Source organism: Arachis stenosperma, chromosome 10, assembly GCF_014773155.1.
Source record: "Arachis stenosperma cultivar V10309 chromosome 10, arast.V10309.gnm1.PFL2, whole genome shotgun sequence".
Classification (NCBI taxonomy): domain Eukaryota; kingdom Viridiplantae; phylum Streptophyta; class Magnoliopsida; order Fabales; family Fabaceae; genus Arachis; species Arachis stenosperma.
In genome coordinates, this window is record NC_080386.1 from 76,153,307 (window position 1) to 76,225,395 (window position 72,089).

At 39.7% G+C, this 72,089-nt stretch overlaps 1 non-coding gene across 1 annotated transcript; it reads right to left on the minus strand.

The window, feature by feature from the left end:
* Positions 1-28,410: 28,410 nt before the first annotated feature.
* On the minus strand, positions 28,411-28,514 carry LOC130959625 (small nucleolar RNA R71). The gene has a single exon (XR_009078697.1). It is a non-coding gene; the product is annotated as a small nucleolar RNA R71 (small nucleolar RNA).
* Between the last annotated feature and the right edge of the window lie 43,575 nt (positions 28,515-72,089).

The following is a 72,089-nucleotide window of genomic DNA, read 5'->3' on the forward strand; positions in this document are numbered from 1 at the left end:
GTTTGCTCGTCCTCGAGCAAAAGAAGAAAGAAGAGAGTAGAAGAAGAAGAAATGAGGAGAAGGAGATGGCTTATGTATCGGCCAAGGAGGGGAAAGTGGTGTTTAGGTTGTGTGAAAATGAAGGTGTGAAGAAGGGTATTTATAGGAGAGAGGGGAGATGGGGTTCGGCCATTATGGGTGGGTTTGGGAGGGAAAGTGGTTTGAATTTGAAGGGTGAGGTTGGTGGGGTTTTATGAAGGATGGATGTGAGTGGTGAAGAGAAAGATGGGATTTGATAGGTGAAGGGGTTTTGGGGAAGAGGTTAGGTGATTGGTGAATGGGGAAAGAAGAGAGAGAGTGGTGGTGGGGTTGGTGGGGATCCTGTGGGGTCCACAGATCCTGTGGTGTCAAGGAAAAGTCATCCCTGCACCAAATGTTGCTCAAAATCACGTTTTGAGTTATTTCTGGCGTTAAACGCCGGGCTGGTGCCCATTCCTGGCGTTTAACGCCAGGTTCTTGCCCTTTTCTGGCGTTTAACGCCAGTCTGGTGCCCCTTTCTGGCGTTAAACGCCAGAATGGTGCCAGACTGGGCGTTAAACGCCCAACTGCTAGGTTTACTGGCATTTGAACGCCAGCAACATCTTCCTCCAGGGTGTGCTGTTTTTCTTCCTGTTTTCATTTTGTTTTTGCTTTTTCAATGGATTTTGTGACTTCTTATGATCATCAACCTACAAAAAACATAAAATAACAAAAGAAACTATAAAAATATAATCATTGGGTTGCCTCCCAACAAGCGCTTCTTTAATGTCAGTAGCTTTGACAGAGGGCTCTCATTGGAGCCTCACAGATACTCAGAGCAATGTTGGAACCTCCCAACACCAAACTTAGAGTTTGAATGTGGGGGTTCAACACCAAACTTAGAGTTTGGTTGTGGCCTCCCAACACCAAACTTAGAGTTTGACTGTGGGGGCTCTGTTTGACTCTGAATTGAGAGAAGCTCTTCATGCTTCTTCTCCATGGTGACAGAGGGATATCCTTGAGCCTTAAACACATAGGATTTCATTCACTTGAATGATCAGTTCACCTCTATCAACATCAATCACAGCCTTTGCTGTGGCTAGGAAGGGTCTGCCAAGGATGATAGATTCATCCATGCACTTCCCAGTCTCTAGGACTATGAAATCAGTAGGGATGTAATGGTTTTCAACCTTTACCAAAACATTCTCTACAAGTCCATGAGCTTGTTTTCTTGAGTTGTCTGCCATCTCTAATGAGATTTTTGCAGCTTGCACCTCAAAGATCCCTAGCTTCTCCATTACAGAGAGAGGCATGAGGTTTACACTTGACCCTAAGTCACACAGAGCCTTCTTGAAGGTCATGGTGCCTATGGTACAAGGTATTGAAAACTTCCCAGGATCTTGTCTCTTTTGAGGTAATTTCTGCTTAGACAAGTCATCCAGTTCTTTGGTGAGCAAAGGAGGTTCATCCTCCCAAGTCTCATTTCCAAATAACTTGTCATTAGCTTCATGATTGCTCCAAGGTATTTAGCACTTGCTCTTCATTGACATACTCATCCTCTTCAGAGGAAGAATACTCATCAGAGCTCATGAAAGGCAGAAGTAAGTCCAATGGAATCTCTATGGTCTCATTTTGAGCCTCAGATTCCCATGGTTCCTCATTGGGGAACTCAGAGGAGGCTAGTGCACGCCCACTGAGGTCTTCCTCAGTGGCATCCACTTCCTCTTTCCTCTCCAAATTCGGCCATGTTTGATGGCCTTGCACTCTCTTTTGGATTTCTTCTGTATTACTTGGAAGAGTACTTGGAGGGAGTTCAGTAATTTTCTTACTCAGCTGTCCCACTTGTGCCTCCAAATTCCTAATGGAGGACCTTGTTTCAGTCATGAAACTTTGAGTGGTTTTGATTAGATCAGAGACCATGGTTGCTAAGTCAGAGGGGTTCTGCTTAGAATTCTCTGTCTGTTGCTGAGAAGATGATGGAAAAGGCTTGCCATTGCTAAACCTGTTTCTTCCACCATTGTTGTTATTGAAACCTTGTTGAGGTCTCTCTTGATTCTTCCATGAGAAATTTGGGTGATTTCTCCATGAAGAATTATAGGTGTTTCCATAGGGTTCTCCTAGGTAATTCACCTCTTCCATTGAAGGGTTCTCAGGATCATAAGCTTCTTCTTCAGATGAAGCATCCTTAGTACTGCTTGGTGCTTTTGCATTCCAGACAACTTTGAGAAATCAAATTGACTTGTTGAGTCAATATCTTGTTCTGAGCCAGTATGGCATTCAGAGTGTCAATCTCAAGACTCCTTTCTTCTGACTAGTCCCCATTGTTCACAGGATTTCTTTCAGAAGTGTACATGAATTGGTTATTTGCAACCATTTCAATTAGCTCTTGAGCCTCTGTAGGCGTCTTCTTCAGATGAAGAGATCCTCCAGCAGAGCTATCCAAAGACATCTTGGATAGTTCAGAGAGACCATCATAGAAAATACCTATGATGCTCCATTCAGAAAGCATGTCTGAGGGACACTTTCTGATTAATTGTTTGTATCTTTCCCAAGCTTCATAGAGGGATTCTCCCTCCTTTTGTCTGAAGGTTTGGACTTCCACTCTAAGCTTACTCCATTTTTGAGGTGGAAAGAACTTTGCCAAGAAGGCATTGACTAGCTTTTCCCAAGAGTCCAGGCTGTCTTTAGGTTGAGAGTCCAACCATATTCTAGCTCTGTCTCTTATAGCAAAAGGGAATAGCATCAGTCTGTAGACCTCAGGGTCAACCCCATTAGTCTTGACTGTGTCACAGATTTGCAAGAACTCAGCTAAAAACTGATGAGGATCTTCCATTGGAAGTCCATGGAACTTGCAATTCTGTTGCATTAGAGAAACTAATTGAGGTTTAAGCTCAAAGTTGTTTGCTCCAATGGCTGGGATAGAGATGCTTCTCCCATAGAAGTCGGGAGTAGGTGCAGTAAAGTCACCCAGCACCTTCCTTGCATTGTTGGCATTGTTGTTGTTTTCGGCTGCCATGGGTTCTTCTTCTTTGAAGAATTCGGTCAGGTCCTCAATAGAGAGTTGTGCCTTAGCTTCTCTTAGCTTTCGCTTCAAGGTCCTTTCAGGTTCAGGGTCAGCTTCAACAAGAATGCCTTTGTCTCTGCTCCTGCTCATATGAAAGAGAAGAGAACAAGAAAATGTGGAATCCTCTATGTCACAGTATAGAGATTCCTTGAGGTGTCAGAGGAAAAGAAAAATAGAAGAAAGAAGAAGGAGAAGAATTCGAACTTTAATTAGATGGAGTTCGAATTGTGCATTAAGAAGGAGTGGTACTCCATAAATAGAAGGATGTGAAAAGAGGGGAAGTAATTTTCGAAAATTAATTAAAAAGATGTCAAAAACATTTTGAAAAATTGATTGATGATTTTCGAAAATTCAAAGTGGAAAAGAAATCAAGTGATTTTTGAAAAAGATTTTGAAATTAGAAGTTAAAAAGATTTGATTGGAAACTTATTTTGAAAAAGATGTAATTAAAAAGATATGATTGAAAAAATATGATTTGAAAACAATTTTAAAAGATATGATTTGAAAACAATTTTAAAAGATATGATTTTAAAAATTGATGACTTGCCTAACAAGAAAAGATATGATTCAAACATTAAACCTTTCTAAACAGAAAAGGCAACAATCTTGAGATGTTCAATCAAATCATTAATTGTTAGTAAGTATCTTTGAAAAAGGAAAGAAATTGATTTTGAAAACATTTGATTGAAAAGATATGATTTGAAAAAGATTTGATTTTGAAAAACTTTGAAAACTTGAAAAAAAAAATTGATTTTGAAAACAAAATCTTCCCCCTTTGCCATCCTGGCGTTAAACGCCCAGAATGGTATCCATTCTGGCGTTTAACGCCCAAAATGCACCCTTTTTGGGCGTTAAACGCCCAACCAGGTACCCTGGCTGGCGTTTAAACGCCAGTCTGTCTTCTTCACTGGGCATTTTTGAATGCCCAGCTTTTTCTGTATAATTCCTCTGCAGTATGTTCTGAATCTTCAATTCTTTGTATTATTGACTTGAAAAGACACAAATTAAAAATATTTTTGGATTTTTTTTAATAATCAAAATGCAACAAGAATCAAATAATAATGCATGCAAGACACCAAACTTAGCAGTTTGTATACTACTGACACTATATGAGACACATACACACTCAATTCAAAAAAATTCAAAGATCAGAATAAGTAATCATCAAAAATTACTTGAAGATCTTTAAGACACATGAATGAATGCATGCAATTGACACCAAACTTAAGATGAGACACTAGACTCAAGCAAGAAACATAAAATCTTTTTGGTTTTTATGATTTTTAAAATTTTTTTTGTGTGATTTTCGAAAATTAAGTGGAAAAAGATCAAAATTCTTAATGAGAATTCCAGGAATCAGTGCAATGCTAGTCTAAGACTCCGGTCCAGGAATTAGATATGGCTTCACAGCCAGCCAAGCTTTCAAAGAAAGCTTCGGTCCAAAACACTAGACATGGCCAAAGGCCAGCCAAGCCTTAGCAGATCACTGCTCCAAAAGCAAGATTGATAAAAAAAATCACAAGCTTTTGTGATGATAAGTTGAAACCTCGGTCCAATGAAATTAAACATGGCTTCTCAGCCAGCCAGATTTCAACAAATCATCATGAAACTCTAGAATTCATCTTCAAGAATTTCGAAAAAAATAAATACCTAATCTAAGCAACAAGATGAACCGTCAGTTGTCCATACACTAAACAATCCCCGGCAACGGCGCCAAAAACTTGGTGCACGAAATTGTGATCAATACTTTTCAATACACAAACAATCCCCGGTAATGGCTCCAAAGACTTGGTGCTCAGTACCATGGCATAAACACAACTTCGCACAACTAACCAGCAAGTGCACTGGGTCGTCCAAGTAATAAACCTTACGTGAGTAAGGGTCGATCCCACGGAGATTGTTGCTATGAAGCAAGCTATGCTCATCTTGTAAATCTCAGTCAGGCAGACTCAAATGGGTATAGTGATAAACGAATAAAGATAAAGATAAAGATAGAGATACTTATGTATATCATTGGTGAGAGCTTCAGATAAGCGAATGAAGATGCCTTCCCTTCCGTCTCTCTGCTTTCCTACTGTCTTCATCCAATCCTTCTTACTCCTTTCCATGGCAAGCTCGTGTAGGGTTTCATCGTTGTCAGTGGCTACCTCCCATCCTCTCAGTGAAAACGATTGCATATGCTCTGTCACAGCATAGCGGAATTCAGCTGTCGGTTCTCGGTCAGGCCGGAATAAAATCCATCGATCCTTTTGCGTCTGTCACTAACGCCCCGCCTGCTAGGAGTTTGAAGCACGTCACAGTCATTCAATCATTGAATCCTACTCAGAATACCACAGACAAGGTTAGACCTTCCGGATTCTCTTGAATGCCGCCATCAGTTCTCGCCTATCCAAGAGATATTCACTGAGCCTTGATTGCTTGTAGAACAAGAGTGGTTGTCAGTTACTTTGTTCATGAGTGAGAATGATGATGAATGTCAATCATCACCTTCATCAAGTTGAAGAACAAGTGATATCTTGGACAAAGAACAAGCGGAATTGAATAGAAGAACAATAGTAATTGCATTAATACTCGAGGTACAACAGAGCTCCACACCTTAATCTATGGTGTGTAGAAACTCCACCGTTGAAAATACATAAGAACAAGGTCTAGGCATGGCCGTGAGGCCAGCCTCCCAATGATCTAAGATAGCATGAAACTCAAAGATAGCTACCAAGATGTCAAATACAATAGTAAAAGGTCCTACTTATAGAAAACTAGTAGCCTAAGGTGTACAAAGATGAGTAAATGACATAAAAATCCACTTCCGGGCCCACTTGGTGTGTGCTTGGGCTGAGCAATGAAGCATTTTCGTGTAGAGACTCCTCTTGGAGTTAAACGCCAGCTTTTATGCCAGTTTGGGCGTTTAACTCCCATTTAGGTGCCAGTTCCGGCGTTTAACGCTGGAATTTCTTGAGGTGACTTTGAACGCCGGTTTGGGCCATCAAATCTTGGGCAAAGTATGGACTATCATATATTGCTGGAAAGCCCAGGATGTCTACTTTCCAACGCCGTTGAGAGCGCGCCAAATTGGGCTTCTGTAGCTCCAGAAAATCCACTTCGAGTGCAGGGAGGTCAGAATCTAACAGCATCTGCAGTCCTTTTGAGTCTCTGGATCAGATTTTTGCTCAGATCCCTCAATTTCAGCCAGAAAATACCTGAAATCACAGAAAAACACACAAACTCATAGTAAAGTCCAGAAAAGTGAATTTTAACTCAAAACTAATAAAAATATACTAAAAACTAACTAGATCATACTAAAAACATACTAAAAATAATGCAAAAAAGCGTACAAATTATCCGCTCATCAATAAGCTTGTCACTGCCTTCTTGGATAAATTCTTTCCTCCTCAAAAGCTGAGCAAGCTGAGAGTGGATGTTCAAACCTTCAAACAAAAAGATGGTGAATCCCTCTATGAAGCTTGGGAAAGATACAAGCAGCTGACCAAAAGATGTCCATCTGACATGTTTTCAGAATGGACCATTTTAGATATATTCTATTATGGTCTCTCTGAATTTTCGAAAATGTCATTGGACCATTCTGCAGGTGGATCTATTCACCTAAAGAAAACGCCTGAAGAGGCTCAAGAACTCATTGACATGGTTGCAAATAACCAGTTCATGTACACTTCTGAGAGGAATTCCGTGAACAATGGGATATCTCAGAAGAAAGGAGTTCTTGAAATTGATACTCTGAATGCCATATTGGCTCAGAACAAAGTGTTGACTCAACAGGTCAACGTGATCTCTCAAAATCTGAATGGATTGCAACATGCATCCAACAGTACTAGAGAGGCAGCTTCTGAAGAAGCTTATGATCCTGAGAACCTTGCCATGGCAGAGGTTAATTACATGGGTGAACCTTATGGAAACACCTATAACTCATCATGGAGAAATCATCCAAATTTCTCATGGAAGGATCAACAAAAACCTCAACAAGGTTTTAACAATGGTGGACGCAACAGGCTAGGCAATAGCAAGCCATATCCATCATCTTCTCAGCAACAGACAGAGAATTCTAAACAAAACACTTCTAATTTAGCCAATGTAGTCTCTGATCTGTCAAAGGCCACTTTCAGCTTCATGAATGAAACAAGATCCTCCATTAGAAATTTGGAGGCACAAGTGGGCCAGCTGAGTAAGAAGGTCATTGAAACTCCTCCCAGTATTCTCCCAAGCAATACAGAAGAGAATCCAAAAGGAGAGTGCAAGGCCATTGACATAGTCAACATGGCCGAATGCATAAGGGATGAGGAGGACGAAAATCCTAGTGAGGAAGACCTCCTGGGACGTCCCTCAAGCAAGAAGGAGTTTCCTATTAAGGATCCAAAGGAATCTGAGGCTCATACAGAGACCATAGAGATTCCATTAAATCCCCTTCTGCCATTCATGAGCTCTGAAGACTATTCTTCCTCAGAAGAGGATGAAGATGTAACTGGAGAGAAAGTTGCTCAATATTTAGGAGCTATCATGAAGCTGAATGCCAAGTTGTTTGGTAATGAGACTTTGGAAAATGAACCTCCCTTGCTCATTAATGAACTGGATACTTGGATTCAGAAAATTCTACCTCAAAAGAAACAAGATCCTGGCAAGTTCTTAATACCCTGTACCATAGGCACCATGATCTTTGAAAAGGCTCTGTGTGATCTGGGGTCAGGGATAAATCTTATGCCACTCTCTATAATGGAGAAGCTGGGGATCATTGAGGTACAACCTGCCTTGTTCTCATTACAACTGGCAGACAAGTCATTGAGACAAGCTTATGGAATAGTAAAGGACGTGTTAGTAAAGGTTGAAGGCCTTTACATTCCTGCTGATTTCATAATCTTAGACACTAGGAAGGAAGAGGATGATTGCATCATCCTTGGAAGACCTTTCCTAGCCACAGCAGGAGCTGTGATAGATGTCAACAGAGGAGAATTAGTCCTTCAATTAAATGGGGAGTACCTTGTGTTTAAGGCACAAGGTCATCCCTCTGTGACAGAAGAGAGTAAGCATGAAGAGCTTCTCTCAGTTCAGGGTCAAGAAAAACCTTCACAGTCAAACTCTAAGTTTGGTGTTGTGAGGCCACAACCAAACTCTAAGTTTGGTGTTAAGATCCCATATCCAAACTCTAAGTTTGGTGTGGACAACTATACAACATTGACCTGATCACCTTGTGGCTCCATGAGAGCCACTGTCAAGCTATTGACATTAAAGAAGCGCTTGTTGGGAGGCAACCCAATTTTATTTATCTAATTTTATTTTATTCTATTTTATTGTTATTTTGTGTTTTATTAGGTACATGATCATGAGGAGTCACAAAAAAAATCAAAAAAATTAAAAACAGAGTCAAAAACAGAAGAAAAAAAAATTTTCACCCTGGAGGACGCACAGGCTGGCGTTCAACGCCAGTAAGGTGCATCTGGCTGGCGTTCAACGCCAGAACAGAGCACCATTCTGGCGCTGAACGCCAGAAACAAGCAACATCCTGGCGCTGAACGCCAGGAATGTGCCTAGAGGAGACAAACTGGCGCTGAACGCCAGTAACAAGCATGAAACTGGCGTTCAACGCCAGAAAGATGCATTACATGGGCATTGAACGCCCAGAGCATGCACCAATGGGCGTTTGAACGCTAGAATGATGCATGTAGGCATTTTACATGCCTATAGGGTGAAGGAATGGTATTTCTTATCACCTCAGGATCTGTGGACCCCACAGGATCCCCACCTATCATATTCCCACCTTACCTTTTAATCCTAATCACACTCTCCTAATCCTAAATCTCATTCTTCCTACTCCCCATGTCACACTTCCCAACACCTATCACCAATCACCTCAATTCCTCTTCCCAATTCCCCCATTCACCATTCACATCACCCCACTCTTCCCCATAAACCCCACCTACCTTCATAAAATTCAAATTCAATTTCCCACCCATTCCCACCCAAATTGGCCGAACACCCACCCTCCCCTCTCCCTATAAATATCCTTCCATTTTACTTCATTTTCACACAACACAACCCCTTCTTCTCCCACATAGCCGAACCTACTTCTCTCCCTCTCCACCACATTTTCTTCTTCTTCTACTCTTCTTTTCTTTTTTTTGCTCAAGGGCGAGCAATATTTTAAGTTTGGTGTGGTAAAAGCATAAGCTTTTTGTTTTTCCATTACCATCAATGGCACCTAAGGCCGGAGTATCCTCTAGAAAAGGGAAAGGGAAGACAAAAGCTTCCACCTCCGAGTCATGGGAGATGGAAAGATTCATCTCCAAGAGCCATCAAGACCACTTTTATGATGTTGTGGCAAAGAAGAAGGTGATCCCTGAGGTCCCTTTCAAGCTCAAGAAGAATGAGTATCCGGAGATCCGACATGAAGTTCAAAGAAGAGGTTGGGAAGTCTTAACCAACCCCATGCAACAAGTCGGAATCTTAATGGTTCAAGAGTTCTATGCCAATGCATGGATCACTAGGAACCATGACCAAGGTATGAACCCAAGCCCAAAGAATTATCTCACAATGGTTAGGGGGAAATACTTGGATTTCAGTCCGGAAAATGTAAGGTTGGCATTCCACTTGCCTATGATGCAAGGTGATGAACGCCCCTACACTAGAAGGGTCAATTTTGATCAAAGATTGGACCAAGTCCTTATGGACATTTGTGTGGAAGGAGCTCAGTGGAGAATAGATTCCAAAGGCAAGCCAGTTCAACTAAGAAGACTGGATCTCAAGCCTGTGGCTAGAGGATGGTTGGAGTTCATTCAACGCTCTATCATTCCTACTAGCAACCGATCTGAAGTTACTGTGGATCGTGCCATCATGATCCATAGCATCATGATTGGAGAGGAAGTAGAAGTTCATGAGGTCATCTCCAATGAACTCTACAAAATAGCCGACAAGCCCTCACCCATGGCACGGCTAGCCTTCCCTCACCTTATTTGCCATCTATGTTACTCAGCTGGAGTTATCATAGAAGGAGATGTCTCTATTGAAGAAGACAAGCCCATCACCAAGAAAATGATGGAGCAAGCAAGAGAAGCTCCTCATGGCCCTCAAGAAGTACATGAGGAAGCTCATCATCAACAAATTCCTGAGATGCCTCAAGGAATGCACTTTCCTCCAAACAACTATTGGGAGCAACTCAACACTTCTTTAGAAGGTTTGAGTCACAATGTGGAACAATTAAGGGTGGAACATCATGAGCACTCCATCATTCTCCAAGAAATAAGAGAAGATCAAAGAGCAATGAGGGAGGAGCAACAAAGGCAAGGAAGGGACATAGAAGAGCTAAAGAACATCATTGGTCCTTCAATTCCTTGTTCTTATTTCTTTCTGTTTTCGGTTTTTAGTACTATGTTTATCTATGCTTTGTGTCTTTATTTCATGATCATTAGTATGTAACCATGCCTTAAAGCTATGAATAAAATCCATTACTCCTTCACCTCTCTTAAAAGAAAAATGTTTTAATTCAAAAGAACAAGAAGTACATAAATTTCGAAAATAGCTCTTGAATTTAATTTAATTATATTGATGTGGTGACAATAATTTTTGTTTTCTGAATGAATGCTTGAACAGTGCATATGTCTTTTGATCTTGTTGTTTATGAATGTTAAAATTGTTGGCTCTTGAAAGAATGATGAACAAAGAAAAATGTTATTGATGATCTGAAAAATCATGAAATTGATTTTTGAAGCAAGAAAAAGCAAAAAAAAAAAAATGGCGAAAAAAAAGAGTATATAGAAAAAGAAGGAGCAGTAGAAAAAGCCAATAGCCCTTAAAACCAAAAGGCAAGGGTAAAAAGGATCCAAGGCTTTGAGCATCAATGGATAGGAGGGCCCAAGGAAATAAAATCCAGGCCTAAGCGGCTAAATCAAGTTGTCCCTAACCATGTGCTTGTGTCATGAAGGTCCAAGCAAAAAGCTTGAGACTAAGTGGTTAAAGTCGTGATCCAAGGCAAAAGAGTGTGCTTAAGAGCTCTGGACACCACTAACTGGGGACTCTAGCAAAGCTGAGTCACAATCTGAAAAAGGTTCACCCAGTTATGTGTCTGTGGCATTTATGTATCTGGTGGTAATACTGGAAAACAAAGTGCTTAGGGCCACGGCCAAGACTCATAAGTAGCTGTGTTCAAGAATCAACATGCTTAACTAGGAAAGTCAATAACACTATCCGAAATTCTAAGTTCCTAGAGAAGCCAATCATTCTAAACTTCAAAGGAAAAAGTGAGATGCCAAAACTGTTCAGAAGCAAAAAGCTACAAGTCCCGCTCATCTAATTATAATTAATATTCATTGATATCTCTGAATTTATAGTATATTCTCTTCTTTTTATCCTATTTAATTTTCAGTTGCTTGGGGACAAGCAACAATTTAAGTTTGGTGTTGTGATGAGCGGATAATTTATACGCTTTTTGGCATTGTTTTTAGGTAGTTTTTAGTAAGTTCAAGCTACTTTTAGGGATATTTTCATTAGTTTTTATGTTAAATTCACATTTCTGGACTTTACTATGAGTTTGTGTGTTTTTCTGTGATTTCAGGTAAATTCTGGCTGAAATTGAGGGATTTGAGCAAAACTCTGAAAAAGGCTGACAAAAGGACTGCTGATGCTGTTGGATCCAGACTCCCCTGCACTCGAAATGGATTTTCTGGAGCTACAGGAGTCCAATTGGCGCGCTCTCAACGGCGTTGGAAAGTAGACATCCAGGGCTTTCCAGCAATATATAATAGTCCATACTTTATTCGGAAATTGACGACGTAACTTGGCGTTGAACGCCAAGTTCATGCTGCTGTCTGGAGTTAAACGCCAGAAAAACGTCATGATCCGGAGTTGAACGCCCAAAACACGTCATAACTCGGCGTTCAACTCCAAGAGAAGCCTCAGCTCGTGGATTGATCAAGCTCAGCCCAAGCATACACCAAGTGGGCCCCGGAAGTGGATTTATGCATCAATTACTTACTCATGTAAACCCTAGGAGCTAGTTTATTATAAATAGAACATTTAACTAATGTATTTGACACCTTTTGATCACTTTAGATCTTAGGATCAGATCTTTGAATGCATAGTTCTTAGACCATGGGGGCTGGCCATTCGGCCATGCCTGAACCTTTTGCTTATGTATTTTCAACGGTGGAGTTTCTGCACACCATAGATTAAGGGTGTGGAGCTCTGCTGTACCTCAAGTATTAATGCAATTCTATTTTCTTTTATTCAATTCTCTCTTATTCTTATTCCAAGATATTCATTCGCACCCAAGAACATGATGAATGTGATGATTAGATAACCCTCATTATCATTCTCACTTATGAACGCGCGTGATTGACAACCACTTCCGTTCTACATGCAACCGAGCTTGAATGTGTATCTCTTAGATTCCCCAACAGAATCTTCGTGGTATAAGCTAGATAGATGGCGGCATTTATGAGGATCCGGAAAGTCTCACCTTGTCTGTGGTATTCCGAGTAGGATCCTGGGAATCCGAAAAGTCTAACCTTGTCTGTGGTATTCCGAGTAGGATTCCGGTAATGAATGACTGTGACGTGCTTCAGACTTGCAAGTGCTGGGCGTGATGACAAGCACAAAAGAATCAAGGGATTCTATTCCAGTAGGCGCAGGAACCAACCAGTGATTAGCCGTGCTGTGACAGAGCGCGTGAGCGTAGTTTTCACTGCGAGGATGGGATGTAGCCTTCGGCCAGGTGATGCCTCCAGACGATTAGCCATGCGAGTTACAGCCGCAGAGGACCATTTTCCCGAGAGGATTGAAAGTAGCCATCGTCGAACGGTGAACCCCTATACACAGCTTGCCATGGAAAGGAGTAAGAAGGATTGAGTTGAAGCAGTAGGAGAGCAGGCGTCCTTGAGCCATACAGCATCTCCATATGCTTATCTGAAATTCCCACCAATGAATCTGCATAAGTATTCTATCCCTTTTAGTATTTCATCTATTTTCTTATTTCTATTTTCGAACCCATAAACAAATTTAATCTACCTAACTGAGATTTACAAGGTGACCATAGCTTGCTTCATACCAACAATCTCTGTGGGATCGACCCTTACTCACGTAAGGTTTATTACTTGGACGACCCAGTACACTTGCTGGTTAGTTGAACGGAGTTGTGTTCACCCGTGCCAATTTCTTAAATTCCATAATTTTACAATGAGTACAACTTAAAGAACATGGATCACAATTTCGTCCACCAGCATCGTTGCCGGGGATTGAAATAGATTGACAATGATTAAGTGAAGTGGAGGTCTAGATTAAGCATTTTTTTTCTTTTCTGTTTCTCTAACACACTAACTGTTTGAATTTTTGCTTAAACTAACTAAAACCTCATTCTAGCAATAGATTGAAGTTTTATTGATCTTCTGGATCTTTGTGTTTATTGTTGTGTGTTTGTATGTTAGGTACAGGAAGATCTTCCCCTATTCTCTCTGAAATTGACCAAAGGACTCTTCGAAGAATAAGAAGAGCCGAAAGAGGAAAGAACGTCATTGGAGAGGAAGAATCTGAGGAGGAATTCCAAAAGATGGAAGGAGATCCATCAAATCCCAATCAACCAGAAGGAGGAGCCAATAATAACCAACAACAAAGAAGAGTACTGGCTTCCTACACATTTGCAAATGCTAGACACTGTGGGAGTAGCATTCTCCCCCCCAATGTCAATGCAAACAACTTTGAACTAAAGCCACAACTCATCACTTTGGTTCAAAACAACTGTTCTTTTGGAGGAGGACCATTGGAGGACCCAAATCAACATCTATCTACCTTCTTGAGGATTTGTGACACTGTCAAAACCAATGGTGTGCCTCCTGACAGTTACAAGTTGTTGCTCTTTCCATTTTCTCTCAGAGACAAAGCCACTCAATGGCTAGAAACGTTCCCAAAGGAAAGCATCAACACTTGGGATGATTTGGTGAGCAAGTTTCTTGCCAAATTTTACCCCCCTCAAAGAATCATAAGATTGAAGACTGAGGTGCAGACATTCACTCAAATGGAGGCTGAGAATTTATATGAAGCATGGGAAAGATATAAAGCTCTATTGAGAAAATGTCCACCAGAGATGTTTACTGAATGGGATAAGTTGCAGAACTTCTATGAAGGACTTACTCTAAAGGCTCAAGAAGCACTTGATCACTCAGCTGGAGGCTCATTACAACTCATGAAAACCACAGAGGAAGCTCAAAACCTCATTGATATGGTGGCCAACAACCAATATTTCTTTGCTCATCAAAGACAACGCCAACCATCACAGAGAAGAGGAGTAATGGAGTTAGAAGGAGTGGATTCAATTCTAGCTCAGAACAAGATGATGCAGCAGCAGATTCAACAACAGTTTGAGCAAATGGCCAAAAGAATTGATGGCCTGCAAGTGGCAGCAGTGAGCACCACAAGCCAACCATCAACCACATGGATGCAAAGTGAAGAGACCCAAGAGGAGCAACAGCAAGAGCAAGTCCAATACATGCACAACCAAAATCCTGGAGCAAATGAAGTTTATGGTGATACTTACAATCCATCTTGGAAGAACCATCCCAACCTCAGATGGGGAGACAACCACAATCAAAACCAACAATCATGGCAAAGAAACTCAAGTCAGAACAATTGGAAAAACACAAACCACAACCCCCAGCCAAACACTAACCAAAACACATACAGAAAACCACAAAATAACTACCCCAATTCTAACCATCACCTACCCAATAACCATCCAACTAACCAAAGCACTTACCATCATCCATCAACATCCCAAAACCAACCAATCTCACAAGACTCTCAGAGGATCACTAATCTAGAGCTGCTCATGGAGAAAATGATGAAGAACCAAGAATTGACAACAAAGAACCAAGAAGCTTCCATGAAGAACCTAGAGAGGCAAATTGGGCAAATCTCCAAACAAATTTCTGTTGAAAAACCATCAAGCTCACTACCAAGTGACACCATTCCTAACCCAAAGGAAGAATGCAAGGTCGTGCAACTAAGAAGTGGAAAGATGTTAGTGGATGGTAACCAAGGAGCAACCAAGAAACTTATGGAGAATGACAATGAGCCAACAAAGAATGCTGAAGCCATCAACAAGGACATGACAACCAAGAATGTCCCAGAAGAACTCACAGAAGAAAATAACCAACCACAAAGTCTGAAGAAGGGAAAGCAGATCATGGAAGAACCGATTCCAAGACAACTTCAAGAGGAGAAAAACTTGACACCCCCAATACCTTATCCACAAAGATTCCACAAAGAAACAAAGGATCAGCATTTCCACAAATTTCTTGAGACTTTCAAGAAGCTGGAAATCAACATACCTTTGGCTGAGGCATTAGAGCAAATGCCTCTGTATGCCAAGTTCTTAAAGGAGCTCATCAACAAGAAGAGAAGTTGGAATGAGAAGGAGACTGTAATGCTTAGTGAAGAATGCAGTGCACTCATCAAAAAGGGACTCCCTCCCAAGCTTGAAGATCCTGGAGGTTTCTTCCTACCCTGCACTATTGGAAACCTATTCGTCAACAAGGGGATGTGTGACTTAGGAGCAAGCATAAATCTAATCCCATCATCTTTGGTAAAGAAGCTTGGCATAGAGGAGGTGAAACCAATACAGATATCATTGGAGTTGGTGGACCAATCAGTAGTATATCCTAAAGGGCTGATTGAGAACCTTTTAGTTAAGGTTGACAAGTTCATCTATCCGGCAGATTTTGTGATCCTGGATTCTTCAGAAAATGGAAATGACTCAATAATACTTGGTCGACCATTTTTGGCCACTGCTAGAGCCATTGTGGATATAGAACAGGGAGAGCTAACCCTCAGGATGCATGAGGAAAGCATCACCTTGAAAGTCTTTCCAGAATTACAAAGGAATGAAGAACCAAGCAAGACAAGTGGTGACTTCCTTCCAAAGCAAGCAACCGACAAAACAATAGAACAAGAGAGTGAGCTTGTACAAGGAGAAAAAGGAATTCAAAAAGAAGCTGGGATGATAAACAAAAAGGAAGGTATCACAACTCAAGTCACTGTCAAAAGAAGCATATCAACAAGGAAGAAAAAGAAGAAAAACAAGAAAAAGGTCTACAAGGGGTGGAAGAATAAGAAAATCCCAACTGAAGGATTTGCCAAAGGTGATAAGGTGCAACTAGTGTATCAACAGCTGGGAACAAAAGATTATTACAATGTCAACCAAGTACTCTCTCTTGAGCACATTGAAATTGAGCATCAAGGCACACAGAGAAAGCTTATAGTGAGAGGTGACAAGTTGAGACATCACCAACATCAACCACCCTAAAGGGAGTCCAATGTCAAGCTAGTGACAATAAAAGAGCGCTTCATGGGAGGCAACCCATGATTTAAGATTTCTGTCTTCTCTTTAATAAGCTATGATTTCCTGAATATGATTTTGAACTTTCATATTTGATAAATGCATATTTTATTTTAGAACATAAGTCAGACTTCTAAGTTTGGTGTCCCTTAAGGCACACTTAATTTTTGCTTTTCAAAAGAAAGGGAGCTATTCTTAGAACATATGCGTAATTCTTTTGATGGAGCATATGACCAAACACTAAGTTTGGTGTCTGCATGTGTAACAATGTGCAGAAGATCATTTCCCAATCATGGAATCAAAACCATATAGAAAGGGATCATGCATCAAAATTTTTTTAAAAAAATACATCAATTGTGAAGAATGGTTTGCATTGCTAAGCCGTCCCCTCAATAAAAGATAAGTTTGGTGTTCACCAACTTTTAGCATCTTTAATTAAGGGACACAATTGACCATAAAAAAATTTTTAAATAATAAATAATAATAAACAAAACAAAACAATTCTTTTCCTTTAGTACAAATCAATTGCCAACGACTACATTAATGTTCTAAGGCTAGTTGTTTTGGTTCATGCAGGAGAAAAAGATTGAAACAAACTCAAGGAGGGGCCACGGCTAGGATCAGCTATGAGAGGATGGTCACATGTGCCTAGAAGAACGCGCTCATGGGGAAACAGAATTTGCATGCATGCATCATTGAACACCTAAATGCATGCAGCCAATGGGAGGAGGATCCTCGTCAAAGCCTCAACAATACATGCAGACCGTCTATTTCATGAATCCCTTAGATGAACAACTCAATCTCAACCCTTCATGAGCACCAACGAGTCCCTTTCTCACTCATTATGGTTTTGTTGGAAAGCTTGAAGAATCCACCTATAAATAGCCGTTGGCACCAACACGGTCTACACACTCATTCAAGCCACTTTCATATGAAAGCCATAATCTCTTCTACCCCCAAAACCAACATAATTCCCTTATCTCACACAACAAAACCGAACCAAAACTCATCCCAAACACAACACATATTTCTTCTATTCTCACTTTTTCTTTCTTCTTACCTCAAATCCAAATGGCCTCCTCAAGTTCAAAAAGAAGGCCGGGAAAGGAACCTATGGTAGCCGAACCTCCATCATTTGATGCAACTAAATTTAGATCCCAATTCCATGAAGGGAGATATCATAGGTTCATGGAGACAAAGAATGTCATTTATGAGAAAGGCCTTGAGTTGAGAGATGGGGAATATCCCATCATGAGGCAAATCACTAAAGAAAGAAGGTGGAAACTTTTATGTGCTCCTCTTGTTGACATCAGTGCAGTTATGATCAGGGAGTTCTATGCAAATATTGTAAAAGAAAACAAAGATAGTGCTCCTTACACAAGTTATGTCAGAGGAGTTGAAGTGAGTTTTAGCCCAGCTGCCATCACAAGGGCCCTCAAGTTGAGAACCATAACTTATGCAGAGCCCAGTTATGAAACCAGATTGCAGATGGAAAACAATCCTGATGAGATCTTGCAGGGGTTATGTGTGGAAAACACAGATTGGGAAAGAGATTCAAAGGGAGTTCCAAGTCACTTGAGGAGGATAAATCTCACTCCTGTGGCTAAGGGATGGTATGAAATAGTGAGGAGATCTATCCTTCCTACTGGAAACGCTTCTTGGGTCACAATCAAACGAGCACTCTTGACATACTGCATCTTGCATGGAGGTGAGATCAACCTCGCACAACTCATAGCCGATAGTATTCAAGAGATGGCCAATAGCACAAGCAAATCAAGTGGTCTTGGACATCCAAGTACCATCCTCAGGCTCTGTGACAAAGCTGGAGTAATCTTTGAAGATGAGGACACAGAAAAAGTGAAAAAGGGAAAAGGGATCACTAAGAAGAGTATGGAAGGAATAATTGAAGAAGATGATCCAGAGGGGGTGGTAGCTCCCAGGCAAAGGAGATCACAAAGAGAGGAAGGACGAAATCAAGCTCATGAGGCCATAGACATGAGCCAGCTACACAGAGCGATAGAAGAGCTATCTCAACAACTCATGCAGACTCAACAAGAGCAAAATCAGGGGTGCCAAGAGAAATATCTAGAGCCCCATCCAGAGTTTAGGGAGCAATATTTGAAAGACAAAGAGGAGAGAGAAGCTTGGCAGCGTCAAATGGAGGAGAAGCAAGAGAGATGGCAACAGCAAATGATGACTCAACAGCAAGAATTTCAAGCACAGATTCTTGAAGGACAAAAAGAGCAATACAAAGAATTCAAGGAATCATATGATAAGCTGTATTTTAGTCAAGCTAAAGCAGAAGAATACAGTCACAACTTGTATCAATGGAAGAATATTCATCACACCATGGGAGAAGTGAGATATGCACAAAGAATGGAGAATGATGAAAACATGCAAGCAAGGTTGGAGTACTTGACCCATAATTTGCCAACACTCAATCCTCAGATCAAGCCATTTGAGCAATGCCCTGAATTTGAAGCCAAGCAACAAGCAAGGTCTCGTCACTATACGGAGGCAACCTTTAAAAGATTGGAAGATGTTGGGCTCTCAGGACTCTTAGATTCTGTCTGGGGTAGAAGATGTCCTGGTGAAGAGATCCGAGATTATTCCAAGCTAGGGAAGAGAAAGAAGAAAAAGGGAGAATCAAGCAGCAGCCACGACCAATAGAAGGTGGCAAAGTTCTTTCATTCCCCTTCTTTCACTCTTCTAATAAGGAGAAGCATGTCTGAAACATGATATGCCTCCACTGTTTATTTCTTTTTCTTGTACATTCTGTTATTCAATAAGTAGCTAGAGAAATGATTTGCATAATGCTTGTCATTCATCACTTAGCTTTAATTTTGTTTTGTTTCCCATATGCTTGAATAAAAGAGATTTGGTTTGAATTGAAAAGTGAAATATTCAATGTTGCATAAGTAGAATGGAAGTTAATGGTGGTATATATGTTTGATTAAATGCATAACTCATGAAATAATTGTTGCATAATCTCATTCTCATTCAAGCGTGAGTTGGCTTGCTGTTATAAAGACCCTTATCAATAAATAAAAAGCCCTTGAGAACAAAAACAAAAATAAGAAAGAAAAGGAAGAAGAAAAAGCCAAAGTGGCAAGAAAAACAAAGAATAAAGGTTGGACACCAATAGCTTGGACCCTAGGACACATGCCTGTGGTGTTCTTGTACTAAGATATGCTTGGATGAGTAAATTCTAAGGGGTATTTTAAAACCCGGTCACTTAGATCAACTGATTTGGGATGGCCAATTGAAAGTCCACAATAAAGAGCAACTTAGATACAGAACATTTAGTTATCCAAAGAGATGCTGGGCATCAATGATCCTAGGAAGAATTAGTGAGCCATGTGTCTGTGGTGGAAAGATGTTGAGTAAAAGAAAAAAAAAATAAAGCCAAAGGCTATTACTGCAACATTAGACACCAAACCTCCAAAAGAATAAGCTTGTTAAGCATTATAAGAAAGAAAAGTTAGCAAGGGAGTGATTAAAGAGCAAGTCTTATAACAGCAAGTTTAGCAAACCTTTGATGAAAAATGTATACTATGTAACAGCAAACAGTAACTTGAGTTATCATTGTCTGCATGAAGACCCCAAAAAATCAAGTTCTGCTATATGCCTAATAAGGATATGTGTTCTTTTCTTGTTCATTTCAATTTCTCTTAGTTTTGATGCTTGCTTGGGGACAAGCAAGATTTAAGTTTGGTGTTGTGATGACTAGTCATCATATACCCATTTTTCAAGCTAATTTTACTTGTTTTGTTAGTCTTTATGCACTTTCTTGCATCCTAAGTAAGTGATTTGGAATGGAAATGCATAACTTCTTTAAATCAAACAACCACCATGAAATTAATGTTAACTCATGAGGTTTAAGCTAAATTTAATTGAATTTTAATTGATTTATAAGCCTCTTGAATTTAGTGATACTTTGAGTGGTTGTTTTGGTTTATTGTAGGTGAAGAAAAGAAAAAAAAGGAAAAGTGTGGCCTAAGGAAGTGTGGCCCAAGGAGAAGAAAATGTGGTCAAAGAGAGAAGAAGTGTGGCGCACAAAATGAGGAAGGCAAGCATTGCCCTCCACAAGGGCACACTGCCCTCTAGGAGGGCAACATAAGGGAACAAAGCTTGCTAGGCAACTTTGCCCTGCCCACGACAAGGGCAGAGCACAAAATGGTGCCTTGGATTAAAGGAAGGAAGAACCTTGCCCTGCCCTCCACAAGGGCAGTATCGGGCTCTCCAAAAGGAAAAATTCAAAGAAAAAGTTCACCATTGCATGCCACAAGAGTCGAACACGGAACAAGGAAGAAGCAAGGAACTAGGCTTGATTATGGTGCCAAGAAAGCCAAGGAAAATGAGTAGCGTGCGTTCCAGCCATGTCTCGAACGCGGAACTTCAGTTTGGAAACACTGCCCTGCCCTCCGCGAGGGCAGGGCAGCATTTTGTTGTGGCACACAGGCGCACCAACCTGGCGCACCAAGGGCATCATTCGGCAGCACCAGCAGCGCACCAAGGGCATCATTCGGCAGCACCAGCAGCGCACCAAGGCACCAATCTGGCGCACCAAACTTTTCTGCCCTGCCCTCTGCGAGGGCAGGGCAGTATCCTGCAGCGCACACCAACGCACCACGCCCGCACCATAGCCGCACGCACCAAATCCTGCCCTTGCAGGGCAGCCTCCTGGAAGCAATCCTTCATGGGCTAAAATTGGATTAAAAATCCAATAAAATTCATTTCTTCACCAAATCAAAAGCCCATCCAAATCCCAAGATCCAAGAATAGAAAGTGTATAAATAGGAGTTAGTTTGATGTAATGAGGACCTTTACTTTCACTTTTACTTTTCACCTTTTATTTGACTTTTGAATTGGGCACTTTCTTGGGAACTTTGAATTTTGCAACTTCTCTTGGTGACTTCACTGAGATTTCAGAGAATTGGGGAGGAGAATTGATCTCTCTTCTTCCTCGTTCTTGCTTGGGCACTTTTACTTTTCTTGTTTTGAGTTTTGGGTGTGAAGAATTGAGGAAATTCTGTCTCAATCTCCATTCAAAATCTCTTTGATTTCATTTCTGCATAATTGAATTCAAACACATTTCCTTTACTGCTTCTTCTTCAATTTCTTGTTAATTGCTTTGTGATCTTAGATCTGGGAAGGCAATTGAGATCTAGGCTTAGCTACCTAGTCTCTGGAGTCCTGAGGTCTCAATTTACTCTTGGTTCTTCTGTGAACCTTTGCTGCATTTAATTTCCTTCTGTTTGAATTCTAATTGCTTCTAATTCAGTTTCTGTTCTATTGATTGTTGCAATTCAATTTCTCTTGTTTAAATTCTGAAATCCCTGTCCTCAAATCCCTTTTACATTCAAGCAATTTATATTCCTTGCAATTTAAGTTACTGCAATTTACATTTCTTGCACTTTAAGTTTCAGTCATTTACTTTCTTGTTCTTTAAGATTCTGCAAGTTTACTTTCCTGCTCTTTAATTTACTGCAATTTTCCCTTCCCCCTTTACATTCCAAGCAATTTAGCTTCTGTTAAATACAAACCACTCAACCAAAACTTAATTCGCTTGACTAAACCAACCACTAAACTAAAATTGCTCAATCCTTCAATCCCTGTGGGATCGACCTCACTCATGTGAGTTATTATTACTTGATGCGACCCGGTACACTTGCCGGTGAGTTTTGTGTCGGATCGTTTTCCGCACATCACCTGGCTGAGCGGAACTACAACAATGAGCACCTACTCATCCTCCCTACCCACATTGTTGATTTTGTAGAGCCCCGTATTGAGCACAGACAATGGGGATTCTTACGAAGGCAGCCACGGCAGGTCAACCTCTCATGGGTAGTTGAATTCTACTCCATTTTTCACATGTCAGCCCTGCAGTCTGTCTATGTCCGTCAGAAACAAGTCCCTATATATGAAGGGGCCATTCAGCGAGCTTTAGATCTCCCCCCTACTCCAGATGGATTGAACTCATACCAAGAGGCCTCTTTCAAGCGCCATACATACCAGTTTGACTAAGACGATGTCCTCAGAGTTATAGCACAACCTGGCAGTAGGTGGATCTATGGATACCATCAATCCCGACCTAAGGGCATATTGGCTTCTGCACTTACCTTTGAGGGTCGAGTGTGGGCACAAATCATGTCCCACTATGTCTTTCCAAGCACTCACAAGTCATTCTTCACTGCGGACATGGCTGTTCTCATCTGGTGTATCCTTACAGACCAGCCTCTCAACATACTGAGACACCTCCGGCAAGCCATGGGACACGTACAGATTGCGGGCAACCTACCCTTTCCCGCCTTGGTTTCAAATATAGTCGTGGTAGCCGGAATCTCCTACAGAGCTAGGGACACCAAGGCCATGATTCTGCAGGATGATCAGTACGTCCCCAACAGAAAATACATCAGACCCATAACAGCCACTACCAGTCGGACTACAGACCTGGCTGGAGATATTCCTTCTCCTTCCACATCACAAGTACCTTCAACAAATCAGTTACTCTTTCAAATATTTCAGAGGTTAGACCGGCTAGACTGGCAAGCAAAGCGAATGGAGCACCGTAACAAGCGCCAATTTACATATCTCAAGGAGCTGATTATTGGCAACCACCCACCTAAGGGAGAACCAGACACTCCGGAATCCACCTCACCTACCAGCACAAGGAGCCATGACGACCCCGATTGTGGAGATGCTGTTACCAGCCCCCTTTGTTCCTGACTGATGGCACCGAGGACGGTGCCAAGCTTTAAGTGTGGGGAGGTCGGTCAATACCTGACTTCCGGAGGTAATTGCTTTTTCTTAAACACCAATAGGTTATTTTTCTTTTGTTAGCTATGATAGATTGCCTAGTAATAAGTGTTTGCATGTATGTTCTACTTGGTTGAAAATAATGAGTTTTTTTATAAGACTCTATTTTTGAAAATTTCACTAATTCAAATTAAAATTCTATGTTAAACTTGTCTGAAGATTGTAATTTGGAACATGGTTTAGAGCTAGAACACACAACCCAGTGAGATTTTGAGCCTAATTGTATGGTTACATGATTTAACCATTATTTTTATTCTTGTGTGTTTTCTCACCTCTATGATTGCAATCTATGGTTTGTTCCATTCTATATGTCCATTGTTTAATGTATTCATGCATATGTATGATTGAGGCCATTATTTGTTATCAGCTCACTATCCCAAATGGCCTACCATTCTAATTACCTTTGTTCACCACTTTGAGCCTTATCTATTTCCTTTTGTTCTTTATGTTACTACATCACTAGCCTTAAGCGGAAAAATAATGAACTACCCCAATTGAATCTTTGGCTAGCTTAAGATAGAGATTGTGTGTCAAATTAAGTGTGGAAAATTATGGGAACTATGGTTAATAAGAATGTGTGTTGCTTAATTGATAAATATTAAGAATTTGAGTGCTACTCATGTGAAATTATGAAAACCAAATGCATTGTTGTTATAATGCTTTAAAAAAAAAGAGATCAATGCATGTGAGATAAAATAGAAGAACATTTAAATACATGAGTAGGTGAAAAACACAAAAGTGAGACTATGGGTAGTTAGGCATGATTTTAGAAGCATAGGGAATGTGTGTGCATTAGGTGAGAACTTAGGTTAATCAAAGATTAAATTTTTAGCTCACTTGGCCATACATGTATCCTCACCCCTACCTAAGCCCCATTACAACCTTGAAAAAGACCTCATGATGTTTGCATGTATGCACTAAATATTTGTTGTTTGGTTAGATGAGGAACAAATTTTAGAACGCGTGAATAGAGGAGACAAGAGTGGATTACCCTATACACTTGAGTCATCAGAGTGCATATACACTTCCAATGAGGGTTCAATGCTTGACTCTATGTTCCCAGCTCTTATGAGCTATCTTCTCACAAGTTTACTTATCTTTTATTGTGTGATTTGAGTTAGTGGAATCTAAATATTATTTGTCTTGGAGAACTTGTTCATTTCCTTCACCAAGTAGGTATAGACATTTCATCATATAGTTGCATTCATATGTATAGGTTACATTGCATTGCATGAGTCCTATTGTCCCTATTCATTCTTTTTGGTTTCCTTGAGCTTAGCATGAGGACATGCTAATGTGTAAGTGTGGAGAGGTTGATAAACTACTATTTTATGGTTTATCTTGTGTTGAATTGAGTAGTTTTTATCAAATTCTTCATACACTTATTCATGTGAATTGCATGTTTTACAATTGCCTTCCTAATTCTATGCTGTGATTAAAAACTTGCTTCCTAAGCCCCTAAATTTTTAATTTTTAATTCTCCCTCTATTCCATTCGATGTCTGATGAGCGGATAATTTGTACCCTTTTTGGCATTGTTTTTAGTATGTTTTTGGTAGTTTTAGTTGAGTTCTTAGTATATTTTTATTAGTTTTTAGTTAAAATTCACTTTTCTGGACTTTACTATGAGTTTGTGTGTTTTTCTGTGATTTCAGGTATTTTCTGGCTGAAATTGAGGGATCTGAGCAAAAATCTGATTCAGAGACTGAAAAGGACTGCAGATGCTATTGGATTCTGACCTCCCTGCACTCGAAGTGGATTTTCTGGAGCTACAGAAGCCCAATTGGCGCGCTCCCAACGGCGTTGGAAAGTAGACATCCTGGGCTTTCCAGCAATATATGATAGTCCATACTTTGCCCAAGATTTGATGGCCCAAACCGGCGTTCAAAGTCACCTACAGAAATTCCAGCGTTAAACGCCGGAACTGGCACCAAAATGGGAGTTAAACGCCCAAAATGGCATAAAAGCTGGCGTTTAACTCCAACAAGAGTCTCTACACGAAAATGCTTCATTGCTCAGCCCAAGCACACACCAAGTGGGCCCGGAAGTGGATTTTTATGTCATTTACTCATCTCTGTACACCCTAGGCTACTAGTTCTCTATATATAGGACCTTTTGCTATTGTATTTGACATCTTTGGACATCTAGTTCTTAGATCACATCTTGGTTCTTCTGGTTTCCTCTCTGGGGCCGAAACCAATGATCACTTTTGTTCTTATGTATTTTCAACGGTGGAGTTTCTACACACCATAGATTAAGGTGTGGAGCTCTGCTGTACCTCGAGTATTAATGCAATTACTATTGTTCTTCTATTCAATTCCGCTTGTTCTTTGTCCAAGATATCACTTGTTCTTCAACTTGATGAATGTGATGATCCGTGACACTCATCATCATTCTCACTTATGAACAAAGTGACTGACAACCACTCTTGTTCTACAAGCATACGAGGCTCTAGTGAATATCTCTTGGATTCTTTAACCGGAATCTTCGTGGTATAGGCGAGAACTGATGGCGGCATTCAAGAGAATCCGGAAGGTCTAACCTTGTCTGTGGTATTCTGAGTAGGATTCAATGATTGAATGACTGTGACGTGCTTCAAACTCCTAGTAGGCGGGGCGTTAGTGACAGACGCAAAAGAATCGATGGATTCTATTCCGGCCTGACCGAGAACCGACAGCTGATTAGCCATATGCTGTGACAGAGCATAGGAACATTTTCACTGAGAGGATGGGAGGTAGCCACTGACAACGGTGAAACCCTTGCATAAGCTTGCCATGGAAAGGAGTAAGAAGGATTGGATGAAGACAGTAGGAAAGCAGAGAGACGGAAGGGAAGGCATCTTCATACGCTTATCTGAAGCTCTCACCAATGATATACATAAGTATCTCTATCTTTATCTTTATGTTTTATTCATCATCTATACCCATTTGAGTCTGCCTGACTGAGATTTACAAGGTGACCATAGCTTGCTTCATACCAACAATCTCCGTGGAATCGACCCTTACTCGCGTAAGGTATTACTTGGACGACCCAGTGCACTTGCTGGTTAGTTGTGCAAAGTTGTGTAGTGATCACAATTTCGCGCACCAAGTTTTTGGCGCCGTTGCCGGGGATTGTTCTTGTGTATGGACAACTGACGGTTCATCTTGTTGCTTAGATTAGGTATTATTTTTCTTCAGAGTTCTTAAGAATGAATTCTAGTGTTTCAAGGTGATGTCCTTATCATCACCAAAGCTGATTGATCATCATCAATTTAGCTCTTGAATGCAATGTCCTGCTGAAGCTTAGCTAGCTATGTCTAATTCCTTTAGACTAAAGCTTTAGACTAACATTGCATGATTTCTGGAATTCTCATTAAGAATTTTGATACCTTTATTTTCTTCTTCTTCCACTTAATTTTCGAAAAATCCAAAAAAAAATTACAAAATCATAAAAAAACCAAAAATATTTCTTGTCTAAGTCTAATGTCTTATTTTAAGTTTGGTGTCAATTGCATGTTTCTGTTCTTCTGGCATTTTTCAAATTCATGCATGTGCCTTCATTAATCTTCAAGTTGTTCTTGATGATTGCCCTGTTTTGATCTTTGAATTCTATTGACTTGAGTGTTTTGTTATTTCTCATGTGCATTCTCATTTTATTAGTGTCAATAGTATACAAACTGCTAAGTTTGGTGTCTTGCATGCATTGTTATTTGATTTTAGTTGCATTTTGATTATTCCTCATTATTAAAAATCCAAAAATATTTTTAATTTGTGTCTTTTCAAGTCAATAATACAGAGAATTGAAGATTCAGAACATACTGCAGAGGAATTATACAGAAAAAGCTGGGCATTCAAAAATGCCCAGTGAAGAAGACAGACAGGCGTTTAAACGCCAGCCAGGGTACCTGGCTGGGCGTTTAACACCCAAAAGGGTAGAGTTTTGGGCGTTAAACGCCAGAATGTGCACCATTCTGGGCGTTTAACGCCAGGATGGCACAAGGGGGAGGATTTTGTTTTCAAAATCAATTTTTTTCAAGTTTTCAAAGTTTTTCAAAATCAAATCTTTTTCAAATCATATCTTTTCAATCAAATGTTTTCAAAATCAATTTCTTTCCTTTTTCAAAGATACTTACTAACAATTAATGATTTGATTGAACATTTTAAGTATGTTGCCTTTTCTGTTGAGAAAGGTTTAATGTTTGAATCATATCTTTTCTTGTTAGGCAAGTCATTAATTTTTAAAATCAAATCTTTTTAAAATTGTTTTCAAATCATATCTTTTCAATCATATCTTTTTAAAATCATAACTTTTCAATCAAATCTTTTTAATCACATCTTTTTCAAAACAGTTTTCAATCATATCTTTTTGATTTCTAAATTCAAAATCTTTTTCAAAAATCACTTGATTTCTTTTCCACTTTGAGTTTTCGAAAATTATCAATCAATTTTTCAAAATGTTTTTTCTTTTTAATTAATTTTCAAAAATTCTCTTCCCTTCTTCTCACATCCTTCTATTTATGAACTAACTCTATTCCTTAATGCAAAATTCGAACTCCATCTTCTTTGATAAGTTCGAATTTTCTACTTCTGTCTTCTACTTTTCTTTTCCTCTGACACCTCAAGGAATCTCTATACTGTGACATAGAGGATTCCATATTTTTTTATTTTCTTCTCCTTCATATGAGCAGGAACAAAGACAAAGGCATTCTTGTTGAAGCTGACCCTGAACCTGAAAGGACCTTGAAGCGAAAGCTAAGAGAAGCCAAGGCACAACTCTCTGTAGAGGACCTAACAGAAATCTTCAAAGAAGAAGAACCCATGGCAGCCGAAAATAACAACAATGCCAATAATGCAAGGAAGGTGCTTGGTGACTTTACTGCACCTACTCCCGACTTCTATGGGAGAAGCATCTCTATCCCTGCCATTGGAGCAAACAACTTTGAGCTTAAGCCTCAATTAGTTTCTCTAATGCAACAGAATTGCAAGTTCTATGGACTTCCATTGGAAGATCCTCATCAGTTCTTAGCTGAATTCTTGCAAATCTGTGACACAGTCAAGACTAATGGGGTTGACCCTGAGGTCTACAGACTGATGCTATTCCCTTTTGCTGTAAGAGACAGAGCTAGGATATGGTTGGACTCACAACCTAAAGAAAGCATGGACTCATGGGAAAAGCTAGTCAATGCCTTCTTGGCAAAGTTCTTTCCACCTCAAAAATTGAGTAAGCTTAGAGTGGAAGTCCAAACCTTCAGACAGAAGGATGGAGAATCCCTCTATGAAGCTTGGGAAAGATACAAGCAATTGATCAGAAAATGTCCATCTGACATGCTTTCTGAATGGAGCATCATAGGTATTTTCTATGATGGTCTCTCTGAACTGTCCAAGATGTCTTTGGATAGCTCTGCTGGAGGATCTCTTCATCTGAAGAAGACGCCTACAGAAGCTCAAGAGCTAATTGAAATGGTTGCAAATAACCAATTCATGTACACTTCTGAAAAGAATCCTGTGAACAATGGGACAAGTCAGAAGAAAGGAGTTCTTGAGATTGATGCTCTGAATGCCATATTGGCTCAGAACAAGATATTGACTCAACAAGTCAATTTGATTTCTCAAAGTCTGTCTGGAATGCAAAATGCACCAAGCAGTACTAAGGATGCTTCATCTGAAGAAGAAGCCTATGATCCTGAGAACCCTTCAATGGAAGAGGTGAATTACCTAGGAGAACCCTATGGAAACACCTATAATTCTTCATGGAGAAATCACCCAAATTTCTCATGGAAGAATCAAGAGAGACCTCAACAAGGTTTCAACAACAATAATGGTGGAAGAAACAGTTTTAGCAATGGCAAGCCTTTTCCATCATCTTCTCAGCAACAGACAGAGAATTCTAAGCAGAACCCCTCTGACTTAGCAACCATGGTCTCTGATCTAATCAAAACCACTCAAAGTTTCATGACTGAAACAAGGTCCTCCATTAGGAATTTGGAGGCACAAGTGGGACAGCTGAGCAAGAAAGTTACTGAACTCCCTCCTAGTACTCTCCCAAGTAATACAGAAGAAAATCCAAAAGGAGAGTGCAAAGCCATAACCATGGCCGAATCTGGAGAGGAAAGAGAGGAAGTGGACGCCACTGAGGAAGGCCTCAATGGGCGTGCACTAGCCTTCACAGAGTTCCCCAATGAGGAACCATGGGAATCTGAGGCTCAAAATGAGACCATAGAGATTCCATTGGACTTACTTCTGCCTTTCATGAGCTCTGATGAGTATTCCTCCTCTGAAGAGGATGAGTATGTCACTGAAGAGCAAGTTGCTAAATACCTTGGAGCAATCATGAAGCTAAATGACAAGTTATTTGGAAATGAGACTTGGGAGGATGAACTCCCTTTGCTCACCAAAGAACTGGATGACTTGTCTAGGCAGAAATTACCTCAAAAAAAACAAGATCCTGGGAAGTTTTCAATACCTTGTACCATAGGCACCATGACCTTCAAGAAGGCTCTGTGTGACTTAGGGTCAAGTGTAAACCTCATGCCTCTCTCTGTAATGGAGAAGCTAGGGATCTTTGAGGTGCAAGCTGCAAGAATCTCACTAGAGATGGCAGACAACTCAAGAAAACAAGCTCATGGACTTGTAGAGAATGTTTTGGTAAAAGTTGAAGACCATTACATCCCTACTGATTTCATAGTCCTAGAGACTGGGAAGTGCATGGATGAAACCATCATCCTTGGCAGACCCTTCCTAGCCATAGCAAAGGCTGTGATTGATGTTGATAGAGGTGAACTGATCATTCAAGTGAAAGAAGAATCCTTTGTGTTTAAGGCTCAAGGATATCCCTCTGTCACCATGGAGAAGAAGCATGAAGAGCTTCTCTCAAATCAGAGTCAAACAGAGCCCCCACAGTCAAACTCTAAGTTTGGTGTTGGGAGGCCACAACCAAACTCTAAGTTTGGTGTTGAACCCCCACATTCAAACTCTAAGTTTGGTGTTGGAAGGTCCCAACATTGCTCTGAGTATCTGTGAGGCTCCATGAGAGCCCTCTGTCAAGCTATTGACATTAAAGAAGCGCTTGTTGGGAGGCAACCCAATGTTATATTTTATATATTTTCCTTTGTTATTTTATGTTTTTTATAGGTTGATGATCATAAGAAGACACAAAATCAATTGAAAAAGCAAAAATAGAATGAAAAAACAGGAAGAAAAACAGCACACCCTGGAGGAAGAACCCACTGGCGTTTAAACACCAGTGAGGCTAGCAGTTGGGCGTTTAACGCCCAGTCTGCCACCATTCTGGGCGTTTAACGCCAGAAAGGGGCACCAGACTGGCGTTAAACGCCAGAAAAGGGCAAGAACCTGGCGTTAAACGCCAGAAATGGGCACCAGCCCGGCGTTTAACGCCAGAATTGGCTCAAAACGTGTTTTTGAATGCCATTTGGTGCAGGGATGACTTTTCCTTGACACCTAAGGATCTGTGGACCCCACAGGATCTCCACCAACCCCACCAACCCCACCACCCTCTCTTCTTCTTCACCCATTCACCAATCACCTCTACCACTCTCCCTCTCCTCCATTTCTTCTTCTTCTACTCTCTTCTTTCTTTTTTTGCTCGAGGATGAGCAAACCTTTTAAGTTTGGTGTGGTAAAAGCATTGCTTTTTGTTTTTCCATAACCATTTATGGCATCCAAGGTCGGAGAAACCTCTAGAAAGAGGAAAGGAAAGGCAAAAGCTTTCACCTCCGAGTCATGGGAGATGGAGAGATTCATCTCAAGGGTGCATCAAGACCACTTCTATGAAGTTGTGGCCATGAAGAAGGGTCAACTTTGATCAAAGGTTGGACCAAGTCCTCATAGACATTTGTGAAGAGGGCGTTCAATGAAAGAGAGATTCAAGAGGGAAGCCGGTTCAACTGAGAAGGCATGACCTCAAGCCCATCACTAAGAAAAGGATGGAGCAAACAAGAGACCCCTCTCATCATGAGAGAGGAGCAACAAAGACAAGGAAGAGACATTGAGGAGCTCAAGCACTCCATAGGATCTTCAAGAGGAAGAAAAAGCCGCCATCACTGAGGTGGACCCGTTCTTTAATCTTCTTGTTCTTTATTTGCTTGTTTTTCGAATTTTCATGCTTGTGTTTATCTATGTTTGTGTCTTATGATCATTAGTGTCTTAGTGTCTATGCCTTAAAGCTATGAATATGAATCCATCACCTTTCTTAAATGAAAACTGTTTTTATTACAAAAGAACAAGAAGTACAGGATTTCAAATTCATCTTTAAAACTAGCTTAATTAGTTTGATGTGGTGGCAATACTTTTGTTTCTGAATGTATGCTTAAACAGTGCATATGTCTTTTGAATTTGTGGTTCATGAATGTTAAAATTGTTGGCTCTTGAAAGAATGATGAAAAAGGAGACATGTTACTGAGGATCTGAAAAATCATAAAAATGATTCTTGAAGCAAGAAAAAGCAGTGAATACAAAAAAAAAACGAAAAAAAAGGAGAAAAAGAAAAAGAAAGAAAAAGAAAGAAATAAAGTTGTGATCCAAGGCAAAAAGAGTGTGCTTAAGAACCCTGGACACCTCTAATTGGGGACTTTAGCAAAGCTGAGTCACAATCTAAAAAGGTTCACCCAATTATGTGTCTGTGGCATGTATGTATCCGGTGGTAATACTGGAAGACAGAGTGCTTTGGGCCACGGCCAAGACTCAATAAGTAACTGTGTTCAAGAATCATCATACTTAACAAGGAGAATCAATAACACTATCTGGATTATGAGTTCCTAAAGATGCCAATCATTCTGAATTTCAAAGGATAAAGTGAGATGCCAAAACTGTTCGGAGGCAAAAAGCTACTAGTCCCGCTCATCTAATTTGGAGCCAAGTTTCATTGATAATTTGGAGTCTATAGTATATTCTCTTCTTTTTATCTTATTTGATTTTCTGTTGCTTGGGGACAAGCAACAATTTAAGTTTGGTGTTGTGATGAGCGGATAATTTGTACCCTTTTTGGCATTGTTTTTAGTATGTTTTTGGTAGTTTTAGTTGAGTTCTTAGTATATTTTTATTAGTTTTTAGTTAAAATTCACATTTCTGGACTTTACTATGAGTTTGTGTGTTTTTCTGTGATTTCAGGTATTTTCTGGCTGAAATTGAGGGATCTGAGCAAAAATCTGATTCAGAGACTGAAAAGGACTGCAGATGCTGTTGGATTCTGACCTCCCTGCACTCGAAGTGAATTTTCTGGAGCTACAGAAGCCCAATTGGCGCGCTCTCAACCGCGTTGGAAAGTAGACATCCTGGGCTTTCCAGCAATATATGATAGTCCATACTTTGCCCAAGATTTGATGGCCCAAACCGGCGTTCAAAGTCACCTACAGAAATTCCAGCGTTAAACGCCGGAACTGGCACCAAAATGGGAGTTAAACGCCCAAACTGGCATAAAAGCTGGCGTTTAACTCCAACAAGAGTCTCTACACGAAAATGCTTCATTGCTCAGCCCAAGCACACACCAAGTGGGCCCGGAAGTGGATTTTTATGTCATTTACTCATCTCTGTACACCCTAGGCTACTAGTTCTCTATATATAGGACCTTTTGCTATTGTATTTGACATCTTTGGACATCTAGTTCTTAGATCACATCTTGGTTCTTCTGGTTTCCTCTCTGGCGCCGAAACCAATGATCACTTTTGTTCTTATGTATTTTCAACGGTGGAGTTTCTACACACCATAGATTAAGGTGTGGAGCTCTGCTGTACCTCGAGTATTAATGCAATTACTATTGTTCTTCTATTCAATTCCGCTTGTTCTTTGTCCAAGATATCACTTGTTCTTCAACTTGATGAATGTGATGATCCGTGACACTCATCATCATTCTCACTTATGAACAAAGTGACTGACAACCACTCTTGTTCTACAAGCATACGAGGCTCTAGTGAATATCTCTTGGATTCTTTAACCGGAATCTTCGTGGTATAGGCGAGAACTGATGGTGGCATTCAAGAGAATCCGGAAGGTCTAACCTTGTCTGTGGTATTCTGAGTAGGATTCAATGATTGAATGACTGTGACGTGCTTCAAACTCCTAGCAGGCGGGGCGTTAGTGACAGACGCAAAAGAATCGATGGATTCTATTCCGGCCTGACCGAGAACCGATAGCTGATTAGCCATATGCTGTGACAGAGCATAGGAACATTTTCACTGAGAGGATGGGAGGTAGCCACTGACAACGGTGAAACCCTTGCATAAGCTTGCCATGGAAAGGAGTAAGAAGGATTGGATGAAGACAGTAGGAAAGCAGAGAGACGGAAGGGAAGGCATCTTCATACGCTTATCTGAAGCTCTCACCAATGATATACATAAGTATCTCTATCTTTATCTTTATGTTTTATTCATCATCTATACCCATTGGTGCACGAAATTGCAATAACACTTTTGCAATCCCGCACAACTAACCAGCAAGTGCACTGGGTCGTCCAAGTAATACCTTGCGTGAGCAAGGGTCGATCCCACGGAGATTGTCGGCTTGAAGCAAGCTATGGTTATCTTGTAAATCTTAGTCAGGATATCAGAAATTATCAGGATTGATTGTAAAAAGCAAAAGAACATGAAAAAGGTACTTTTTTTGCAGTAATGGAGAATAGGCTGAGGCTTTGGAGATGCTCCATCTTCCGAATCTCTGCTTTCCTACTGTCATCTTCATCAAACACGCAAGGCTCCTTCCATGGCAAGCTGTATGTAGGGTTTCACCGTTGTCAATGGCTACCTCCCATCCTCTCATTGGAAATACGTCCCTGATGCTCTGTCACAGCATCGGCTATCCATCTGTCGGTTCTCAATCAGGCCGGAATAGAATCCAGTGATTCTTTTGCGTCTGTCACTAACGCCCCGCCTTCAGGAGTTTAAAGCACGTCACAGTCATTCAATCATTGAATCCTACTCAGAATACCACAGACAAGGTTTAGACCTTCCGGACTCTCTTGAATGCCGCCATCAGTTCTAGCTTATACCACGAAGATTCCGATTAAAGAATCCAAGAGATATCTACTTAATCTGAGGTAGAACAGAGGTGGTTGTCAGGCACATGTTCATAGTTGAGAATGATGATGATTGTCACGGATCATCACATTCATCCGGGTTAGGAGCAAGTGATATCTTAGAATGGAAGCAAGCATGATTGAATAAGAAACAGTAGTAATTGCATTAATTCATCAAGACACAGCAGAGCTCCTCACCCCCAACCATGGGGTTTAGAGACTCATGCCGTGGAAGGTACAAGAAACGTGTAAAAAGTGTTATGAGGTCATCAGGTACGGATACAATGTCAAAAGGTCCTATTAATAGTAAACTAGTGTCCTAAGGTTTACAGAAATGAGTAAATGACAGAAAAATCCACTTCTGGGCCCACTTGGTGTGTGCTTGGGCTGAGCATTGAAGCTTTTATGTGTAGAGACGTTTTTTGGAGTTAAACGCCAGCTTTCATGCCAGTTTGGGCGTTTAACTCCAAGTTTTATGCCAGTTCCGGCGTTTAACGCTGGAATTTCTGATGCTGATTTGCTACGCCGGTTTGGGCCATCAAATCTTGGGCAAAGTATGGACTATCATATATTTCTGGAAAGCCCAGGATGTCTACTTTCTAATGCCGTTGAGAGCGCGCCAATTGGGCTTCTGTAGCTCCAGAAAATCCACTTCGAGTGCAGAGAGGTCAGAATCCAACAGCATCTGCAGTCCTTTTCAGTCTCTGGATCAGATTTTTGCTCAGAACCTTCAATTTCAGTCAGAAAATACCTGAAATCACAGAAAAACACACAAACTCATAGTAAAGTCCAGAAAAGTGAATTTTAACTAAAAACTAATAAAAATATACTAAGAACTCAACTAAAACTACCAAAAACATACTAAAAACAATGCCAAAAAGCGTATAAATTATCCGCTCATCACAACACCAAACTTAAATTGTTGCTTGTCCCCAAGCAACTGAAAATCAAAATAGGATAAAAAGAAGAGAATATACTATAGACTCCAAAATATCAAGGAAACATGGCTCCAATTAGATGAGCGGGACTAGTAGCTTTTTGCCTCCGAACAGTTTTGGCATCTCGCTCTATCCTTTGAAGTTCAGAATGATTGGCATCTATGAGAACTCAGAACTCAGATAGTGTTATTGATTCTCCTAGTTAAGTATAATGATTCTTGAACATAGCTAGTGTATGAGTCTTGGCTGTGGCCCAAAGCACTCTGTCTTCCAGTATTACCACCGGATACATACATGCCACAGACACATAATTGGGTGAACCTTTTTAGATTGTGACTCAGCTTTGCTAAAGTCCCCAATTAGAGGTGTCCAGGGTTCTTAAGCACACTCTTTTTGCCTTGGTTCACAACTTTATTCTTCTCTTTTTTTTTTTTCTTTTTCTTTCTTTTTTTTTCGAAATATTTTTTTTTCTTTCACTGCTTTTTCTTGCTTCAAGAATCAATTTTGATGATTTTTTAGATCCTCAATAACAGTTCTCTTTCTCCTCATTCTTTCAAGAGCCAACAATTTTTAACATTCTCAAAACAACAAATTCAAAAGACATATGCACTGTTCAAGCATTCATTCAGAAAACAAAAAGTATTGTCACCACATCAAACTAATTCAACTAGTTTCAGAGATAATTTTCAAAATCCTGTACTTCTTGTTCTTTTGTGATTAAAGCATTTTTCATTTAAGAGAGGTGATGGATTCATAGGACATTCATAGCTTTAAGGCATAAACTTTAATTTTATTAATTATGAATTAAGAATAAGACTCAAATATAGATATAAGATGAGACTAATAGAAAACAAAAGAAAACGCAAAAAATAGGCTCCTAATGATAGAGGTTTTCACAGAGTTAGGACTCAACAACCTTGATTTTGAGAAGTGGATGCTCCCTCAGCTTGAGAGGAGAGCTTTTGGCGTTTCAGCTTTTGGAGTTCACGCCCCTGATCCTCTTGCTCCTTCCATTGACTTCTTGGTGATTGGATGTTCAATGGGTATGAATTCATCTGCTTCCATCTTCACCCCAGCCTCTTCACAGAGCAAGGAGATCAAGCTTGGGTAAGCCAATTTGGTTACAGTAGAATTCCTATTTGCTATTGTGTAGATCTCACAGGCAATCACATAATGAACCTCCACTTCTTTTCCAAGCATAATGCAATGAATCATCACTGCTCTCTTGATGGTGACCTCAGAACGGTTGCTAGTGGGCAATATGGAACGCCCAATAAAGTCTAGCCAACCTCTTGCAATTGGTTTGAGGTCTCCCCTCTTGAGTTGGTTAGGGACACCTTTAGAATTGGTTATCCACTTAGTTCCAGGGAGGCATATGTCCTCTAGAACTTGATCCAACCCTTTATCTACTCTCACCATCCTCCTATTGAAGGAGTCAGGATCATCTTGCAGTTGAGGCAACTTGAAGATTTCTCTTATTTTGTCCAGATGAAAGTATATAACTTTCCCTCTGACCATGGTTCTATAGGTATGGTAAGCGGTTCCAGTCATTCTCTGCTTATCTGTCAGCCACAGATTTGAGTAGAATTCCTGAACCATGTTCCTTCCAACCTTTGTCTCAGGATTGGTTAGAACTTCCCAACCTCTGTTTCGAATTTGCTCTTGGATCCCCGGATATTCATCTTCTTTCAGATCAAATTTTACTTCCGGGATCACTGACCTCAGACGCATTATTTTGTGATAATGGTCTTCATGTTCTTTGGTTAAGAACTTCTCTTGATTCCAAAGATTCTTTGGATTAGTCTCTTTCTTTCCTCTTAAATTGGTTTGTTTTCCCTTAGGAGCCATGATCTTGATGAATCTTGGCTTAGTGATCACGGAAAAGCACACCAAACTTAGAGGTTTGCTTGTCCTCAAGCAAAGAAAAGAGAGAAGAGAGGGGGAGGAAGAGGAAATTCGAATGGTGTGATGGAATGAGGGAGCCAAACGTGTATTTATAAGGTGGGGAGGGGAGTTTTCGAAAAAAGAAGAGAGAAATTTGAAAGGAGATTTGAGAAGATATGGAAAGAAATTGAGAAAAGGGTGAAGTTTTTGAACAATGTTTGTAATTGATTTGAAATAAATTTGAAGAGTGGTTTTGATTTTTGAAGATTTGAAAGTGAATGATGAATGATTGAAGTGTGATTTTGTAGAAAAGTATGGGTGAGAAAAGGAAAGTTTGAAAAAAATTGAATTGAAAACAAAATTGTGGTCCCCCCACCAAGCTGGCGTTAAACGCCCAGAATGGCACCCATTCTGGCGTTTAACGCCCATTTGTTACCCCTTTTGGGCGTTTAACGCCCAGCCAGGTGCCCCGGCTGGCGTTAAACGCCAGAAATCCTTTGTCACTGGGCGTTTTTCAGAACGCCCAGGACGCTGCACACCTGGCGTTAAACGCCCAGAATGGTGCCCATTCTGGCGTTTAACGCCCAAAATGGCGTACCATTCTGGGCGTTTAACGCCCAAAATGCCCCTTACTGGCGTTTTTTCGCCAGTAAGCTCATTTTCTCTGCTTTTTGAGCTGAATCCTTCTGTAACTCTGTGAATTCCTTCATTTTTGATACTTGCCTCTGTAAGAACTAATCATATACCCTCCTAATGACTGGGTTGCCTCCCAGCAAGCGCTTCTTTACTGTCTTTAGCTGGACTTCTGCTAAGAATCACTCAAGTCTCAGTTTTGAGCATTCCTGCTCAAAATTTCCTTCAAGATAGTGCTTGATTCTCTGTCCATTGACAATGAACTTCTTGTCAGAATCAATATCCTGAAGCTCAACATATCCATATGGTGACACTCCTGTAATCACATACGGACCCCTCCACCGGGATTTGAGTTTTCCTGGAAACAATTTGAGCCTGGAGTTGAAGAGCAGAACTTTTTGTCCTGGCTCAAAGACTCTGGTTGACAATCTCTTGTCATGCCACTTCTTTGCCTTTTCCTTATAAATTTTTGCATTTTCAAAGGCATTGAGTCTGAACTCCTCTAGCTCATTTAGCTGGAGCAGTCTTTTCTCACCAGCTAACTGAGCATCCATGTTTAGGAATCTGGTTGCCCAATAGGCTTTATGTTCCAGTTCCACAGGCAAATGACAGGCCTTCCCATACACCAGTTGGTATGGAGAGGTTCCTATAGGAGTCTTGAATGCTGTTCTGTATGCCCACAGGGCATCATCCAAGCTCTTTGCCCAATCCTTTCTTCGGGCCATCACAGTCCGTTCTAGGATTCTTTTTAGTTCTCTGTTAGAGACTTCTGCTTGCCATTTATCTGTGGATGATACGGAGTTGCCACTTTATGGCTAATTCCATGTCTAACCATAGCAGAGTGTAGCAGTCTATTGCAGAAATGAGTGCCCCCATCACTGATTAGTACTCTGGGAACACCAAACCTGCTGAAGATGTGTTTCTGGAGGAATTTCAGCACGGTCTTGGTATCATTAGTGGGTGTGGCAATTGCTTCTACCCACTTAGATACATAGTCCACTGCCACCAGAATGTAAGTGTTCGAGTATGATGGTGGGAATGGTCCCATGAAGTCAATTCCCCATACATCAAACAATTCTATCTCTAATATCCCTTGTTGAGGCATGGCATATCCGTGAGGCAGGTTACCAGCTCTTTGGCAACTGTCACAGTTACGCACAAACTCTTGGGAATCTTTATAGAGAGTAGGCCAGTAGAAGCCACACTGGAGGACTTTAGTGGCTGTTCGCTCACTTCCAAAATGTCCTCCATAATGTGATCCATGGCAGTGCCATAGGATCCTTTGTGCTTCTTCTCTGGGTACACATCTGCGGATCACTCCGTCAGCACATCTCTTAAAGAGATATGGTTCATCCCAGAGGTAGTACTTGGCATCTGAAATTAATTTCTTTCTTTGCACTCTGCTGTACTCCTTGGGTATGAACCTTACAGCTTTATAGTTTGCCATATCTGCAAACCATGGAGCTTCCTGAATGGCAAAGAGTTGCTCATCTGGGAAAGTCTCAGAGATCTCAGTAGAAGGGAGGGACGCCCCAGCTACTGGTTCTATTCGGGACAGATGATCAGCCACTTGGTTCTCTGTCCCTTTTCTGTCTCTTATTTCTATATCAAACTCTTGCAGAAGCAACACCCATCTGATAAGCCTGGGTTTTGAATCCTGCTTTGTGAGTAAGTATTTAAGAGCAGCATGGTCAGTGTACACAATCACCTTTGATCCCACTAGGTAGGATCTAAACTTGTCAATGGCATAAACCACTGCAAGTAACTCTTTCTCTGTGGTTGTGTAGTTCTTTTGTGCGTCATTTAGAACACGGCTGGCATAATAAATGACGTGCAAAAGCTTGTTATGCCTCTGTCCCAACACTGCACCAATGGCATGATCACTGGCATCACACATTAATTCAAATGGCAACGTCCAATCTGGTGCAGAGATAACTGGTGCTGTGACCAGCTTAGCTTTCAGGGTCTCAAATGCCTGCAGACACTCATTATCAAAGATAAATGGAGTGTCAGCAGCTAGCAGATTACTTAGAGGTTTGGCAATTTTTGAAAAATCCTTTATAAACCTTCTGTAGAATCCTGCATGCCCAAGAAAGCTTCTGATTGCCTTAACATTGGCAGGTGGTGGTAATTTTTCAATTACCTCTACCTTTGCCTTATCCACCTCTATTCCCTTGCTTGAAATTTTGTGCCCAAGGACAATTCCTTCAATCACCATAAAGTGACATTTCTCCCAGTTTAAAACCAGGTTAGTCTCTTGGCATCTTTTCAGGACAAGTGATAGGTGGTTAAGACAGGAGCTGAATGAGTCTCCATATACTGAAAAGTCATCCATGAAGACTTCCAGAAATTTCTCTACCATGTCTGAGAAGATAGAGAGCATGCACCTCTGAAAGGTTGCAGGTGCATTGCACAGACCAAAAGGCATTCTCCTATAGGCAAACACGCCAGAAGGGCAAGTGAATGCTGTCTTCTCTTGGTCCTGAGGATCTACAGCAATTTGGTTGTAGCCTGAATAGCCATCCAAAAAGCAGTAGTAATCATGACCAGCTAGTCTTTCTAGCATTTGGTCTATGAATGGTAAAGGAAAATGATCCTTTCTGGTGGCTGTATTGAGTCTTCTGTAGTCAATACACATGCGCCACCCTGTGACTGTTCTTGTAGGAACTAATTCATTTTTTCATTATGAATCACTGTCATGCCTCCCTTTTTGGGAACAACTTGGACAGGGCTCACCCAGGGGCTATCAGAAATAGGAAATAATCCCAGCCTCTAGTAATTTAGTGACCTCTTTCTGCACCACCTCCTTCATGGCTGGATTTAGCCTCCTCTGTGGTTGAACCACTGGTTTGGCATTATCCTCCAACAGGATTTTGTGCATGCATCTAGCTGGGCTAATGCCCTTAAGATCACTTATGGACCACCCAAGAGCTGTCTTGTGTGTCCTTAGCACTTGGATCAGTGCTTCCTCTTCCTGTGGGTTCAAAGCAGAGCTTATGATCACTGGAAAAGTGTCACCCTCTCCCAGAAATGCGTATTTCAGGGATGGTGGTAGAGGTTTGAGTTCAGGTTTGGGAGGTTTATCCTCCTCCTGAGGAATTTTCGAAAATTCCTTTACTTCCTCTAGTTCTTCTTGATCAGGTTGAGCATCTTTGAAGATGTCCTCAAGCTCTGATTCTAGGCTTTCAGTCATATTGATCTCTTCTACCAGAGAGTCAATAATGTCAGCGCCCATGCAGTCATCTGGTGTGTCTGGATGCTGCATTGCTTTCACAGCATTCAACTTGAACTCATCCTCATTGACTCTCAGGGTTACTTCCCCTTTTTGTACATCAATGAGAGTTCGTCCAGTTGCTAGGAATGGTCTTCCTAGAATGAGAGTTGCACTTTTGTGCTCCTCCATTTCCAGCACCACAAAGTCAGTGGGAAAGGCAAATGGCCCAACCTTGACAATCATGTCCTCTATTATGCCTGATGGGTGTTTAATGGAGCCATCAGCAAGTTGGAGGCATATCCTGGTTGGTTTGACTTCTCCAGCCAACCCAAGCTTTCTGATAGTGGATGCAGGTATTAGGTTGATGCTTGCTCCAAGATCGCATAGGGCTGTCTTGGTGCAAGCGCCTTCTAATGTGCATGGTATTATGAAGCTTCCAGGATCTTGAAGCTTTTCTGGTAAGCTTTTCAGAATGACTGCACTGCATTCTTCAGTGAGAAACACCTTTTCAGTTTCTCTCCAATCTTTCTTATGACTTAAGATCTCTTTCATGAACTTAGCATAAGAAGGTATTTGCTCAAGTGCCACTGCAAACGGAATCTTTATTTCAAGAGTCCTTAGATAGTCTGCAAAGCGGGCAAATTGCTTATCCTGTTCCGCTTTGCGGAGTTTCTGAGGATAAGGCATCTTGGCTTGATATTCTTCAACCTTAGATGCTGCAGGTTTATTCCTTACAGAAGTGGTTGAAGAGGCCTTGTTGGAAGGATTATTATCAGCACTCTCAGGTGTCTGATTCTCCCTTGGCGTTTGAACGCCAGGATTGGGAGGAAAATGGGCGTTTAACGCCAACTTTTCCCCCTTTTCTGGCGTTTGAACGCCAGAACTGGGCAGGGAATGGGCGTTTAACGCCAGCTTTCCTTCCCTTTCTGGCGTTTGAACGCCAATAACATTCCTCTCTGGGCTCTTACTGTCCTCAGAGGGATTTTGAACAGTGGTTTGGTTATCCTCTGTCAGTTGTTCCTGGTTTGGCTTTTTGCTCTTTTGAGCAGTGTTAACTAGTGTCTTCCCACTCCTCAGTTGAACTGCTTGACATTCCTCTGTTATCTGTTCAGATATTTGCTGTTTTGCTTGATTCAACTGCAGTTCTATTCTTTTGTTAGCAACCTTAGTATCATGGAGCATTTCTTTAAATTCTGCTAACTGTTCTGTCATCAGGAGCAATTGTTGATTAAGCTCATTCATCTGTTCTTGAGGATTAGGATCAGTGATTAATGACATGACCTCCTCTTTTGGAACGAACTCATTGCTAGAATATAAGTATTGGTTTCTAGCAACAGTGTCTATAAGCTCTTGAGCTTCTTCAATTGTCTTCCTCATGTGTATAGATCCACCAGCTGAGTGGTCTAAAGACATCTGAGCTTTTTCTGTGAGCCCATAGTAGAAGATGTCTAACTGTACCCACTCTGAAAACATTTCAGAGGGGCATTTTCTAAGCATACCTCTATACCTCTCCCAGGCATTATAAAGGGATTCATTATCCTCTTGTTTAAAGCCTTGGATGTCCAGCCTTAGCTGTGTCATCCTCTTTGGAGGGTAGAAATGATTCAGGAATTTGTCTGATAACTGTTTCCATGTCTTTATGCTTGCTGTAGGTTGGTTATTCAACCACCTTTTAGCTTGATCTTTTACAGCAAATGGAAACAGTAATAGTCTGTAGACATCCTGATCTACCTCTTTATCATGTACTGTGTCAGCAATTTGTAAAACTGTGCCAGAAACTCAGTAGGTTCTTCCTGTGGAAGACCGGAATACTGGCAATTTTGCTGCACTATGATAATGAGTTGAGGGTTTAGCTCAAAGCTGCTTGCTTTGATGGGAGGTATACAGATGCTACTCCCATATGCAGCTGTAATGGGGTTAGCATATGATCCCAGAGTCCTCTTGGACTGATTAATTCCACTTGAGTCCATAATGGACAAAAGGGAAATGATAGTGATTGCAAGGAGATAAATTTTGTTTGTTGTTTTTTTTTTTTTTTGAATTTAAACGAAAAATTAAAATAAAACAAAAGGAAATTATAAAAAAAATTCGAAAATCAAAAAGAAAACAAGATCAAAATAAATTGAGAACTGAATCAATTAGCTAATTAAAAGGATTTTGAAAACGGCAATTAAAAAGATATGATTGAAAAGTTTTTATGAAAAAGATTTGATTTTTAAAAAAAAGAGGAAAGAGAAAAACAACAAAAAGACACCAAACTTAAAATTTTTAGAAAATCAAACACTAATTTTCGAAAATTTTAAAGGAAAACACAAAGGGGACACCAAACTTAGAACTTTTAAAGATCAAAAAGAGACTAAGAACATGCAATTTCGAAAAAAAAAACTAAAAGAAAAACAAAAGCATGCAATGGACACCAAACTTAGAATATGAAACTAGACTCAAATAAAAGACTCTAAACCTACAAAAATAAAACAGTCCTAATCTAAGCAACAAGATAAGCCGTCAGTTGTCCAAACTCGAACAATCCCCGGCAACGGCGCCAAAAACTTGGTGCACGAAATTGCAATAACACTTTTGCAATCCCGCACAACTAACCAGCAAGTGCACTGGGTCGTCCAAGTAATACCTTGCGTGAGCAAGGGTCGATCCCACGGAGATTGTCGGCTTGAAGCAAGCTATGGTTATCTTGTAAATCTTAGTCAGGATATCAGAAATTATCAGGATTGATTGTAAAAAGCAAAAGAACATGAAAAAGGTACTTGTTTTGCAGTAATGGAGAATAGGCTGAGGCTTTGGAGATGCTCCATCTTCCGAATCTCTGCTTTCCTACTGTCATCTTCATCAAACACGCAAGGCTCCTTCCATGGCAAGCTGTATGTAGGGTTTCACCGTTGTCAATGGCTACCTCCCATCCTCTCATTGGAAATACGTCCCTGATGCTCTGTCACAGCATCGGCTATCCATCTGTCGGTTCTCAATCAGGCCGGAATAGAATCCAGTGATTCTTTTGCGTCTGTCACTAACGCCCCGCCTTCAGGAGTTTGAAGCACGTCACAGTCATTCAATCATTGAGTCCTACTCAGAATACCACAGACAAGGTTTAGACCTTCCAGACTCTCTTGAATGCCGCCATCAGTTCTAGCTTATACCACGAAGATTCTGATTAAAGAATCCAAGAGATATCTACTTAATCTGAGGTAGAACAGAGGTGGTTGTCAGGCACATGTTCATAGTTGAGAATGATGATGATTGTCACGGATCATCACATTCATCCGGGTTAGGAGCAAGTGATATCTTAGAATGGAAGCAAGCATGATTGAATAAGAAACAGTAGTAATTGCATTAATCCATCAAGACACAGCAGAGCTCCTCACCCCCAACCATGGGGTTTAGAGACTCATGCCGTGGAAGGTACAAGAAACGTGTAAAAAGTGTTATGAGGTCATCAGGTACGGATACAATGTCAAAAGGTCCTATTAATAGTAAACTAGTGTCCTAAGGTTTACAGAAATGAGTAAATGACAGAAAATCCACTTCCGGGCCCACTTGGTGTGTGCTTGGGCTGAGCATTGAAGCTTTTATGTGTAGAGACGTTTTCTGGAGTTAAACGCCAACTTTCATGCCAGTTTGGGCGTTTAACTCCAAGTTTTATGCCAGTTCCGGCGTTTAACGCTGGAATTTCTGATGCTGATTTGCTACGCCGGTTTGGGCCATCAAATCTTGGGCAAAGTATGGACTATCATATATTGCTGGAAAGCCCAGGATGTCTACTTTCCAATGCCGTTGAGAGCGCGCCAATTGGGCTTCTGTAGCTCCAGAAAATCCACTTCGAGTGCAGGGAGGTCAGAATCCAACAGCATCTGCAGTCCTTTTCAGTCTCTGGATCAGATTTTTGCTCAGAACCTTCAATTTCAGTCAGAAAATACCTGAAATCACAGAAAAACACACAAACTCATAGTAAAGTCTAGAAAAGTGAATTTTAACTAAAAACTAATAAAAATATACTAAGAACTCAACTAAAACTACCAAAAACATACTAAAAACAATGCCAAAAAGCGTATAAATTATCCGCTCATCACCCATTTGAGTCTGCCTGACTGAGATTTACAAGGTGACCATAGCTTGCTTCATACCAACAATCTCCGTGGGATCGACCCTTACTCACGTAAGGTATTACTTGGACGACCCAGTGCACTTGCTGGTTAGTTGTGCAAAGTTGTGTAGTGATCACAATTTCGCGCACCAATGTCGTGATCAGTGTGTTGAGTGTTTTCAGGCTTTATAGGGCAGGAATGACTTGGAGAACAGAAAGGAAGCTTGCAAAAATGAAAGGAACGCAAAGAAACAAAGGAGCTGACCAGCGAGGAGTGACGCAGATGCGCACCTGGCGCGCACGCGCACATTAGCGCACTCACACCTTAACGTGCACGCGCACCTAGCACGTACGCATGACATGCGCGATGTACAGCAGTTGCAGAAAAATGCTGGGGGCAATTTTGGGCTGAGTTTGGACCCAGTTTTCGGCCCAGGAACACAGATTAGAGCCAAGGGACAGCAGAGACTCAAGGGAGAACATACACACATTCTTAGTTTTTTAGTTTTTAGTTTTGAATCTTGGAAGAAATTTACTTCCTCCAGTGTTCTTCATAGTCACATACCTTTTTCCTAGTTTTATGCTTTTGAGTTGGATATTACAAGAGTTACTACCTCCATTAAAGTCTTTATCATTCTAGTTTATTTTCTATTCCCTTGCTCTTTTAATTTTTTATTTTTCCTGTTCAGAGTTACATATGTATATCTTTAATTTTGGAATTTATTAATGCAAAAGATACTTTTCTATTTAATTTCTTTATCCATTGATTATTCTCACTTCCATTCCAATTAATTTGATTATTATGTCTTCTTTCTTCTCCTTGAATATGTATGTGGAATTGGCATCCATGTCAATGGAGTAGACTCCTAACATGACTTGGGAGTGGATTAAAAGGAAACCATTGAGTTGGAATACTCAAGCGTTAATTGGTAATTAGAATTTGTTGGTTAGCTCTCTAATTACTAACGCTAATCCTTCCCAAGAGAGAGGATTAGGACTGGTGAATAGAAGTTGGCTTAATACTTGACTTTCCCTTATTCGGTAAGGGTAAACTGAGTAGAACAATAACCAATTATTATTAATCTTGGGGAAGCCAACAAGGATAGAACTTTCGATTAATCTCCTCCTAGTCAAGGTTTTTTATCTCAATTAAATAAAATCCCTCGTTCATTTTCCTCGCTTTAATTCTATTCTCCAACTTCAAATTTCTCAGAAATCTATTGATCAATAAATAGCACTCTCTTAGCAACTCGTTGAGAGACAACATGGGATTCATACTCCTAGTATTTTATTCTTATATTGTGACAAAACCCCTTTTTAAATTGATACGCGGAATCTTCGTTGGTTAAGGACTATACTCGCAATGTCAGTTCATTATAAAATCTTAATTGACAATTTTCCGCACGTCATGGTGCCCCACATCGAGCGGAGACATTGGGGATTCTTAAGGAGGCAGTCGCGGGTGGCCAATCTATCATGTGTAGTTGAATTCTACTCCAACTTTCACTTGCCTGCCCTGCAGTCTGTCTATGTTCGTCAAAAGCAAGTTCCTGTCTCCGAGGGGGCCATTCAGAGGGCATTAGGTCTTCCACCTGGCCCAGAGGGGTTGGATGCCTATCAGGAGGCCTCTCTTAAGCGTCAAACATACCATTTTAATTGGGATAGCATCCTGGGAGTTATAGCACAACTTGGCAGCACTTGGATCTATGCACAGCATCAGACTCGACCTAAGAGCATCTCGGTTCCCGCACTTACCTTGGAGGCTCGCGTGTGGGCACAGATTATGTCCCACTATGTATTTTTGAGCACTCACGAGTCCACCTTCACTGCATACATGACTTTTCTCATTTGGTGCATTCTCACAAAGTAGCCTCTCAATCTACCAAGGCACATCCGATAGGCCATGGGGCACGTACAGATTGCGGGTAACCTACCTTTTCCCGCATTAGTTTCGGATCTTGTCTCTGCAGCTGGAGTTTCCTATAGGGCTGGGGACACCAAAGCCATGATCTCAATGGCTGATCAGTATGTCCCGAATGGGAAGTATATCAGAGCCTTGGTGCCCTCCGCTAGCCGACATCCCGGCCCATCTCTAGACACTCCCCCTACTGCAGCCCCGCCATCACCCACACCTCATACACCATTGAAGAACTGAAGATTGATGGTTTAGAAGTTATAGTAAACTCTCGTTGTAAGTATAGTTACTAAACCAAGCAGTCAACCTTTCTTACAAACGTTTTGGTTGTCACAAGTAGCAAACCCTTTTAAAATTGATAACCGAGTATTCAAATATCGGGTCATCTTCTCAAGGAATTGTAGGGAGGTATGTTCTTATTATTGGTTATGGGTTTTGTAAATTGGGGTTTTGAAAGTGGGGAACAAGTAAATTAAAGGACAAATAAAATAAATAATTAACTATAAAATAAACTCTTGGCAAGATATGAAAATTCGGAAGTCCTATCCTAGTTACTCCTATAAGAATGGAAGTTAATCCCACTTAGTTAACCTTTGCGTAAGCAAGGGAAAGTCAAATGAACCAATTGGTTAGATTTCCCAAGTCCTAGCCAACTCCTAAAGAAAGACTAGAGTTAGTGGAATTCCAGTTAATTAGCCGACATAACAATCAATCATGAATAGTTGATAACTCAAGAGCTTCCAGTTAATCAATTTAAAGCCAATAATATAAAAAACTAAATTAAAATCATAAATATCTGGAATACCTCAAATAACATTCATTCAAAGCAGTCAAATCTAACATGGAAAATATTCATAAGCCAATTGGGCAACATAAATCAAACATAAATAAAAGCATTAAAGTATCTCAAAGTAGAAGAGAAATATAAAATAAAAGGAATATTGAACCTGATGAAGAGTTGAAATCCTAAATCCTTTAAGAGGAATCCTAATCCTAAAATCCTAAGAGAGAGGATAGAGCCTCTCTCTCTAAAAACTACATCTATATCTAAAATTGTGAATTATGAAAGCATGATAATGAATTAATGGATTCCCCCACTTTATAGCCTCTGATCTGTGTTTTCTGGGCCAAAACCTGGGTCAAAAATAGCCCAGAAGTCACTGTTTACGAATTTAGCTATGCTGGTTTTTCGTCACTGCGACGCGTCCGCGTGGATCACGCGTTTGCATCGCCTAGCGGTATGGCCACTATGATAAATTATATATCAAATTGAATCCCCTGACATTAGCTTTCCAACGCAACTGGAACTGCGTTATTTAGACCTTTGTAGCTCAAGTTATGTCCGTTTGAGTGCAAAGAGGTCAAGCTGACAGCTTACCAGTTTCTTCAACTTCTTGTATTCCTTCCATTTTTGCATGCTTCCTTTCCATCCTCTAAGCCATTCCTGCCCTATAATCCCTGAAATCACTTAACACACATATCAAGGCATCGAATGGTAATAAAGGATAATTAAATTTAATATTTCTAAAGCATAGAAAACATGTTTTCACATATATCATATCATGAGGAAGGAATTGTAAAACCATGCAAATAGTATGAATAAGTGTACAAATGCTTGATAAAAACCACTCAATTGAGCACAAGATAAACCATAAAATAGTGGTTTATCAACCATCCACTACTCAGATGTTCTTTCAGATTCTTCAGAGGTTAGACCGGCAAGACCGACAGATGGAGCGACTGGAGTGCCGTAACAAGCACCGCTACACTTATCTGAAGGAGCTCATTGTTAGTACCAACCCACCTCCAGAAGAGAAGGATACCCCAGACTCCACTTCACCTACCAGGACCAGGAGCCATGGCGAGCCCAACTATGGAGGTGATGCTACCAGCCCCACCTTGCTCCTTACCGATGGCACAGAGGACCTTGACAAGCCTTAAGTGTGGAGAGGTCAGTACCTGACTTCTGGAGGTAATCTCTCTCTCTTAACACCAATATGTTATTTTTCTTTTGTTAAATAGGATAGATTGCATGATAATAATTGCTTGCATGTATGTTCTGCTTGGTTGAAATAATGAGTTTATCCTCAAAACCCTGTTTAGAGCATTTCACTAATTCAAACTAAAAATTGTGTTAAACTTGTTTGAAGATTGTAATTTGGAACATGGTTTATGGCTAAGAACACACAACCTGTGAGATTTTGAGATTAATTATATGGTTACATATTATTTAACCATGATTTTTATTCTTGTGTATTTTCTTCTCTATGATTGTAATCTATGTTTTGTTCCATTCTATATGTCCATTGTTTAGTGTATATTCATGCATACTTATGATTGAGGCCATCATTTGTTATTAGCTCACTTATCCCAAATAGCCTACCATTTCATCTACCTTTGTTTGCCACTTTGAGCCTTTTTAACCCCTATTTGTTCTTTATTTTACCACATCAATAGCCTTAAGCGGAAAAACAAATAATTACCCCAATTGAATTTTTGGTTAGCTTAAGATGAAGATTGTGTGTCAATTAAGTGTGGGGATTTGTGGGAACGGTGGTTGATGAAAATTTGTATTGTTTTGTTGATAAATACTGAGAATTTGGGGTGCTACTCATGTGAAATTATGAAAACCATATGCTTTAATTTACTATGCTTTAAAAAAATCATAAAGGGGAATAAAATAACCCCAATGTTAAGTTCAATAAAAAGATCAATGCATATGAAATGAAATAGAAGAAAATTTAGATACATGAGTATGTGATAAATACAAAAGTGAGATTATAGGTAGCTAGGCATGATTTTAGAATTACATAGAGTGTGTATATGTGTTAGGTGAGAACTTAGGTTAGTCAAAGATTCAATTCATAGCTCACTTGGCCATACATATATCATCACCCTTACCTTAGCCCCATTACAACCTCAAAAGACCTCATGATGTTTGCATTTGTACACTAGATATTTGTTGATTAGTTAGATAAAGAGCAAGGTTTTAGAAAGCATGATTAGAGGAGATTAGAGTGGATTAACCCTAAACACCTGAGTGATTAGAGTGCATATATTTTTCCCAGTGAGGGTTCAATGCTTGATTCTATGTTCTCGGCTTTCATGAGCTATCTTCTTACAAGTCTACTTGCCTATCATTGTGTGATTTGAATTGGTGGAATCTAGTTTCTATTTATCTGGGAGAGCTTGTTTACTTTTAACCAAGTAGGTAGAAACATCCTAGCATGTAGTTACATTCATTCACATAGGTTGTATTGTATGAGTCTTACTTTTCCCCATTCATTCTATTGATCCCCTTGAGCTTAGCATGAGGACAGGCTAATGTTTAAGTGTGGAAAATTTGATAAACCATTATTTTATGGTTTATCTTATACTAAATTAAGTGATCTTTATCATTTCTTTGCATACTTATTCATATTATTTGCATGATTTTACAATTCCTTTCCAATCTTGTTCTATGGTTGAAAACTTGCTTCCTAAGCCCTTAAATTACATATTTTTAATTTTTCTATTTACCATTCAATGCCGTGATCCGTGTGTTAAGTGTTTTCAGGCTTTATAGGGTAGGAATGGCTTAGAGGATGGAAGGGAAGCTTGCAAAAATGGAAGGAACATAAGAAACTAAGGAGCTGACCAGCGAGAATCGACACGCACACATGCATCACGCGCGCGCGCAATTTGGCGCATTCCATATCGACGCGTACTTGACACATACGCGTACCACGCGCAGAAGACCATCGACGCGTACGCGTTCCTGACGTGTACGCATGACATGCGCCACGTGCAGAATTCGCAGAAAATGCTAGGGGCAATTTTGGGCTGAGTTTGGACCCAGTTTTCGGCCTAGAAATGCAGACTAGAGTCAGGGGACAGCAGAGACTCAAGACACATTCACACATTCTCATTCATTAGTTTTAATTTTAGTTTTTTTTAATCTTCGAGAGAAAATTACCACTTCCTCTAGAGTTCTTCATAGATTTATGGAATTTCTAGTTTTATGCTTTTGAGTTGGATATTGAGAAGAGTTACTACCTCCGTTGAAGCCTTTAGCATTCTATTTTGTTTTATATTTCCTTACTCTTTTATTTCCCATTTATCTTGTTTAGAGTTATATGGATACCTTCGATTTTGGAATTAATTAATGCAAAGATACCTTTCTATTTAATTTCATTATTTGTTGATTATTTCCAATTAATTTTAACTATTCTGTCCTCTTCCTACTCCCTTTACATGCATGCGATATCCATGTCAATGAAGTAGACTATCAACTTTACTTTGGAGTTGATTAATAGGAGACCCAGTATTTTATTCTTTATTTGTGACAAACCCCTTTTAAATTGATACGCGTAATTTTCATCGGTTAAGAACTGTACTTGCAACATTGATTTTCGATATAAAATTCTTAATCGGTAAATTTCTGCACGTCAGAACTATACTTGTAATGCGATATTTTTTTGAAACTCTTTTCTGACTTTTTTCCTCCGTTGCCCACCACGGTGAGTTTGCGGATATGGTGACAGGGGGAGTATGATCTTTCTTATTTTTTATTTCACTTTACTTTTGTTGTAGTTATTCTCTCACCTTTTATATAATTAACTTTGTTGCCTTAGAGGCTTTATTTCTGAAAATCTTTGAAAGATAAGTTGTTGCTGTTTTAAACTTCAAAACACTGTTGTATCCAGTTTAACAAGCCGGCCTAAACTTTGCAGGCCATGACTAGTCCTCTCTTTGGTATATCAAACATATATATATATATATATATATATATATATATATATATATATATATATATATATATATATATATATATATATATATATATATATATATATATGTATGTATAATATTATATGAGCCTTAGAACTGTTGTGACACTTTGTTATCCTTCGCTTTACGGCACGACATAGGCTTAGGGTAACGTGGTGTTACACTGTTTACTTATTTTGAAGTTTGCAAAGATCTTTCATGACAAATCTTTAGTAATTGATTTCCAATTCCTTAGTTCCTCAGTTTCTCTTAAAGTAAATAGTTGTCAGTTAATTAATTAGAGAGGTTAAGTACAAAAACTGATTTAGTTCCTTAATAAGATTTAAAAGTAGTCCTTAGGTCAAATTATATGTCACGTATTCAAGCTAGTCTTAAACCTTAAAAGGAAATACAATTTTCAAAAGTTGTTCTAATCCGAATTATATGTCACTTATTGAAAATTAGAGTGATTGAAAATTATACATGTGTCGCACACTAATTGAACCATTATTCCTAGCCAAATTCAAAGAGTCATGTGAAAGAATTTTCAAACTTTAATTCAAAAGAATTCAAAAGGAATTAGTAGCATACCTTCCAATGATACTAATCCAAGTGAAGAACGAATAACTCAATGATAAAATAGATCAATGCAAGACTTCAAAATAAAATAAATGTAGATTAATAATCCATAGAAAATATAAATAGAGCTCCTAATCCTTTGACAGAGGATTAGTTACCCATAGAATGAAAGAAAAACAAGAATAAAACTGTATTGAGGAACGAAATATTGGATTTGGATCCCAAGATCCTCCTCTTAGATGCCTTCTCTTGTGAAAAATTTTTACTTATTTATGTCCTAATTCTAGAATTCAAATTCAGACTATCCTGATCTCATCTCTCGGAGAAAAAAATAAGATAACTAATTACTGGCATCAAATTCAAATCAAAACAATAATTCAAATTAAATCCTAATAGCCAATATTTTATGTTTCTAGAAAGAATTAATAACTAATCTTCTAAAGTCTTCAATATTTTGAATGTGATTAAAGCTTCTAATCATGTGGACAATTAAGCTTGGGCCTTAATTGTTGCATCTTGAGATATTGGAATTTTCTTCACGTATAGAGGGATTTGGGCATAAGCCCAAAATGTCTTTCCAGGAGCTCACACGCCGTGCGTGTGGGTTGGAGCATGGAAGGACGCCAGGCAGATGAAAGGAGGAAAAAAGGTCCACCGGGTGTGTGAGATAGTCTGCCAGCCACAGGGACAAGCCACCAAGCGTGCAGGAGTAAGAAGGGGGGATCACCAGGCATGCATGCCTGTCCGCCAGGCGTGCATGCTACGTGCTTGTGGCTCTATTTCCTTTTTTCCTTAGTGCAAGCTTTTGTTTCTTAGGCTACATTTTGGCTGTACTTGTGTTTTCTTTGTGAAAAAACTTTAGTTCTTGCTTGTTTTTTAACCAAAATCTCCTAAAAATATAAAAATACTATCCCAACTCTAAATATTTTATTATTTACTAAATTCCTTTAAAAAAACATAAAAAAATTGATTAAAACCTAAGAAAATGAATGAAAAAAAACTTTAAAAATCGCATAACATGGTGTGTCATCATTGGCCCCAACATTCTTCAGGTTGAATGGCATAACTGTGTAGCAGTAGATGCCGTTTGGCATGATAAACGCTGCTTTTCTTTGTCAGGACGGTACATCGGTATCTGGTAATAGCCAGAATAGGCATCAATGAAACTTAGATGCTTGAATCCGGAAGCCAAGTCAACCAGGTTGTCAATGCTGGGTAGTGGAAAAGAGTCTTTGGGATAGGCTTTGATGAGGTCTGAGTAATCTACGCACATTGTACATTTTTCATTGAATTTTTTTTACGAGCACCACATTCGATAGTCATGTTGAGTAGGTGAGCTCCCGAATGAACCCTGCTCTAAGGAGGCTAGTGGTTTGCTTTTTGACCTCGGTTGCTCTTTCTGCAAATATTTTTTATTGTTTTTGTGACACAGGTTTGGCTTCTGGTTTGACGGCGAGCCGGTGAGATATAAAGCTAGATTCTAGCCCTATCATGTAAATGGGAGTCCATGCGAATAAATCTCCGTTCTCTTTTGGGATGGTCGTTAAGGGGCCTTAAGCTCCTAAGGTAAGTTCCGATAAGGTGTATTTTTCCTTCGTATCTCCTATTTGCACCCTTTCGAGGTCCTCTTCTGGTTCTAGTCGGGGGCATTCTTCCAGCCTTGCGTTAAAGTCAGCGACAAAAATTCCCACCGCTTCGTGAGATTTCTTTCACAAGGACAAACTGGCGTAGTTACAAGAAATTTTTTATTCTACATCACCGTGGATAATGTCAATGATCCCATCATCTGCCCAAAATTTAATGGTTAAAAATTTTGTGAACACCACCTTATAGAAGTCGTTAATGGTTTTCTTCCAAAAATGACGTTGTATGTAGTGGAGTCTTTGAGTACGACAAAGCGGCCATGACCATTCTCTTCTTGCTGCCACTCCCTATGCGTATTGGGAGTCTAATGAAGAAATCCCCTAGACCAACCACACCGTGCTAGTGGGTTAGGAGATCTGCATCCTTGAGTCCTAGGGCATCAAAAGCATTTCAGAATATTATGTTGGAGTCGATGCCTGTGTCAACAAAGATTCTTTTCACGAGGCACATTCTCACTCTAGCTGTGATGACCATGGGTGGATCATCGCTCACATCTCCGAGTCGACAATCCTGTAGACCAATGGTGAAATCTGGGAACGGCGGTAGCTTCCGGTGATCCGAGGTGGTTGCTGCCAAGATTTTAAGCATTTTCCTTTGTGAGGACCTAGACTTCTCATCAGAGTGTCCAACCATAATGTTGACTATGATGGTGGGGTCCCCGTAGATTTTGTCCCTTGGGAGTGCTCTAGAATCCCTGGGTTGTGCCCTTCTTCTATCTTTGGTGACCTTTCTTAGGTAGGCATTCTTGGTTCGCAAAAAATTTCGTGAATTCAATAAGCTTTTCATCTCGGATGGCCTACTCCATGGCATCTTTTAGATCAAAACAGTCTTGAGTTATGTGCCCATAACCCCGGTGATAACCACAATATGAGGACTTGTTCCCCCCAGTCCATTCTTTAAGCTGCCTAGTGATGAACGAATTCCTTGCGTGGTCTAGAATTTCACAAATAAGTTCTCGTTGAAAGTATAGCTTCCAGACCGACAAGGAATCCTTTCGTACAAAAGTTTAGTTGTCACAAGTAACAAACCCCCTAATAAAACTAATAACCGAAGTATTCAAACCTCGAGTCTTCTCTCAAGGAATTACAGGGATGTGTTCTTATAATTGGTTTTGTAAAGGTATATTTTGGGGTTTTTGAATAAGGAAACAAGAAAAGTAAATTGCAAAGGAAAATCAAATGACTAGAAAAGCTCTTGGCAAGGTTTGTGGTCAAGGATCTCTATCCTTATGACTAACCACAACATGTGAATTGGCAAGGATCAATCCTATTAAATCATCCTTTAACTAGTAGTAAAGGAAAGTTAAATGAGCTATATCAATCCAAGTCCATAAGTCCTAACTCTCCACCAATTTAATTAGTGAGAACTAGATTTAATGGCTCCCAATTGTCAATTACTTGGACATTAGTAACTCAAGAGTTCCTAAGTTACCATCCCAAGCCAAGAACATAAAAGTCTAATTTGAGATCTTCCCAAGCATTTTGTCAAACACTTGGAAGGCACAAAATAAAAACATAAAAAATTAATGCGAGAATATTAAATCCAAACAATCAATTGAAAGCATCAATAACACAAATTGAAGAAAGCAATCATAAATATGAAATACCTCAAATTGTGTTAAATAGAAAATCAAATCTAACATGAGAGTAGAAGAAAAACTAAATTAAAGGAACATTGAACCTAAATTTGATGAAGAAATAAACCTAAAACTAAGAATCCTAAAATCTAGAGAGAGGAGAGAGCCTCTCTCTAGAAAACTACATCTAAAACCTAAAATTATGTGAATGAGAATTGATGATTCCTCCACTCTGCAACCTCTAATATGTGTTTTTTTTGAGCTTGAAACTGGGCCAAAAATAGCCCAGAAATCACCCCAGTGATTTCTGCGTTATCTGCACGTGGCGCATGTGACGTTAGGATTTTTTGCCAGTAAAGAATTTCATAAAAATAGTCGCGTTGTAGATATAGTCTCTAAACCGACAGAAATCCCTTCGTACAAACGTTTTGGTTGTCACAAGTAACAAACCCCTTTAAAATTGATAACCGAGTATTTAAACCTCGGGTCGTCTTCTCAAGGAACTGCGAGGAAGTATGTTCTTATTATTGGTTATAAAGGTTGTAATCGGGGTTTAGAAGGTGAGAAGCAAGTGATTTAAATGACGAGTGAATTAAATGGCAATTAAAAATAAATAAATAACTATAAAACAAATTTTGGCAAGATAAGGGAAATTAGAAGTCCAACTTAGTTATCCCTCTCAACAATAATGAAAGTTGTATCTTAATTCCACTTGGTCAACCTTTACCAGGGCAAAGGAAAGTCAAGGGACTAATTAAATTGACCTTTGAATCCTAATTATTTCTTAAGAAAAGGTTGGGATTATTTAAGTTCAGCTCAATTAGCAAGATAACGATTATCAATTATGTTGAGTTTAATAACTGTTGAGTTGCTGAATTCTTAACCAGAACCAAAAGGAAAAAAGTAAATTTGCTGAAATAATAAAAATATCCTTAGATGGGAAGCAATGGCAACTTAAATCAAAGAGAACAATCATAGACTGAAAATACCTCAATTATCATTAATTCAAATAACAATCTGTGACATGGAATAATTCATAAATCAAATTATAATAATCAACTCAAATGTTGGAATAAATAATTGTAGAACTAAAATAAAAGAACATTTAAACCTGGATCCAGAGTTACTCCCAAAACAAGAAGAAGTCCTAAATCCTAAGAGAGAGAGAGAGAGAATCTCTCTCTAGACTAAATCTAAATCATAGAAAACTAGAAATTGGTGAGCTCTCTGAATGGATGCTTTCCCCCACTTCTTAACCTCTGGTCTATGCCTTCTGGACTTGGATTTGGGCCAAAAAGGGCCTCAGAACTCGTTATGAGCATTTTCTGCAATTTCTGGTGCGTGGCCTCTGTCACGCGTCCGCGTGGGTCACGCGGTCGCGTCATTCAGAGCTTTTCCTTGCCACGCGATCGCGTCAGTCATGCGACCGCGTCATGTGCGTTCTGCTTAAGGCGCGCGATCGCGTCAGTCATGCGGCCGCGTTGCTGCTGATTCGTGCTTGGCACGCGATCGCGTCGTCCATTCGATCGCGTGGATACCAGTTTCCTTAAAGCTCCGTTTTGCTTTCTCCTTTCCTTTTAGTATGTTTCCTTTTTCATCCTTTAAGTCATTCTGCCTTAGAAAATCTGAAACTACTCAACACACTAATCACGGCATCGAATGGAAATAAAGGTAATTAAAATAATTAGTTTTCAAAGCTTAGGAAACATGTTTTTCACAATATGACATAATAAGGAAGGGAAAGTAAAACCATGCAATTAATGTGAATAAGTAGGTGAGGGATTGTATAAATCACTCAAATTAAGCACAAAAGATCTCATGAAATATGGGTTTATCAACCTCCCCACACTTAAACACTAGCATGTCCTCATGCTAAATCCAAGGTAAATAATTAAGGTTAAAGTGATGGAATGTCATGCAATGCAACCTAATTTAAATGCAACTACCTAATGGGTCATGTATCATGCAACTCTAATTTATTCACTCATATAAAGCTTACATGTAGCTAAGTTAATTCACATTCCCAAGGAGTTATGTATATATATATATATATATATATATATATATATATATATATATATATATATATATATATATATATATATAGCCAACCCTTAAATAATAAAGCATTTTAGCAAATGAGATGGGGAAAGAAAACATTGTACAAACTTGCAAAACAATTAGTAAATTTTAAGCACAGATATATGTTGATGAGTGATTGAACCCTCACTGGATTTTGTGTTTACTCTCTAGTCACTCAGTATTTATTGGGTTTATTCACTCTATTTTTCTTTTTATTCTTACTTTCTTATAGCTTTGTTTTTCATCTAACCAATCGACAATTATAGAATATAGTCGTACCAATAAAATCATGAGGTCTTAATTAAAGCTGTAATGGGGCCAAGGTAAAGGTAAGGATTTATGTATAGGGTCAAGTGAGCTAATAAGTGAATCCTTAATTAGACTAAGATCTCACCTAACATACATATTCAGCAAGATAAAACTTCTTTACCTATTTTCCATATTATCCCACTTATTGTTTACATGCTCATGTTTCACTTTTTATTTTTATCCCATGTGCATTGTTTTCATTGGGGAATTTCTTTTTGTATCCCCTTTTATTTAGATGCTGAAATTTTTTTTTAATGCACATGGTAATTGAATCACTTTGATTTTCTCATGAGCATGCTTCCCAAATTTATTTTATTTCTTTTTAACTTTCCTAACCCTTTGTTTCTATCACTCATGTTCCCAAAAGGCTTCCCACATTTTACTCTATTCATAATTTTTTTTTATCTTAAGCTAACCAAGGATTCACTTGGGATTTTATTTTGTTATTCTCTTAAGGCTAGTAATTTGGCTAAATAGAATAGAGGGGTTTTAAAAGGCTCAAGGGGGATAACAAGGGTGATGTAAAAGGTAGGCTAATTTGGGGTGAATGAGCTAAAATCAAATGATGGCCTCAATCATTCTTTTGGTATGTATCTACATTCTATATTCTATAATTGGACATATAGATTAAAGCAAAGTAAAGAACATCAGAATAAAAAGAAGCGAAACACACAGGAATAAAGTTATGGTTTGAATGCAACCATACAATCAAGCTCAAGACTCACAGGCTGTGTGTTCTCTAACTCAAGCATCATATATCATCTATATATTGTATGCAGGTTTAGTTAAAAATTCCCATTATTCTCATAAAAAAAATTATTTAGGGTAGCTTTTAAACTTTTAATGTTCCTCCTTGATGAAATGTTGTCAGCTTAACTACATCATGTAATGCTATATACAAGGTTTATGGATTGGAATCTGTTATGTTCACTTTCTTAGCTTACTTCTTTTTTATATTTTTCAATTTAGACTATGCTATCTTATGTTAAAAAAAAGTGAACTATACTAATTAATCCACTAATAGGTTAGAATTGCAAACTATACTAAATAACTAAAATAAACTAAATGGCTAAAATATGAACTAAAAATGCAAAAAGCAGAAATAGAGTAGAAATACATCAAAGTAGCAATGTATAAGTACTCAGAAAATAACAATAAAAAGGAAGAATACAGAAAAATATCCAAAATAAAAGAAAAAGAGATGTAGTGGTTCACCAAAATAAAAACGCCAGAGATGGCGACCTCCCCACACTTAAAATGAAGCATCGTCCCCGATGCTCAATCAAGCTGGGTGTGAAGGTGTGTCATCACTGGTAGGGATGGTAGCTGGGGTCTCCGTGGCGGTGGTGGGCTGAGAGTCTGACTGGAGTGGGATCTCCGGATTTGCAACCTCAAGTTGGGGCATAACTTCCTGATGCGGGGCAGCCTGCTCTGTGGCTGCCTGCTGATGAGTCTCCTCCTGGAAATGAGTCTCTGCCTAGGAATGAGGCTCCTCCTCGTGCTCATCCTCCTCCTCCTCTGATGGCTCTGATGGAGTGTCGGGCTCGGAGGAGATGTCGGTGCCCTGTCTGATCATCAGCTTCAGATGGGAATAGCGTTGCCTGCTACGGCGCTCCAATCTCTCATACTGGCGCCTGTTACGGCGCTCCATCTGATCAAGCTGGCGGAATAGACGGTGCACGAGGCGATAAACTGGCTCAGAGGCGGGTGGAGGTGCAGTGGTGGCAGCAGGGGCAGCTGTGGATAAAGAGGGTCCAGCAGACGGAGGGGCTGTCTCATCAGTAGCAGTGACAGGTGGTGGTATGTAGCCCAAAGCAAGGAAGTTCCTGCTGTGCGGGATGATCTTCCTGCAGTCCGCTGCTAGTGGTCGCTCATCAGCATCCTCCCAAGGCACAACAGCCTGACGGCCTAGCCGTGTAACCAGATAAGGAAAGGGGAGGGTGCCTCGGATGTGGGCCCTGGCCATATAATGCCGGATAAAACGAGGCAAGTACAGGTCCTTACCCTCCAGCACACACCAGAGGAGGGTAATCATGGCAACCGGGATCTCAGTCTCATGAGTACTCGGCATCACATAGTTGCTCAAGATCTGATGCCATAGCTGAGCCTCATCATTCAAGTACACTCTCTTGATCCCTCTAGGCATAGTGGTGTTCTGACCCATCTCCTAAGGAACAGCAGGGTCGAGAGCTATCCGTGCCTTCACAGTATCCCCATCAAACTGCATCTGGCCCATGTCCTTCTCAGCCTGTGCATAGCCATCTGGCTGATCAAACTTGGCTGGGAGCTGGAGAATGGTCTCTATGGCCTCTTCGGTGACCAGAATTTGCTTTCCCCTCAGGTTCACTGCATCTATGGTAGTAAGGTAGTAGTTGCAATAGAATTCCCAAACCCAAGATGCATTGACCTCTGTCAGTGATCTCTCCAGAAAGAACCAGCCCCTTTGCTTGATTTGCTCAGTGGTGTATTACTGGAGGGCTTCTGGAATCTTCAAGGAACGTTCCAGGTATAGATTTCTGGAGGTTGCAAAAGTTGGGTACTTCAGCTCACAGTACCGGTTTGCAAATTTTATAGGATCAGTCGAAGGGAGAAGCTGGTCAGCTTTTTCCTGCTGTGTGAAGTTCTTCTTCCGCCATGAGGAATCGTGCATTAGAGCAATGATGGACTGGGAGGAAGCTCCTCTCTTGCGCTTGCCAGTAGCCTTGCCTTCGCCTTTCCTTTGTGAGGCAGACATCCTGAAAAATAGAAAACCAGGGAATGGATAAAATAGGAAAGCAAATAGGCAATTTAAACAAAGGAAACTCAAAGCGCTAAGGGAGAAATAAAAGAAGGAAAATGAGTAATTGAAATGCGACTGAATGAATGTTAAATAGAAAGAAAAAAAATAAATATGCCATAGTGAGAAAGTTAGAGGAAGTGAAAGTAATCAGAAAAGAGATCAAAAGGGTTAGTATGGTAAAAGAAATTAGTAAATTAAAATTAGTGAGTTAGGAAAGTAAGTGGCATAGAAAAATTCCATAGAACAAGGATTCACAGGTAAGAATAGAAGTACTCATAATTGAACAAGCAGTTTATGAACCAGGAAATCAAAAAGGATAAGAAAGTGGCCCTAGCATTCAATAAATGGTTTGGGGGAAGCAGAGGAAAACAGAGTTGCCAAACCAAAACAAGAATGAAAACAATTTTAAAAAAAATTTGGGCAGCATTCCGGCTAAAATTGGATTATCCCAGAAAATAAACAGCAATCATATCAGTTCATATGAATTAAAAGAAAGCAAGCTGCATGTACATAGATATAAAATAAACATAAAAACTCAATGTAAACAGCAGCAACATACAAGAAAGCAGCACATGAATCATGAATATAGCAGTAGCAGATTTGCACATAGGATAAAACAGAAGTAAGAACAGTGCAAGTAAACAGACCTAGATCCACGAACCACAGCCTAAGCTACCTAACAACCTAAAAATCCACTACAACATGCAAGTCTAGCTATCCTAATTATGAAAATAAACAGAAAAGTGACGAATGGACAAAAATGGTTGCGTGTTGCGGAACCTGGTAAGCGGAAGGGGTGGAACAGGGGAGAAGGTGACTGCGGCGGCGTCCGGCGCGGTGGTGGTGCACGGCGTCGCGGTGGCGGCGGAAGGGGGGTATTAGGGTTAGTGAGAGAGGTAGAGGATAGGGGAAGGGAGGGTGGTGGTTGCTGCTGGCTGAAGGGGGTGGGTGGCGGAGAGGGGGGCGCGGCGGGTTAGCCGGCAGTGGAGGGCGGTGGCGTGGCGGCTGGCCGGCGGTGGCTGGGGGAAGAAGAAGAGAGAAGGGGGAGAGGGTTAGGGGTGAAGGGGAGGCTGCGCGACTGATAGGGTTCGCGTGGCTGGGGGGTTATATTATCGAATCCATGCGGTCGCGTGGAGCACGCGGTCGCGTGGTTGGGATGAAAATGGGGATGATGCGATCGCGTGGGTCGCGCGATCGCATGAGAGGGGGAAAAGAGGAGTGACGCGATCGCGTGGGTCTCGCGATCGCGACGCTGGAATTCGTGCTAAACGCACGACTCCAGCGCCATTTCAGCGTAACTCTCTGTCTCCTTTTGGGGTGATATGCAATCTATGCGACGCGATCGCGTCGCTCACGCGGTCGCGTGGTCTTGGGGTTGGGTAAGTGACGCGATCGCATGGGGCATGCGATCGCGTGGACCAATTTGTGCGAAACGCACAAGAGCCGTACGATTCCAGCCCAACTTTCTGTTCGTTGGATCCTTACGCCGATATATATATCACGCGGCCGCGTGGATCACGCGGTCGCATGGGTGGTGTTTTTCGCGATATGACGCGATCGCATGGAGCATGCGGTCGCGTCGTGCAACCCTTTTTTCTTTTTTTTTTATTTATTTTTTATGCATGAAAAAAATGCAGAATACAGTGACTATCATGAATGCTTATGCATGATTCCAGGTTTAATAAATTAAAATGAAAAAGGAAAAATGATAGCAATTAACAAGAGATAAATTGAAAAAGAAGCGACCATACCATGGTGGGTTGTCTCCCACCTAGCACTTTTAGTTAAAGTCCTTAAGTTGGACATTGGAAGAGTATCCTGTTATGGTTGCTTATGTTTAAATTCGTCCAAAAATTTCCACCAGTGCTTGGAATGCCAACAGCCTCCGGGGTCCCAAACTAGACATGTAAAGCTTATGAGCAGCTTCAAACAGATATTCAGCTTGGGATTATAAAGCTTAGAGACAAGAGGTTTACCCACTTGAATGAAAGGATGCATGGTGATGGCTTGGGGAGAGGTGTTTCCAATGGCCTTATAAGTTCCACTCCTTTGTGCTCTTCTTTGAATTCTTCCACCTCTTTGCAAGCCTCTTCAACTTCAACCGCGCCCTGATCAAAATCTTCTAATTCTTCCCCGTCACTCAAGTTATAAGTTGGAGGTTGAGAAAAGTCTACCTCCACATCATCTTCAGATTCACTTGGAGAAGGTTCTTCAAACTCAAGGGGTTCAATTGCGGATGCAAGTTCATCACTAGGAGGGATTGATTCATGACCATCATCACCAAAGGAACTTGCCTCTTGATCTATTCCGCCCAATTCTTCATAAGGAACATGCCTTGGAGGTTGTGCACTATCCTCCTCAACATCAATTTCAAGCTTATTGGAGGAATACTCTACAATTCGAGATTCCCATGGAGGTTTCGCGTCTCCTAAGTCTTCAATCACTTCCTCTTCATTATCTTCATTAACCATAGGTTCCTCCAATTGTTCCAACACAGAGCAATTCTTATGCTTCAGTACTTGCTTAGGGACAAGCAAGCTTTAAGTTTGGTGTTGTGATGCCAGGGCATCTTGGCCAGTTTCACTGACCTTTTCTTTCCTGTTTTAGAGTAGTTTCATGTATTTTCTTAGTAAATATGCAAGTTTTGTGTAAAAATACACTTACATCTTGATTCAAGCAAATATTGTGAACATTACAAGATTTCATGAGAATTATGCATGAATTAAAAGATAAAATGGATGATGCATGATCTCATGACTTGGAATAGAGCTTTGATGCACCCTGTTTGTTTGATTTCAGGACAAAGAAAGCAAAGAAGAGCCACGTTAGCCGCCACGTTAGTCTCACTAACGTGGAATGAGAGCAAGCTTGCAGCGTTAGTGGAAAAGTTATCATCAATAACGCCTTCGAAAGCCATCATAACCCACGTTAGTTACATTAACGTGAGAACTAACGTGGAAGGAAAGGGAAGCTCCAAGGTTAGTGGTAAAAGTAAACACCACTAACGTTCCAAAGGGCCATACATAGCCACGTTAAGAGTCACATTAATCCAATTAACGTGAACTCTAACGTGGAATAAGAGATAGGCCAATGTTAATGACACTAACCTTTGTCACTAATACTGGGGAAGGCCAAGATTGCCTACGTTAGTGGTCACGTTAAGACCACTAACGTGAATGGGTACGTGGAGCAAGAGATGATAGGCCAACATTAATGACACCCACCTTTGTCACTAACATTGGAGATGGCAAGCACACCCACGTTTCATTAGATGTTAATTTATTAATTCTTGCAATCTATTTCTCTTGCTTAAAACCTTTTTCAAACCCAAACACTGTTTTTCCATAACCAATAATAAATCATACTTCCCTGCAATTTCTTGAGAAGACGACCCGAGGTTTGAATACTTCGGTTTATAAATTTATTGGGTTTTGTTACTTGTGACAACCAAAACGTTTGTACGAAGGGAATTTCTGTTGGTTTAGAATCTATACTCACAACGCGACTATATTTTTACAAAATTCTTTACTAGCAAAAATCTTAACGTAAAGGGCTCTTGGTCATAGTATGTTGGTGGAGGTTGTTAACAAGAGGGTTGATCAAATCCCTGTGGCTCCTCCCATCTTTGATTCTCCCATCCTTGATGCATGTTCTCATTGTAATCTCCTCTTCCTGCAACATGATTATAACCAAACTCATAGCCAAAGGGGTGAGAGTTCATAGTAGCTAAAGAAAAATAAAAACAAAAACTAGTAAAAATAATCAACTAAGTCCTAAAACTAACAAAAACTAGAAAACAAGCAAAAAGCAAATATTTATAATAACCAATAATAAGGCACACGTTTGTAATTCCCCGGCAACGGCACCATTTTAAAGAACGGATTCCTTGCGTGGTCTAGAATTTCACAAATAAGTTCTCGTTGAAAGTATAGCTTCCAGACCGACAAGGAATCCTTTCGTACAAAAGTTTGGTTGTCACAAGTAACAAACCCCCTAATAAAACTAATAACTGAAGTATTCAAACCTTGGGTCGTCTCTTAAGGAATTGCAGGGAAGTGTTCTTATAATTGGTTATGTAAAGGTATATTTTGGGGTTTTTGAATAAGGAAACAAGAAAAGTAAATTGCAAAGAAAAATCAAATGACTAGAAAAGCTCTTGGTAAGGTTTGGTGGCCAAGGATCTCTATCCTTATCTCTAACTACAACATGAGAATTGGCAATGATCAATCCCACTAAATCATCCTATAACTAGTAGTAAAGGAAAGTTAAATGAGCTATATCAATCCAAGTCCATAAGCCCTAGCTCTCCACCAATTCAATTAGTGATAACTAGATTTAATGGCTCCCAATCGTCAACTACTTGGACATTAGTAACTCAAGAGTTCCTAAGTTACCATCCCAAGCCAAGAACATAAAAGTCTAATTTGAGATCCTCCAAGCATTTTGTCAAACACTTGGAAGGCACAAAATAAAAACATAGAAAATTAATACGAGAATATTAAATCCAAACAATCAATTGAAAGCATCAATAACATAAATTGAAGAAAGCAATAATAAATATGAAATACCTCAAATTGCATTAAATAGAAAATCAAATCTAACATGAGAGTAGAAGAGAAACTAAATTAAAGGAACATTGAACCTAAATTTGATGAAGAAATAAACCTAAAACTAAGAATCCTAAAACCTAGAGAAAACTACATCTAAAACCTAAAATTATGTGAATGAGAATTGATAATTTTTCCACTCTGCAGCCTCTAATCTGTGTTTTTTCGGGCTTGAAACTGGGCCAAAAACAGCCCAGAAATCGCCCCCAGTGCTTTCTGCATTTTCTGCACGTGGCGCATGTCACGCGTACGCGTCAGTCACGCATACGCGCCGATGGTCTTCTTTGCGTGTCACGCGTTGATAAACCCCAATATGACGGTTTATCTTTTATTGAATTTAGAGTATTTTGATGACCTTTTCTCACATTTAACCTATGAATTAGCATGGTTTTGTATATTCTCCTTTAATTGTGCTTAAGAGTGAAAACATGTTTTTTAGGTCTTAAAATAAATAAATTTAATTCACCTTGATTCCATTAGATGCCTTGATATGTTTGTTAAGTGATTTAAGGTTTAGGAGGCAAAGATTGGATCAAGGAAATGAAGAAGAAAGTATGAAAAGTTGGAGAACTCATGAAGAAATGAAAGAACCGGAAAGCTGTCAAGCCGACCTTTTCTCACTTAAACGACCATAACTTGAGCTACAGAGGTTCAAATGATGCGGTTCCAGTTGGGTTGGAAATCTAACATCCGGAGCTTCGAAACGATATAAGATTCGCCATAGTTGCTACACGTATGGTGGCGCGCACGCGTATAGTACGCGCACGCACCGTTGCTGCCACCTGGTTCACTTAAAGAAAAACGTGGCCAACGAATTCTAAAGCCTTGTGGGCCCAATCCAACTCATTTCTGATGCTATTTAACCCAATGAGTGAAGAGGGAAACATATGTTAGTTACCATTAGCTTAGTTTAGTAGTTAGAGTTAGTTTCTAGAGAGAGAAGCTCTCACTTCTCTCTAGGATTAGGATTAGGATTAGGATTAGTTCTTAGATCTAGGTTTTAATCTTTGCTTTCTTCCACTTCTATCTCTCAATTCTTTGTTACTATATTCATCTTCTTCTACTCTTTTGTTATAATTTCCTTTATGTTGTTCTTATATTTTGTTGTAGATCTAGTATTGTTCCTTCTACATTCTTCCAATTCAATAAGAGGAAATTCATACTAAATGTGTCTTCTTTGCTTTTCTATTGTTGATCTCTTGTTTTTGTAGTTGTAGATTCCTTTAATTCTTGCATTTAATAATGATTACTTCTATTGCACTTTATGTATTTGTTGAAATGTCTCTTTTAGTTTTAGTGTAGATTTTGTTCCTCTTGGCCTAGGTAAAGTAATTAGTGACACTTGAGTTATCTAATTCTTTTGTTGATTGATAATTGGAGAGATTGCTAATTGGTTCGGAGTGCACTAAAGCTAGTCTTTCCTTGGGAGTTGGCTAGGACTTGTGGCTCAAGTCAATTCATCTACTTGACTTTCCTTTATTTAGTAAAGGTTAACTAAGTGGTAGCAATGAACAATTCTCATCACAATTGAGAAGGATAACTAGGATAGAACTTCTAATTTTTGTACCTTGCCAAGAGCCTTTTATAGTTGTTAGTTTATTTTCATTGCCATTTACTTTTCATGCTTCTTATCCAAGACCCCAAAATAACTCATAACCAATAACAAGACACTTTATTGTAATTCCTAGGGAGAACGACCCGAGCTTTGAATACTTCGGTTTATAAAATTAGGGGTTTGTTACTTGTGACAAACAATGTTTTGTATGAAAGGATTATTGTTGGTTTAGAAACTATACTTGCAACGAGAATTCATTTGTAAAATTCTATACCATCAAAAATCCAAATCATCAAAATGGCGCCGTTGCCGGGGAATTGCAATGGTGTTGTGTTATTGGTTATTGTATATATATGAATAGTGTGAATACCTTGCTTTTTGCTTTATTTGCTAGTTATAGAATTTTGTTTCTCTTGTTTTCTATTAGCTTTTTTATTTTTGTTTTCTCTTTTCACCATGAATTCTCATTTTGGCTATGAGTGTGATTACAACTATGTTGTAGGTGATGGGAGCTACAATGAAGATGTGTGTCAAGGATGGGATAACCAATGGTGGGAGGAGCCATATGCTTATGATCAATCCTCTTGGCAACAACCTCCACCAATGCACTATAAAGAAGAGCCATTCTATGATGCATATCAATCCAATGGCTATGGTGAATCGCCTTGTGATTTTCAAGAACCACCACCATATGCCTATGAGTCATATCCTCAACATGAGTCTCAACCACACTCACAAGCCTATTTTCAACAAACACCTCCATATGACCATGATCCTTATCCACCATACCAACCTCCTTTTGAACCATATGAGCCATACATGGAACCACAATTCGAAGATTACTACTCCCAAGAACCACCTCAATACACACCACCACCTTACCAAGAAGAACCACCTTCCTATAATGAACCCTTTCTCCAAGACAATGAACCTTCTTATCCACCCCAATCCTCAATGGATGAAACCCTCGGTGTTCTTCTTCAAGGACAAGAGGAGATGACAAGGGATGTGCAACAATTCATGACCGCCTTGGATAAGGTGGTAAACCGGCTAGCATCCCAACTTTTGGACACTCAAGGAACTCCCATGGCTACATGTGGAGAATCAAAAGAAGAGCATATAATGAAGGAGAGATTGGAAACTCCGGTGGAAAAGGAGGAATGCTACTTTGTGTTAGAACAATTGGAGAAGCCTATGATTATTGAAGAAAAGGAAAAAGTGGTTGAAGACTTAGGAGATGCGGAACTTCCATGGGAAGCTAAAATTGAAGAAAATCCCTCCAAGAAGAGTAAATTTGATGTTAAGGAGGAATGTGCACAACCTCCGAGGCATATTCTATATGAAGACTTGGAGAGAATGAAGCAAGAATTGAGTTCCCTTGGTGATGAAGATCAAGCATCAAGTCTTAGTGGTGAAGAATCCTTTGAATTTGAAGAACCTTCTCCCAATGAATTTGAAAGTAATGTGGAGGTAGATTTTTCTCAACCTCCCATTTATGACTTGAGTGATGGGGATGAGTTAGATGAAGTTGATGAACAAAGGATTGAGAATGAAGAAGTTTATGAAAATGTGGAGATTGACAAGGAAGCAAACAAGGGAGTAGAGCTTGCAAGCACATTGGAGATACCTCTCCCCAAGCCACCACCATCCATTCTCTCATTCAAGTGGGTAAATTCCTTATACTTAAGCTTTGTTATCCCCCTTGAATATGGTTTGCTTGAAACGGATGGTCAACTTAGAAAAATTAGTGGCTTTAAGAGCAAAAAGGAGATGGTTAGTGGTTGGAAGTATCATTCTAGGTTCATTATGGTCACATGTCCAAAGCTTGATAGCAAAGGTTGGTGTATAACTAGAGTACATGGGTCTAGAAGGATGTTTGGTCACTTTGTTGAGAATTCACCTTGCTCACCACCCACATGGATTAATGATAATCAACTTGGAGATGGGTGTGAAGACAAAATATGGGATCCGGGAACAAATGATGATCAACATTGGGAGCCCATGGTTTGTGAAGAACTCCATCAAAGCTTGGAGATAGTAATCTTGAATGATGGAGTTTATTGGAAGTCCAAGCATTGGTGGAAGTTCCAAGATGAGTACAAGCACAAGCCACCTTGAGAGAAGCTCCCCATAAGTCCAACTTAAGGACAATAAATAAAAGTGCTAGGTGGGAGACACCCCACCATGGTAAAATCCTTTCATTTTCTCTTTTGTACATATTGGTAGAACTAGTTTAATTTCATGTTTAGATTAGTTGGTTGAGTTTAATTAGTATTTTATCATGTTAAATAAGGTTTTAGGGTGTTTTGGTAGATGCTTGGAGGTTTAGAATGCTTGGATTGGTGCAAAAACATAGCAAAAATTTTTGAAAAACAGAGCACCATCCACGCGTACGCGCACTGCGTGCGTATGCGTGCATCTAGCATTTTCGACCATCCACGCGCGCGCGCCATGCGTGCGTATGCGTGGATTGAGAAGTTCCACATTCCATACATTTTCCAGAGAGTTATGCCTACGCCGCGCCAACGTTGTGCCTTTGGCACAACCTCACTTGCGCGGATGCGCACATGACGCGTACGCACAACTCTCGAAATAAGCCATCGACGCGCGCGCGCCATGCGCGCGTACGCGCGGATTTCCTTCCTTCACCACATTTCTTTTCTTCTCCCCCTTCTAATTCTTTCCTTCTCTTTTCTTCTTCCCTCCTCCTACCCCTCATCCAACACTTCCAAACACCATCGATAACCATTTATTTTAGTTAGTTATTAGTTAGTTAGTTAGTTAATTAGTTAGTTCGCTAGTTGATTAGTTAGTTTTAGTTTAGTTTTCATTTTATTTTCTCTCTTTTCATCATAAGTGTTGGTTTGATATTCTTGTTTACCATTAATTGCTGCTAAGTATTAAAAAGGGATGTTTTCTTAACATCATTATGTTTACAATCTTTGTTGGATTCTATGATTGAGGTTATATTTTGCTACTTGGTTTTGAGTTTTTCATGCTTACCGTTTTAGAATACCAAGTGATGAGAATTGCCTTCGAGCTTGTAACTCTTTTTGAATTGCATGATTTGGCCACCATGTGATTTGAGCCTTATTTTGTAATTAGGCAACTTCTTGATGGATGATGTTGTGCATTTACCTTAATGCATTGTATTTCATGAACATATGCATCTATAGGCTTAGCTTGCATGCTTTCATGCTTCTTTAATGCTTGTTTTACCTTACAAGTTCACTTAAAGCATCTCAAGCACACTAGGATAAGTGAAGTGCATGCTTCTTTTGTGACATATCTTTTATGCTAATGTGTGTTCTAAACTGCGTAATTTAGAGTTCACACACTTATCTATCATACATGTCACAACTTATTCACTCACTCAATTCTAGTTATTTACCTCATTCCAACAATGTATGCTTCCTTGCTTTTGTATTGTCTCATCTTATGGTGTTATATTTTTGTTTTTCATGATGAATGCACCACAAGCAATAACGGAAGCAAGTCTAAGAACACGTAGCAATACGGAGAGTCGCCGTACCCCCTTGCTCATCTTTGAGTGCACCGAGGACGGTGCAAACTTTTAAGTGTGGGGAGGTCGTCCGACCGGTCGGCGATTTTGGGTGACAAATTTCTAATCCTAACACTTGTGCATTTCATTCTAGGATTTTAGGATTTTTACTTGCATTTTCTTATTTTTGCATATATATACACAATAAGCTTAGTCAAAATAATGAAATTTTTCAAGATTTCTATCTATAGGGCACCAATTGATTTGAGTGGAAACTTTTCATAAAACTTGCTTGAATTATATATATTGTGGATCATGTTTTTGAGCTAAGAACACAAGCAAGTGAGATTTGAGCCTAATGGTGTGGTTACATCTTATAACCACTTATTTTCCTTCTTGTGCGCATTATTCTCTTCTTATGATTGTAATATTTGATTTGTTTGATTCTTTATGTCCATTATTTTGTGTATTCATGCATTTATATGATTGAGGCCATCATTTCATTAGCTCACTTATCCAAATAGCCAACCTTTTATATTCCTTTGTTAGCTAAATTTGAGCCTACGATTAACCCACTTTGTTCGTAATTTTAGCACATTACAAGCCTTAAAGCGGAAAACAATAAATGTCCTTAATTTGGATTTTTGATTAGCTTAGGCTAGTGTGTGTGAGTATCATTCAAGTGTGGGAATCTTGGGACATTGGGTGAATAAAAGGGTAGTTTTGTATTTTTATTAAAATTATTGGAAATTGGGTACATGCTCATGTATTGATCAATTGTAAAACCTTATGCATTGATGCCCTTGTATATAGGAAGAAAGAAAAAAAAACAAAAGAAAAAGAAAAGAAAAAAAAAGAAGAAAAATAATATGGAAAAGAAAAAAAATATAGAAAAAGAAAGAAAAAAAGAAGAAAAAGAAAGAAATAGAAAAAGGGGACAAAATGCCCCAAAGTAATGCTCAAATAAAAGTCAATGCATATGTGTTGTGAAATGAAAAGGGAATGCATGAGTATGTGGAAAGGTGAAGAATGGGTAGTTAGATTAGAACTTAATTGTATAGGATGTCATAGGTTAGGTGGGAAGTCTAAGCCTATCAAAGATTCAAACTTCAAGCTCACTTGACCAAATATGCATCCTACCTTAACCCTAGCCCCATTACAACCTAAAGAAAAGACCTCATGATAATTGTATGCGTGCATTGAATAATTGTTGATTGTTAGATGAAAAACAAACCTTGGAAAGCATGATTAGGGGAGAATTGAGTAAATCAACCCCAAACACCGAGCGACTAGAGTGCAAACATTTCCGGTGAGGGTTCGATGCTCAATTCCTTGATTCCCGGCTTTCACGAGCGTTCTTCTTGCAAGTCTATGTGAACTTCATGTTTATACTTCAATTGGTAGGACTCATGAATCGTTATATAATCTTAAGCCATACTTGTGCATGTATGTCTTGGAGATCGATTTATTTTTAACCAAGTAGGTAGAATCATTTTGCATATAGTTTCTTTGCTTTGAATAAGTGTCATATCCCTTATTTCATTCTTGGTTTAGCATAAGGACATGCTAAGGTTTAAGTGTGGGGAGGTTGATAAACCCCAATTTGACGGTTTATCTTGTATTGAATTTAGAGTATTTTGATGACGTTTTCTCACATTTAACCTATGAAATGCATGGTTTTATATATTCTCCTTTAATTATGCTTAAGAGTGAAAACATGTTTTTTAGGTCTTAAAATAAATAAATTTAATTCATCTTGATTCCATTAGATGCCTTGATATGTTTGTTAAGTGATTTAAGGTTTAGGAGGCAAA